The 72,089-nt window shown below is 34.8% G+C and overlaps 1 protein-coding gene across 1 annotated transcript; it reads left to right on the plus strand.

The window, feature by feature from the left end:
* The first annotated feature begins 29,169 nt into the window (after nt 1-29,169).
* Nucleotides 29,170-31,522, plus strand: LOC130955868 (organic cation/carnitine transporter 1-like). Its single transcript, XM_057882854.1, has 2 exons — nt 29,170-29,630; nt 30,112-31,522. The coding sequence occupies exons 1-2, from the start codon at nt 29,222-29,224 to the stop codon at nt 31,326-31,328; spliced, it is 1,626 nt and encodes a 541-aa protein (XP_057738837.1). The 5' UTR covers nt 29,170-29,221; the 3' UTR covers nt 31,329-31,522.
* Nucleotides 31,523-72,089: the final 40,567 nt, after the last annotated feature.

Below are 72,089 nucleotides of genomic sequence, written 5' to 3' on the forward strand. Positions count from 1 at the left end.
CGGAGGATCTTGAGTTATAGCTCGGAACTGAGGAGTCGGAATGGTCTTCGACCGAGTCTGAACACCCACGGTAGTCTTCTGCGGAGAAGATCGGGCAGAAACCTCAGCCTCGATATTCCGAGCAGCCGCAGACTTCTTCGACCGACGAAGAAACTTCATGGAATCCGCCTGAGAAGACATCTCTGCAGAAACAAAAAGAAAGGGATTATCACAAACAGGAATTCCACCAAAACAGGCAAAATACTAAAAGGATGAAGCTCGGAGAGGTCGGGAACTACCTAACTCGGAACGGAGAAGGCTTGGATCTCCCAACATTTTCTTCGTGTCCAAGTGAGGTGCCCGACCCCATAAACTGCTCAACACACCCGCAAAAGCCTGCTCTACCTCATCTAGACTCTCAAAAGTATACTTAACCGACACAACATTCTCCTGCCAACAAAGAGGAAAAGAAGGCTCCCCACTCTCATCTAGAAAGAAAGGTCGGACATCTCCAGCAGCCCGGACCTTGAAATAGTAGTTCTTGAAATCATGAAACGACTCATCATACAAGGTACAAAACTTCTTCCCCTGGTTAGCCCTAAAAGAGACCCAAGACACCTTCCCAGCACCCGACCCCGGCTTCGTCAACGCGAACAGATAGGAAAAAAGAGAAACAGAAGGGGAGACGCCCAAAACTGACACAAAAGTTGAAACAGCTTTAAAAACGCCCAAGAATTTGGATGGAGTTGCGTAGGGGCAAGGTTACAAGACCAAAGGACCTCGGACTCCAAGTCGGTAAAAGGAAGTCGTACACCCAGCTTAGAGAAAAAACAATCGTAAGCATAAAAGAATAGCTTCTCGGAACTTTCTAAAGGCGGGAAGCACACTCTCTCCTCGGACTCCGGGGCTACTAGCTCATAATCCCGCTCAGACTCCCTGTTCTCACAAATACTACACTCCCTACGGAACCTAACTAGATACTCAGAATCTACAACAGAAGGGACCCTTAGAGGAACAGGATCTACCCAACCAAGACCACTCGGAATCTTGGTCGACATTGCTTGAAACACCTTTCGAGACATAAAAAATCTTGCCTACAAAGAAGAATACAACAGCAAGCCAAAAATCACATAATAGGCAGACAGCAAAAAACCCATTCAGCAGAAGCAAGAAAACAAAAGTTCTTTTAGAAGAAAAATGCAGTAACCCGAAAACAAAGTACCAAGAGAAAAGAGCCCCCCCCCCCACATACAAACAACCAAAGCAATGGCGGCGCCTCTTTCCGGGGCAACCCCAGCATATGTGCACAGCAAAAGTAAAGACAAGAAACAAACCTGGGAGAAAGGAAGAAGACAACGAGCTCCGATGCAAGAAGAACGAAAACAGCGGCGCAGAGGAAACCCCGAAAAACAACGCACAGAAAGAATCGGAGAAGAAGAACAGAGAGAAAGAAGGAAGATGCTCGAAAGAGAGGCAGCGAAAAACCCAGAAAAAGGGAAAGGGAACAGAATAAACAAAGAAAATGAGGAAAGGGGCAAATAAATAATGCCTTCACAGAGCCCGAACGGAAATCGAGGAGAAACGGTAAAAAGCAATAAATGCTGAAACGGCCATTTTCAAATTTTGAAAAGAACGACTATGCCCGAGCTCGACCTCTCAAAAGGACGAACTCGGACAGGGGCACTGTTCATACCCTGACCGAGCTCTCCAAACTCGGGAAGTTCGCAGAAGGTCCGACCTCGTCCCAAAGGCCCACGCCTGAGGTCGGACCTCGGACAAATAAAGAAGAAAGGCCCAAAACGAAGGAACATAGCCCAATCTAAAGGCGGCTAAAAGCCCAGAAAGATAAAGGCGGTTCCCTTGAAGATAAGATGACCTCACTTAAAGATAAGATAAGATAACTAACTTATCCTATCCACAGGAGGCCACATCTCACCATTATAAATACACTGGAGCACCCAGGTATAACTCATACTCTAATTCTACTCAATATCTGCTTGGACCCATGCTAACTTAAGCATCGGAGTGTCATTGCAGGTACAACCCCCCGCCGCTCAGCACACCAAGCTCGGGTCACGGAACCCCTACCTCGGGTCTTGCCAGACGACCGAGCTACACGTTTCAGGTAACCCTCGGAACACTTGTCTTGTAGGAGACCGACTTCGTTAGGTCGATCTCTTCTAAGTTATAGCAATTCCTCTTTAATAGGGTTGACCAAACCTCTTTCCAGGGATTTGCTGATAACTTGGGTTGACTTGGTCCGACTTTTTAGTGTCTGCCAGTCTTTTTAAGTTATTATATAGCAATCCAAAAGACCTCGTCAGGTTTTTTTTGGGATCACTTTCGATAACTTCTTGCATTATTTCTGTGTTCATCTTTGCCGATTTGTAGATGGTGGTTTTTGTCCCGGTTTGATTGTCCTTTAGGTGAATCGCATTTTCACCTTTGTCGGTCGATCATTCCTATCAAGATCGTACAGTGAATCTGTTCTTCACTTTCTGTCGATCCGTTGCTTTATAATCAGACGATGAATGCTTCAGATTAATGCGTCTTGGGAATTTGTAGAATATCTGAAATGTATTTTATTCAAAGAAAGTGCAAATATATACATGCGGGAGTTTTCCGTACCCTTAAGTCGGATTAAATCTCAATCTTGACGCCTCATTAAAAAACCTTTTCAGGAAAAAGAGTGCATCTTGTGATGAGATCTTTTACCTGTCCTAGCTATAGTACCTTCTTAGGTTACAGGCGTGCCATGATTTGGGGAGTTCTCGTCCCTCAAGTTCGGACAGTCTGTAGTAGCCTTTCCCAAGTACTTCTGTGACTCGGTAGGGCCCTTTCCAGTTGGCTGCCAGCTTTCCTTCTCCGGGTCAAGTTGTTCCAATATCATTTCGGATTAAGATGAGATCATTCTTAGCAAAACCTCTTGGCACTACCTTTTGATTATACCTGGCAGCCATTCGCTGCTTTAGTGCTTCTTCTCTGATCCGAGCTCTTTCTTGGATTTCCGGAAGTAGGTCGAGCTCTTCTCTTTGAAGTTGAGAGTTGGTTTGTTCCTTGTAGTGGACTACTCGGGAAGACCCTTCCTCGACTTCTATTGGAATCATTGCCTCCACTCCGTATGCTAGTCGAAATGGTGATTCGTTCGTAGTAGAATGGGGGGTTGTTCGATACGCCCATAGGACTTGTGGAAGTTCCTCGGCCCAAGCTCCCTTTGCTTCTTGCAGTCTCCGTTTCAGCCCGGCCAATATGACTTTGTTGGCCGCTTCGGCTTGTCCATTGGCTTGGGGATGTTCGACGGAGGTAAACTGGTATTTTATATTCAAGTCGGTCACTAGTTTTCTGAAGCCAGCATCTGTGAATTGGGTGCCATTATCTGTGGTGATGGAGTATGTGACATCGAACCTTGTAATGATGTTCCTATATAGGAATTTGGTAGCTTCTTTTCGTAGAGTTGGCCAATAGAATCATGCCCGGAGTACCTTTTTGGTGAAAGCTTGCGCTCCGAGATGATTGCCACAAATGCCGCTGTGTACTTCCTCCAAGACTTCCTTTGTATTGGAGGTCGGTACGCATTTTAACAATGGTGCTGAGATCCCTCTTTTGTATAGGGTGTTGTTTATGATAGTGTAGTACTGTGCCTCCCTTTTTAACCTCTTTGTCTCTTTTTTATCAGTAGGGAGCGCTTCTGTTTTGAGGTAGTTAATTATGGGGGTCATCCATCCTTGATCCCAACCTGTTATGGCTAGGACTTTTTCTTCTTCTGATATTGACGGGTTCTGTAGTATTTCCTGGATGAGGCTTCTATTGTTGCCCCCTGGTTTGGTGCTGGCTAGTTTTGAGAGTGCGTCAGCTCGAGCGTTTTGCTCGCGGGGTATGTGGCAGATCCTATATTCCCCGAGTTGTCCGAGCTGTTCCTTGGTTTTATCCAAATACTCTTTCATTGTAGGATCTTTGGCTTAGTAGCTCCCTGTTATTTGTGAGGTAACGACTTGTGAATCGCTGTAGATGTTGAGTTTCTGAGCTCCAACTTCTCTAGCCAGCTTCAAACCAGCTAATAACGCTTCATATTCCGCCTGGTTGTTTGAGGCCGGGAATCCAAGTTTGAGGGAAAGCTCAAGTTGGGTTCCTTGGTTGCTTTCGATTATCACACCTGCACCACTTCCGGTTTTAATTGAGGAGCCGTCCACGTATATATTCCACTCTATGGGGATCTCCGGGGTGTCTGTCAATTCTGCAATGAAGTCGGCTAGGTATTGTGATTTAATGGCTGTTCGCACCTCGTATTGGAGGTCAAATTCGGACAACTCGATTGCCCACTGTAGGATTCTTCCTGCTAGATCTGTTTTCTACAATATCCCCTTTATGGGCTGGTTGGTCCGAACCTTAATGGTATGCGCTTGGAAGTTCGGGCGAAGTCGTCGGGATGTGAGTATGAGAGCGTAGGCAAACTTCTCTATTTTCTGGTAATTCAGCTCTGACCCCTGCAGTGCTTTGCTAATGAAGTAGACGGATTGTTGTCCACCCTCGTCTTCTCTAATTAGTGCTGAGGCTATTGCCCGGCTTCCTACTGTGAGGTACAATATGAGTGGTTCTCCTTCTCGTGGTCGAGATAGGATAGGTGGCTGCCCCAAGAATTGTTTGAAGTCTCGGAAGGCTTGCTCACATTCTGTTGTCCACTCGAAGTTCTTTCCCTTTCTTAAAGTAGCGTAGAAAGGGAGGGATCTTATCGCTGACCTTGCTAGGAATCTGGACAAGGCCGCCAATCTCCCATTGAGTTGTTGTACCTCTTTGACGCAGGTTGGGCTCTTCATGTTGAGTATGACCTGGCATTTATCTGGATTTGCCTCGATTCCTCTTTGTGTGAGCATAAAGCCCAAGAACTTACCTGCTTCCACGGCGAAGGTGCATTTAGCCGGGTTAAGTCGCATGCCATGCTTCCGTATGGTGTCGAATACTTGAACCAAGTCGGACAGTAATGTTTCTTCACTTTGTGTCTTTATCAACATGTCATCCACGTAGACCTCCATAATTTTTCTGATGTGATCTGAGAAGACCTTATTCATTAGCCTCTGATAAGTAGCTCCCGCGTTCTTAAGGCTGAAAGGCATTACGATGTAACAATAGTTTGCTTTGGGTGTTAGAAACAAGGTTTTTTCTTGATGCATAATCTCATGACTTTGGCTAGAGCTTTGATGCACTTTAATTGCTTGATTTCAGGACAAATGAAGCATGGAAGAACCATGTTAGCATTCACGTTAACTTAGTTAACGTGACTACTAACGTGGGATGGCAAAGAGCTTGCAACGTTAATGAGAAAAGCGATCACCAATAATGCCTGCGAAGCCATTCATAGCTTACGTTAAGAGCCACGTTAACTAAGTTAACGTGGTACTTAACGTAGAAGAAAAAGAAGACTCCACGTTAACGAGAAACATGAACTCCAATAACGTTTCTCCTCAACGTTAGTGGTAAAAGTGAACACCACTAACGTTGGGAAACTAGGCAATGCCCCACGTTAAGAGTCACGTTAACTTAGTTAACGTGAAATCTAACGTGAAAGAGGATCAACAATGCCAACGTTAGTGACACTCACTTTTGTCACTAATGTTGGATCATTAGCATTGCCTACGTTTTGGCCCGAGTTTTCTTCGTCTTTGTTGTACCGGCCGGGATCCCGGATAGACTGCCAACTTGTGGCTCATCAGTTCGGGATCTATGCCTGGCATGTCGGTAGCTTTCCATGCGAAGAGATCAACATTATCTCGTAGGAACTGTATGAGTGATTCATTTGCATCTCCTTTCAGGATCGTGCCAATATTAGTTGTCTTATCCGAGGTGTCTCCGATATGAACTTTTTCTACTTCACCCTTGGGCTGTGGACGGAATTCTTCTCGCTTCTAAACTCCACCAAGTTCGATTGTGTGGAACTCTCCTCCTTCGCCTCTGAGGTTTAGACTTTCGTTATAACAGCGACGTGCCATCTTTTGATCTGCTTTTATTGTAGCTATCCCTTCTGCAGTTGGGAATTTCATACATAGATGTGGAGTTGAAACTATTGCGCCGAGTTGGTTTAACGTTATCCGACCTATTAAGGCGTTGTAGGCTGAGCTTACGTCGACCACGATGTAGTCTATCTTGAGTGTTCTGGATTGGTTCCCCTTTCCGAAGGTTGTATGTAGCGATACGTATCCCAGTGGTTGTACTGGGGTATCCCCAAGTCCGAACAGACTGTTCGGGTATGCTCTTAGCTCTTTTTCTTCTAAGTCGAGCTTGTCGAAGGCAGTTTTGAATAAAATATCGGCGGAGCTTCCTTGGTCAATTAATGTACGATGGAGGTTGGCGTTTGCCAGTATGATAGTGATGACCATGGGGTCGTCGTGTCCTGAGATAATTCCGGATGCGTCTTCTTTGGTAAACGTGATTGCTGGGATGTCTAGCGCCTCCTTCTTTCCTTCGACATGGTATACTTCTTTGAGGTGTCGCTTGCGAGATGATTTGGAGATTCCTCCTCTCGCAAATCCACCGTGTATCACGTGGACGTGTCTCTCCGGTGTGCGAGGTGATCGCTCAGACCGTCCGACATCTTCATCCCTTCTTCTTCTTCTGGGCTCTTCGTCCCGGTTGGCCAAAAATCGATCTAATTTTCCTTCTCTTACTAATTTTTCTATGACATTTTTCAAGTCAAAGCATTCATTGGTGGAATGTCCTCGGACTCAATGATACTCACAGTATTCGTTCCGATTTCCTCCTCTTTTGCCTTTGAGTGGCCGAGCTGGGGGTATTTTTTCCATATGGCAGACTTCTTTGTAAACATCTACCAAGGATACTGGTGCACAAAATTGTGATCATCAATGGCGCCTGATGACAAGTCATCTTAGCCTAGTTTCACTAGCCTTTTTCTTTTGTTTTCAATTGAATTATGCACTTTCTTGAGCCATAAGCAAGCCAATTGGGTAAATTTTCATGTTTCCCTTGATTTAATCAACCACAGATGAATTAATGCAATTTCATGAGGTTTTATGCTATAATTGTCACATATTATGAAAGAATGAATATCTCATGATTTTGAGCATAGCTTTGATGTGGTTGGTTGATTAATAATAGGTGAAGAAAGCTTGGAGAAAGGATGAAGCAAGAAGGAATGGCTAGGAGGAAGAGAGGACAAAAAGTTTGAGCAAAAGTTTGCCTCAAACTTTAGCTCAAACTTTTGGAATAAGTGAAAATGAACCAGGGAGCAAAAAGCTTGACCAAAAGTTTGCCTCAAACTTTTGCGTAAACTTTTGGGAAAAAAAGCTTGAGCCAACGTTTGCCTCAAACTTTTTGGCAAACATTGGCATCACAAATCAACACCCTGGAGAGCAAAAGTTTGCGCCAACGTTTGCCTCAAACCTTTTGGCAAACGTTGGCGCCATGAGTGTGCAAGGGGGAGCCAACGTTTGAGCAAAAGTTTGACCCCAAACTTTGGCCCAAACGTTGGTAGCAGCAAGGGTAGGGTAGCTGATATGAAAAGTTTGAGTAAAAGTTTGCCTCAAACTTTTACTCAAGCTTTCATGATTCCAAACCTGGTTCACTTTGGTTCTCTCCCCAACTCCAAGAGCAATCAACCAAGGCCTCTATCAACCCAATTCCATCAAGAGCAAAGGCCCAATTCAAGGCTTGAAGACCATTTGAAGAAAGTGTATAAATAGCATAGGATTTAAGTTTTTCGGGAGAGCTTTCCTTTTAGTTTTCATTGAGAGTTTTCGGAGAGCTTTCCTTTTAGTTTTCATTGAGAGTTTTCGGAGAGCTTTTGGTGTTGAGTGAATTTTAATTTCTAAGTCTGGGGGAAGGAGAATTGAATTCCCTTCCTCTCAGTTTTCTTGCTTTCAATTTCAATTACAATTGTCTTGGATCTTGGGTTGGAGAATTGAAGGAATTCTGTTTCAATCTCATCCTAAGATCTCTCTGTTTCATTTTACTGCATAATTGAATTTCCGTTTCTGTTAATTGCTTCTTCTTCTACTTTCTTTGCAATTTACAATTCCTCATTTCCTTTGCAATTGTTCTTGTTGGATCTAGGAAGGCATTGAGATCTAGACTTGGTTATCTAGTCTCTTAAGTCCTGAGATCTGGATTCCCAATTTCAATTCTCTGTTTACTGCTTTTCAAGCTCATTTATATTTTTATTTTAGATCTGATTCAACCCAAAGCCTCTTCTACTTCTCTGTTTGTTGCAATTTACTTTTTCTTGTTTAATTTCTGCAAATCCAATTCCCAATTCCCTTTACAATTCAAGTTATTTACATTTCTTGCACTTTAAGATTCTGCAATTTACATTTCTTGCGTTCTAAGTTTCTGCCATTTAATTTTTTGCATTTTAAGATTCAGCACTTTAAATTTCAGTTCTCTTTAATTTCATGCAAGTTACCCATTCCCGTTACTTTCTATGCAATTTAAATTCTGCAAATCACAAATCACTCAACCAAATCTTGATTCGCTTGACTAAATCAACCACTGAACTAAAATTGCTCAATCCTTCAATCCCTGTGGGATCGACCTCACTCCCGTGAGTTATTATTACTTGATGCGACCCGGTGCACTTGCCAGTGAGTTTTGTGTCGGATCGTTTTCCGCACATCAAGTTTTTGGCGCCGTTGCCGGGGATTGATTAGATTGACAATTATTAAGTGAAGTGGAGATCTAGATCAAGCACTGTTTCTTTAATTTTCAATTAACCCACTAACTGTTTGAATTTTTGCCTGAGATAATTGAAACTTCTCTTTAACAACAAAGTGAAATTTTTCGGGAAATCTCTGGCATTATGCAATGCTCTTGCTTACACAAGAGAAGCAATTTCTGCCACTAATCTCCCAAGTCCATCAACTGTTTGATACTTTGTGCCAGCTAACCTTCTGAATCACATTCTGAGTTTGAATATATTCAATCATCACTTGAATTATTTGTGATTGTGCAGATCAGGGATGGGAACTCAACAAATTCTAGCAATCATGAGAGCAATATCCCCACCTTGGGTGATAATGTAACCCATAGTTCGAAGCAACTATCCATAGCCATGAATGATGTTGCTCAATGGTTCGAAGCTTTCCCACAAGGAAGCATTATCGGATGGGAAGAACTGATGAGTGAACTTCTAGTCAAGTTGAACCCATCACAGAGAATTGTTAAATCATAGGCAGAAGTGCACCCATTCACACAAGAAAAAGAAATTGAAGATGCTCGTGCAGTCATGAGCCAAAACAAGCAGATGCATCATCAGACTCTACAACAACTAGACATGATGGCCAGAAAAATCACTGAGCTGAGACATGCTGTAGTACATACATACAACCTGACTCAAAACTCATATGGGGGTAATCAAGCTGAACAAAGTTTTGGGGTCATTAACCATGAGCAACAAAGCTATGGGCACTTACAATCTCCAAGCAGTCACTCAAGCATGTTCCAACAGAGGGCTCAGAAGGATGTGTACAATCCGCCATGGAAAACTCAATCCAACTGGAGGGGGCTTGAGAACCAAAACCAAAAACCAAGGGACTTCAACTGCAACAATCCCAACTTCAGAAACCAACATAAAACACACCCCCATAACAACAATAATCAAACACAACCCCAACACACACCCTTCCAAGCCCGTCCTACCTCACCACTCACCCAAAATGACTTTCATCGACCACCACAATTGACACAGCCACAACCACTTCCAACCTTTCAAAGAATCCATGTTCTAGAAATGCTGATGGAAAGGTTCATGAAAATTCAAGAAATGATGGCAATAGAGCAGGAAGAAATAAAGAAACATCAAGAGATGATAAGCAAGAACCAAGAGGCCTCACTCAGAAGACTTGAAAGGCAGATGGAACAACTAGTTCAAAACCTTGCTGAATTGGGTGAGAAGAAGGGAACTCTGAACCCAAAGAGCCATGAGAAGGATGCTGGGTTGAAAGAGAAGGAAGTCGTGGAGGAAAGTAAGAAGTCGATGGAAAGAGAAACAGAGGGAAGGAAGCCCATAGCAAGAGGAGGAAACCTAAGGCAACAGAAGCCTCAACTTCCATGAGCACAGAATGAAGAATGTCAAGCTAGTGACAATAAAAGAGCGCTTGTTGGGAGGCAACCCAACCAGAGGTAACCATCTTTTCATATCTATTTCAATAAAAAGGTAAATTAGTTTTATCTATATTGCAAGAAGCTAAGTTTGGTGTTACACACCAAAACAATCTAAAGGAGAATGAAGGATTCTAAGTTTGGTGTTCCACCAAAATCCCATCATAAAATACATTCTCACTTTCTGCATAATGCTAGCTTCAGGAATCTAGACAAACTAGTTAACTATTTTGCTGTTTCCTAGTTTTCAGTTTTATTGCTTTTGAAAAAAAGAAAAAGAGTTTCACACATGGTTAATTTGATGCATGAGAATCATTGGCAAGGCACTAAGTTTGGTGTTCCCACACCAAAGTAAGTTCAAAAGCCCACAAATAAATCATGCAGACTAACCATTGTTTCTAAGTGCTTGGGGAACAAGCAACTTTCAATATCATTGCAGAATATCATACAAACATTTGGAGAGAATAAGCATCATCAACCAAAGAGATGAAAGATGAATGGGAAGGCCAGCAATGATGATGACGAGAAAAAGGAAAGCAAGTGAACTCCAAAAGGTTGTATTGTTAAGTGATTGTTTTACATCAAACACTGCTATGATTGAAAGTAATACCACACCCTTATCTATCCTTCTGTCTAGTATAGTTTTTCTGCAATTCAATAAGCAAGATGCTTGATCATTCACAACATTTTTCTCTTCAAAACTTGTTTGCACTCAATATTCAAAAAAAATGCATCACATGAAAGTTCTTTTAAAAGAAGGATTGAGGAATTAAACAATTTTGAGGCAAGCAAAAGATTAGGAGAAGTGGCGGTTCTAGTTGTGTGATTATGTATTGAGGTTGCATGCTTATGAAAACTTGCATGGGAGCTCATAGGCAGGACATGGAGTTCAAAGAAATATTGTGGAGATTCTCAAACATTTATTGATCCAAGAAGCAGCAAAAAAAAAGAAAAAAGAAAAAAAACATAATTTTGAATAAAATAAAAAGGGAAAGAAAGAGAAAGCTGAAGGCTCTGAGTACCAATGGCAATTTATTTGCTAAGTGCTTGTGGTGTTTATGTATCGAGCCAAATGCTTGAAAACAAAACACTTAGAAGTCAAGGCTAGGCTCAAGTGCAAAAGCACTCCCTTATGGCCCAAGGCTCTGAGCATCAATTACTAGGCAGAAAAGGAAAGAAGAAACAAAACTCAAAGAGTTGTTAGCCTAGTAAATGCTTGTGGTTGAGTTGTGTCAAGGAGAGAGGCTTGAGCAAGTAAATCCTTAGGGGTGCTTTAACACCTAATACCTTAAAACCAACTGGTTTAGGAGTATTGATTGAAAGCTTATCTAAAGAGCCGCTTTGAGACATTACACTTAGAGTCAAGGCCAAAGCAAAGAAACTATAAGCTGCTTCAAGGTGATTACATATAAAGAGATCTCCATGATACCATTTGGATGGAAATCCTAAGACCTAAGACTCCCAAGATGTAGGGACTAGTGAGCACTGAAGCCCTTGCATGAGCATATGATTTAGAGTTCACCCCACTGTCACTTAATCACTTCACTCACAGGACCTGACAAGTTATTCTTCAATCCGTCTTAATTGAAAGAACCGTTGAGCATAAGTCCTTTCTTGCTTAGGGTCAAGCAAGCTTTAAGTTTGGTGTTGTGATGACAAGTCATCTTAGCCTAGTTTCACTAGCCTTTTTCTTTTGTTTTCAATTGAATTATGCACTTTCTTGAGCCATAAGCAAGCCAATTGGGTAGATTTTCATGTTTCCCTTGATTTAATCAACCACAGATGAATTAATGCAATTTCATGAGGTTTTATGCTATAATTGTCACATATTATGAAAGAATGAATATCTCATGATTTTGAGCATAGCTTTGATGTGGTTGGTTGATTAATGATAGGTGAAGAAAGCTTGGAGAAAGGATGAAGCAAGAAGGAATGGCTAGGAGGAAGAGAGGACAAAAAGTTTGAGCAAAAGTTTGCCTCAAACTTTAGCTCAAACTTTTGGAATAAGTGAAAATGAACCAGGGAGCAAAAAGCTTGACCAAAAGTTTGCCTCAAACTTTTGCGTAAACTTTTGGGAAAAAAAGCTTGAGCCAACGTTTGCCTCAAACCTTTTGGCAAACGTTGGCATCACAAATCAACACCCTGGAGAGCAAAAGTTTGCGCCAACGTTTGCCTCAAACTTTTTGGCAAACGTTGGCGCCATGAGTGTGCAAGGGGGAGCCAACGTTTGAGCAAAAGTTTGACCCTACTACCGTCACCGGAAAAGGTTGCCATTAAGGGTTTTAATTGTGGTTTCTGTCCTTTTTGAATTTTGGGAATACTATAGTCGCTGCGTGTTGGTTTCAGATGTCGTGATTGGAATTTGTCGCCCCTGCCACTTGAGGTGGCTGCCAGGCTGTCGCCGAGCCGGCCTGGAGACCGCCGTTGTTTCGGTTCATCCGTCCTTTCTTAGTTTCGGTAAGTAATTATGTTTCGAAAAGCCTCGCGTTAGTATTCGGTTGTGTTGGTTAATGAATATGAGTTTTGATAACGTGGAGTCGAGTCCTGATTATTATATGTTGCGATTAGTGTTGCTATGGTTATTGCAAAAGTGGCTGGGAGCTGAGATTTTGATTGCCATCATTTTGGGTTAAGGCAGAAAGGACTCTGTGAGACGTTTGGGTTATGGAATTTGCGTTTTGAGGTAGGGGCGCTCTCCAAAAACTATATTTTATATATTGGAATTATTACAAATGGATACTGTTGTGAGAAAATGTGTATTTGGTGATTGTATCAGCCTTATGTATAATTTATTTGTATTGAATGATTACGAATGTTTGTTTGGCTGAATTGTTGTGCGGCTTTGTGAAATGGAATGTTTTGATGTTGATCCTTTAAAGCTTTGAAATTTGAGTTTGATCCGTTGAGAATTGATTTGAGTTGAGTTGATTTTCTTGAGGATGTGAAAAATACAATACACTCTTGAATTTAGCCTGGTTTACTTTAAATGGTCTGGTTTGATAAATGATTGTTGCTGAACCGTTTCTTTAAAGCTTTAGAAATGAGCTTATTCGGTTGATAATGATTTGATTTTGAAACGATTTTCTTGAAATATAGAATTGAGCTGATTGTTGGATTTTGGCTTGCCTTGAACTGATTTTGGATTTTGGGCTGTTGAAAAGGATTGTGGAAGGGTTTTGTTGGGACCCGAACCGGGTGGCAAAGTCCAAGTTTTAGGGGAGATGCAGCCAAAATTTCTATAAAATTCGATTCTTTATTGAAATGTTGTTTGGAAAAATGATGAGTTAAAGACTTCTACTCTTTTATTTGAATTATCAAGAAAAGGATGATTCATGCTTTTGAAATGAATTATTAAAGAGGAAATTGTGATTTAGTCTTGCTTCTTAAGAAAGGCATTGTATCTCTTTCAGGAGAATGTTATTTAGATGAAACTTATGTTTTAAAGCTTTTTAAATGTGACAAGGGCAATGCCTTTGAATTTGACTTGAGGGTTCCAATTAGAGGAGTTTCATTGACTTTGAAAGAACCTGAATGTCTATTGACAAGTTTCATTTTGAAATGTTTTGAGAAAGGTTTTAAGTACTCTTTGAATTCTGAATTCTTGCAAGAATAAAACAAGTTTGAACAGTTGAAACGTTCTAGGATTTATCATGGGGGTTGAAGTTGGTTTTGCCTAAGTAAAGGAAATGGATTTGAAAGAAGTGAATGATTACGTGACTCAGTTTGGCTTAGATCCTATTTTATTACTCAAATCAGGAAGCCCAAGGTTTTTAATGAATTTAAATGAACTTGGCGAAATGAGTTATGTTATTCTCCCCTAAAGACTTGGGACTCTGTCGAGAAACTTTGTTATAAAATTCCCAATTGTGGGATGGATGATTTGAATGTTCCCAGAATGAATCTTTAATTTTCCATGGTTTTGGAAGTTTTGGAAAGAGGATGCCGAGAGCGGCTTTGTTTTAAAAAGGGAACTCACTTTGAGTAAATTTGGCTTATGAGCCTGAGATGATTTGAGAAACGAGATTTCTAAAGCCAAGGCTGAAAAGAGTTGAAACTTGATTTCAAAGCGAAATGATTTGAGAAAAAGTGATTTATGGCTTAAATGCCGATTTTATGAATTTGATGATGTTGGATGGTGGAAGTGTTGTTTTGTTATGGGCCTGAATGGCTGTGTAGGATTATGAATATTGGCTGGTTCTGGATTAAACCGTGAGCCGGAATGGCTGTGTATGATATGAATATTGGCTGGTTCTGGATTAAAACGTGAGCCAGAATGGCTGTGTATGATATGAATATTGGCTGGTTCTGGACTGATCCGTGAGCCGGATGGTTGTGATGGATGTTGATCCATGGATGAGAATGAATGCATGTATATGCTGAATTATTGATAATTGTGATTTGCACTTCCACTATCAGAGGCACGAGATCCCTGCTGGGAGAAAGCAGTGGCTGGCCACCACGTGCTCCAGGTGGAGGCTCGAGACTCTGCTGACCCTATGTCGTAAGTGTGGCCGGGCACTGTGAAAGTCTCGGATGAGCTCGCCCCCGTAAATATTCACCAGTGAAGGTGATGGATATGGATCATGATTATGATCAAGTTTATGATGAGTATAACTCGAGTTGGGGATGCACGACAGAGGGACAGTCCAATGGTTAGCTACTAGGACTTGTCGGGTTGGCTCTATAACCGACAGATGATATCATCAGCCACTAAGAACAGGCATGCATCATATGCATCTATGTGACATTGTTTGGGTGTGCATATTGTTCTTGGCTTTCCTTTGTGATTAACTGCTAATTGTTCTACTTGCTGTAATTGTTTGTTTGTGCTTGAACTTCCTATCTGTGTTTGAAACTGGGACTTTGTTGGATGGTGATGATTGGCTGATGGTTGAATTATTTGGGCCTAGGGCCGTGGTTGAAATGAGATGGACTGATGGTTGGTTTGGGTTTTGTGTTTATGGTTTGGAAAATTATGAAAGGCTATTTTGGTTTAGCATAGATAAACCTTTTTGAAAGGCTTTTGAGTTTTTCAGAATTGAACGGTTCCTCTTTCAGAAAAGATTTTCGACTTTACTTTTATTGTAAACCGTTGTTTTTGAAAAGAGACATAAGACGGTTATTAATCACTGGTACAGTTTATCTTCACGTATCCTATTACAGTAATTCCCAAAAATCCCCTACTGAGAACCCTTTCGAGGATGATGTTCTCACCCCCCCTACTTTTTCCCCCTTTGAGGATATGGGCGCAGATGTCACGAAGAGTTTATTTAGTTGTTATGGAAATGCTCTATGTTACTTTAGATTATTATTTATTGTACCCTCGCCTTTATCTTGATATATTCTGTAAGAGGGATAGGAATTGTATTGGTTAATGCTTGTAATATTATATATATATATATATATATATATGGATGTACTCTTTATGAGTTTTTTGTAGGTTGTATGGTATCTATGGATGTACATTATCGAACGAAAGTAATTTTGGAAGCGGTATTGCAGTTTAAAGTTTTAAACAGACTCATGTTTTAGTATTAAATAGTATAATTGTTGTCGTATTGTCCGAGCTATTAGAGTCGCGCAGTCGGAAGCGTGAGCTTTGGTAGTTAGGGTGTTACACTTTTCTCCTTCCTTCACCCTCTCTGTTCTCCTCTGTTGCCCCTTCACTTTTCTTCCCCCTCCTTCTTTCATTCTTTGGTTTACTAAAGCTGTGAGTGTTGTGTTATGTTTTTGGGAAAAGGGGCATGTCGGTGGAGGGTTTAGGGTTAGGATGAGTGGCAGTGAGTGAGTGTAGGTAGGATTAGGGTAAAATTAGGGTTAGAGTTGGATTTAGGAATTTTTGAGTTAATTGGGGTTTGATAATTTTAATTAAATTAGGGTATACAGTATTTAATTTAAAATCTAATTTAATCCTTTAAAATTATTTTAAAATATTATTTAACTATCAATTTGCTAATTGACTTTTAATTAAGTATTTTAATTTAGAATTAAAAAGAATATACACTTACACTTGAAAAGTGTAGCTAAAAGTGAAAAAAATGATGCCTTAGGCTATGGCTACGCTTTTTGGGCTACGGCTATGCTTTTTAGGGTGATTCCTATTCGGCCGTTGCCTATTCTCAAAGGCTACGCTTTTCTGCACCAAGGGCTACGCTTTTAGCATTTGGGAATAGGGTGCGCTTTTCAAGTGATGCTGTCCAGGATCAAAGGCTACGCTTTTCAGCTTTCATTTTTCCAGAATAGGCTACGCTTTTCAACGCTACTGCATCACCTGTAAAGCGTAGCCAAATTGTATACCGTAGCTACTTTTTATAAGCGTAGCCTTAGGTCCCTCTTAATTTTTTTTATATACTATAGCTACTGTATATAAGCGTAGCTTTAGGTCTCTTTTTTTTGTATAATATAGCTACTGTATATAAGCGTAGCCTTAGGTCTCATTTTTTTTTGTATACTATAGCTACTATATATAAGCGTAGCCTTAGGTCTCTTTTTTTTCCTGTATATATATTTATTAATATATATATATATATATATATTAATTATTAATACAACATAATAGTTAATATGATTACATGTATAATAATTTTGCATTTTTATTTAAATGAGTTGAATATTACAAAATAAAAATAAATACATAATTATACTAAATAATTTCTTTAGATAATAAAAATTATCTCTAACCAAAATATATTTATAATATTGATCCAAAAGTACTAGAATGAAGTTAACTAGAAAAATTCATACATCACACACTAAGCATAGCCATATCAAAACCATAATATCACTTAGCCAATAAAAGTATCTTCTAGTAAAAGTCATTAGTCAACTACACATGTAAAGATTCTAAATAGCACTCTATCTTAGCCAATAAACCACAATAATAGTCAGCCTAATCTTCATTGCTCTTCATTGTTACCCTGCATAATTATATAGAAAAGTAGTTAAAAAATATTCATAATGACATTCGTAATTATAAAAATTAAATGCAACACGTAGACATAGTAAACCAAGAAAGCATATACTAAAAAAAATAAGATGGTCACGGCAGAAGAGGTGAATTCAAGAAAATTGGGATCCAATTGAAATTCTGAGTTGTTGCTATGTAAAAAATATAGCACCATTTAATGTGATAAAATCATAGCTCTAGTTTCTAGGGATGCCTGTCAGCTGGGGCAGAAAAATTTAAAAGACAAGCATTATATGCAGAAGCTCATGATCCAAGACAGGTGCACAAGACAGGTGTACAAAATTTACAATGTATGTTCATTATTCAAATAAGGTTATAATGGACAGCATCAAATTCCACCTGATCACTCAAATAACTAACATCCTTTCATTAAATAGGCCACATATAGAATAGGACAGTTAACATTCTACCAATAATCAATAGCAGAACATAACAAGTAATTATATAAAACCTTGAACAGATCACTATCACCAAGGTAACGTTCAACTCATACCACTATACAAATTAAACAGGTACTACCAATTTAATAGGATAAGAGCTTTCAAATCAATACACACAAGAGGGGAAACTTCAAAATAATACAACTTTAGTGTTAATAAAGCCAACAAACATTTCCATCCATAGCAATTAATGTAAATGCAAGTAAAAAACAGTGGAACAAGGAATAGATAAGTATATACCATATCTAAGTTCGGAAAGTGAGTTGATCCATGGCCACTGTTCACATCAATCGGAGATTGTTGGGCATTGTGTAATAAAGCTTCTAGTTCTTCTGGCCTTATTCCAGGTTCCGATCGCTGCAGTATTAACTTGATCATATTTCGCAACCCATGAATCTCTTCTTCTTGTTTTTGCTGTTTGGCCTCTTGTTTTTGCTGTTGGGCCTCCATGTGTCCAAGTTTATCCTTCAAGCTGGACACTTCCTCTTTGTGCTGATTCTTGATTTCATTAATTTCAGCATGTTTTTTAAATTAGTTTTTGTCACAGATCTTCCACACAACCTGATCTGACCTAGTTGTTTCACCAGCAGCTTGGCGGTGTTGGAAGTCTTTCTGCATAGAAGAAACATTTAAAATTGGACTATATACCATATCCTAAATTTGAAATGTAATTATGAATGATTCAATGAACTCTTACAACAGCAGTCTGTGTTTCCACATCCACTTCTTTCCTCTTCCGACTTGTTCGGGTAGCAATGAACATCTTAAACCTCTTTGGTTCCTCGTTTGTTTCCTTTGTTGCTCGCTGCAAAATAAGATCTTACTTTAGTTTCTTCCTTCAATTTATGCAAATATAAATTATAATAAATATAAATCTACTGTTTACCATAGCCACTCGTACTCTTCCGAAACTGATTGGCCCCATGCGATGTGGAAACTTTTGTTTTTTCCTTGTGTTGCTTGTTTCTTTGACTTATTGACTGGAAGTGAATAAAAAGTGAGCATACAGTTACTAACACGTGCAGCATAATGAGTTAGGCAAATCTACTAGCACAATATATAAGCCCCCAATTTTAAAGTGTTCAAAAATCCTATTCAAAAAATCTTAGAAAGATGTAATATGGAATCCTTTGCAAATACAAGGAGTTCGGACCAATATACCATTCAACAAAATCCTATTCAGAAATAGGTAAAATACATTATCATTTTGGTTTTAAAAAATCTAATTTAAAAAGAAAATAACCCTTTTGATCTTCTAAAGATGGAGGGGGAAAAACTGCACCTTTACTGACACATTCTGTTGGTTCTAGCAGGTTTGAAATCAAAGCAAAAAAAGTAGCTAGTCAAGTAAAAAGGCATATAGACATCACATAATGCTGAAACACTTAATAAATTTTCTTTTAATAACAATAACTCACATCCAATCAGTGCTTATTGAGACATCAAAAAACATATAGAGTGTTAAGTTTATCAAAAAACATATATAGTCTTTTACCTGGATTAGAGGATGACTCTAATAATAGATCAATTTTATGAAACCACTTTCTGGTACTTGTGGGGGTCGATTCTTCACCATATCTTCAATAGTATCATAGGGAACGAAGTGCTTTTGCTTAATCTTTCCTTTGAACCGCTTCCAAGCATCTCGAATCGCTTGCATTACCAACTTTTCTCCACTGTCTGGGAGGAGAAACTTGGTCTGCATGATTATAAGTAATTGTTATATGCTCTTGGGCTAAATAAAAAAACTGAAATCAATAATTATCAAGTGTCTTACGTTAACATAGTCCCACATGAACTTCTTAGCTTTAGGAGGAACAGCATGCCAACTAGTGTACAAAAGACTAATGAATCTTTTATTTTTACCAATAGTGCCAACAAAACTAGTTAAATTAGAAACACTTTGGTCGGTTGGTCCTACGGGCTGTCCAATATCAAAAGTGACTTCTTCCCACTGTTCCATAGTCCTTGCATAAATTTCCTTGCAATTTGTTTTTCCACGGGTTTTCTTCTTCTTTGGCTCTCCTAGTTTCATTCATTGGTCAACATCAGATTATGCTTAATTAACTCGAGCTCAACAAGCATATAAAGCAGACAAGTACACAAATATAAAAATTATAAAAATTAGAATTCCCAGATTTTGTGGCTACAAAGAAAAGTTGGTTATTTTAGTTTGCATAGTGATAGCATAAACCTGGAAGGAGAGGAAGTTCAGAACATAAAATAAATTCACTTCATTTCATTCATGTAATGGCAGTGAAACAATTAATAACATGAAATCAGTAAACTACTCTAGAAAAATGAATAATAGTCCCCATTAGTACTTGATTTTTGTTTATTGGAACATTACCATTTACCACTACAAAGTAAACTGTGTTGATTAAGAAAGCAATAATCATTCATAGATCCAAGAATCAAACAGTTGACTGGTCAATAAATACATTATGTAGCCTAACTTATTTGAGCATAAGCATACTCAATGGAAAGGTTACTTAGATATAAAACTACTTCTGCCATTTAATCAAAGGATAAACACAATAAGTTGCAGCAACCAAAGTTTAGAGAAATTCAAGAGCATGAGATCTAGAAATATAGCTAAGTACAAGATTTAAAATAATATCATAGTGCAGAAACATATTCTAACAAAAATATACCTCTTTAATCCCAAAACTATGAATACGAATTGTGTGTGTGTGAGAGAGAAATCAATCCTCAAATGCACCTTCAGAAAGGGAACTACACCTGCCCAATTGTCTTATCTAATTTTAGCACCCAGTTCCCTCAAATTGTTATCCAGAATCAGTGGATCCTTACTCCTTAGAAACCCCATGGCATAAGCAGTGAAACTTCTAATGTGGAACACATTTATTACATGTAAAGTTAAAGACTCCTATTTTGAAAAAATAAACCTTTTTATGCCTTCTAAGCCAATAAATTTAAAAATGTCTTCATTTTTACTAAGTGTAATTGAAAGACAAAACAAATATACGCAAAATCAGGAACAAACACAATGTTCTGGTCTTCTTTTAAATCAAATTTCTATTATGATTAGAAGAAAGAGATAAAACACACATACCTGCAAGGCTGTAGCTGTCTCCAATGCAACAGTGGGGTTGATTGCCTTACTTCGTTTAACAAACTCTAAGACACGATCAATACTCTCTGTCAAAACCTGCGAGTAACAAAAATTCCAAAGATAAAACAATGAAAACAATAATCTTCTGCATTGGAAAGTTTGATTTCTGTTGATCTAGCGTTTCACAGTTCAAGGTTTATTTTATTTGTTAAAAATGGAAGTCCATACCCTGTCTCTTTACAAGAATTTGTTTCTTTAGAAGATTTTATGAAAATACTTGTTTCAGAATCCTTTAAAATCTTTTTGTTTTTTATATAAAAAGAGTAATCATCTCAAACAATTTCCCTACTTGGTTTTCATAATTTATTAGTAGGCAAGACAATTTTAACAGAAGAATGGTTTGTGCATAAAAGCAAAAAATATAATAACACAGCTTCTGTTATGGACACTCTGCACATCCAGTTCAATCTTTGTTTTAGCAACTTCAATTTAAACAATAAATGTTAACAGCTCTAATTATTTTGCACCAAAAATCATACAGAAGCAAACCTCCGTAAGTGGACCTTCAGGAGCAGACAAACCATAAAATTTTTGCAACAAGTCACAGTAAATCCTGCGATGCAACACTAACAGAATGAAACCCCCAAATTCACTAGTTCTACTGCACGGTAACATTAGCATGCATGTTCATCAATTCACGAGTTCACAGGATTTCGTACCAAACCCCTAAATTACAATCCTAAAATCGGAATCCTACCCTCTCAGATTTTAGAAACCAAATGAAGGTGAATACATACCTTCTTAACGATGGTGAGCGACTGATGAGAGGCTTTCAGTTGAGGCAGAGTCTTTCTAATGTGAGCGCGCAGCGAAGAGAAGCAACAATGAAGATGAGTGACGGCGTGGTGAGTGGTGAGTGATGAAGATGAGTGAGTGGTTGCAACGGTGAGGGTTGTGCGCGACAGGGTTGGCGAAGGTGAAAAGCGCAGAGATAACGATGGTGAGGGCGAACAGGAGTGACTTTCTTGTAGTGAGTGGTGATGAGTACGGGTTTCTTCGTGATGCTGCAGTGAGAGGGTTTCTTCGCGATGGTGCAGTGAGAGGGTTTCTGCGCGATGGTGGGTGGTCAGTGGCGATGGTGAGTGTGGTGAGAGGGTTTCTTCACGGGTCAGTGTAAGGATGAAGGGGCTTTGGAGGGGAGTGATGACCTAGGAGGGAATTGACAAACTTTTCGCTAAGTGTAGGTTTCCTTTCGTGTAAAAGAGGAAAAAAATTACCAAGTGATAAGTATTTTGCTCTGGATACATTAGGCATCACTTTTTAAGTGCACCTAAAACTTAAAAAATAGGCTACCCTTTAAAAGCGTCTCTTTTGATACAAAAAGTGAACCTATAGATATCGACCTACGGCTACGCTTTATAAGTGATTTCTATAATACTTAAGGCTACGCTTTTTAAATGATGCCGCATTTGTGTATCCTTTTCTCTTATAAAAAAAGGCAACAGGGAAAAAAGCGTAGCCTATTCTATGAATAGGCTACGAATAGGCTACGCTTTTCAAATGTAGCTTAAAAAAGTGTGGCTGAATGGATATTTTTCTTGTAGTGATAATTAATTTTTTTTATTTATAAAAATTAAAGTATTAAATTCTAAAATCTCAATTATTAAACTAAATCATATAAAATTCTTATTCTTTTATAACTGTCAAGCTTTACATTTTAAATATAAAAATTTTAATTTAAATAGTAAAAATCTCATTATTTCCAAATTTCTAAATCTTTAAATTGTAAATAGAAAAATACTCAATAATTATAAAATCGAACAAAAACCTTAATTTATTTTAAATTTAATTTATCAAAACTTGTTTTAATTATCTTTAATAAAATGATGATTTCTGAGATTAAATTCTTTAATAAATAAATTAATTAAAATTAACTTATAATAAAATTTTTCAAAAATTCTGGATTTTACAAGTAATAAAACATAACAATTTTTTGTTGTCAAAATTAAAAGAAAATATCATTTATTGGAAAAATAACACGCCACACACAACTTTAAATTTGTATTGCTTGCCCTAAACCAAAAAAGGAAAAGGAAATCAAAGCAAATAATTTAATATTAATCCAACTAATTATGGCTTAGGTTGTATACGTTTGTTTATAAAGACAGGATATTGAGATATGGATATAGAGATACAAAATTATGTTAAGTAAATGAAACATATATAAAAATACTGAATTAGTATATTTTGTGTTCATCTTGACAGAAAAAATATTAAGACACTAATAAAAAACATAATTTATTTTTTCTTTTTTCTTTTAGTATTTTTATTAATTTTTTATAATTATACTTTTTATTATTATATTTTTTTTCTAAAGTTTTTTAATAAAAAATGAAAATAAATTAACCTTTATAATTTATTCTAATTTATTAAACAAAATATAAAAATATTAATTTTTATATTTTTATCTTTTATGTCTTATTCTCATATCTTATCTTATCATATTCTCAAAACCAAATCGTTAGATCCTAAAATACTAAAAGGAATATTAGCCATTTTGTGCAAATAACCACTAAGCAAAAGAAATACTCTAAACCACGTGTATGTGCTATTAAAGTCAAAACATAGAAGCCAATGCTATCATACCAATTCATTGTCGTACAAGGTATGACATATATTGATGTATAGCTTCAACCAACTTACCAACACCTTCCATCATTTAAGTTTGTTTAGTTTGTACGAGTTACACTTCAACCACAAATCAAAAAGTTGTTTCATAAGCTTAATTACCCAAAATTATGATGCTTAAGTGAGTATGTGCTTTAAATTTGTAGGACTATAGTCTATATGTTGATATCATCAATATTTAAGTTTATTGCTACCGTCCACATTGATAACCCAATTTCTATAAGAAGTTGTGCCTATTCTTTAACGAACTTTCTATAGTATGGTCATTAAAAAGAGCTACCTATAAATCAAATAAATTCATCACGTGGAAATAATTCTCTTCACATAATTTATCTTTTTCTTTTAAGTTAATTAAGCTTCTTTTGCATTTATCATATCACAAAGTACATAAGATATATACTTCTGATATAAAAGCATAGAGTATTCATCAATATTTTTCTGCATTAAGAGTATTCTATAATAAATACTTGCAACATAGAGTACAAAATTTTAATATGCAATTTTATTATTGTGATTTTTTTCATAAAATGATTCATAATATTTACACATAACATCCTGTATAGAGTTTCGAATAAGTGGAATGTTTTAAATCTAGTTAAATTAATTTAGTCTGAGAATATATATTAACTTATATTTCGAGTTTTAAATATTTCCATCAAATGAAAGCATTTAAAATTTTAATTAGTAAAGCAAATCAATTTTTGATGGACACATGTATGTGGTTAGGTTTTTTGAGATAAGTTTCAAATTAAATAGTTATTTGGATTCTCTGAAATTCTTTTAGCTATAGGAATTTCATTGAGAAATCTTCACATTATTGCAGTGATACTTTTGGACAAAAATTGTTTGCCACTAAATGGATGCTCGCTTAATATATAGATTAGATGATGAAATTATTAAAGTTCTATTCATTTGTTTATACATACATCCTTCTAAGTGAGGTTACAACTTACAAGCAATGTATGGGAAAAGGAAATGGATAAGGTACGTTTGCTGATTCCACATAGATGTAACATCAACACCGGAAAAACAATAAACATCAATATTAAAAAAAAAATTATTTCCGGATGAAAAGGTTAGGCGGGAACCCAAATTCTTGAAATCTAGAAAGACAAATAATACAGTTTTTTTTTCTGAATTTGTCAAAAAATTTGAAATTGAATTTTTAACTACGGATGAAATTCAGATAAAAATCAGCCCACTTCCACTGAAATTACTCTAAATGTTTCTTTTTAGAAATTTAGATACTAATGAGAAGATTGATAAAATGATAAATTAAAAAATTAATTATTATTAATTAAATTTATAATTCTATTATATATGAATCTTCTTGTTTTAATTTAAAAATAATTAATTTTTTATTTTATTAATTTTTTTACTTTAGAGAAATTTGATTTTTTTATTACTTCTTTTATGATCACAACAAACATCAATATTAAATATAATATATGGCAAAATATAAGTCTCGAGGATTATCATATAGAATTTACTTGTGTGAAATTTAAATGGATTATCTATCCTTTAAAAAAATTGAAATAATCATGCGTCTTTATATAAATAGATTAATTCTAAATGATTATAATTATTATTATTTTTTTGAACCAGAAAAACTCAACACACTAGAGTAAAGTAACAAAATCAAACCTTATAGAAATAAAAAAATCAAAATTAGAATTAGAACACATATAATATTAATTTATTGTCTTTTTTGATATTATCATCAATAATCCAAATTGATCAATACTACTTTACTCCTTGTAACTCAAAAGAGTCTTCTTTTTAATGACCTCAACACCTTTCTCAAAACATGGTAATAATTTATAGATGTATATATGAGATATTTTTTATTTCTTGAACTAACTTTTAGAATTAAATTAGATAAATAATTCAACCTGAATTTTAATAATATGACATAAAAGAGGATATATTTTAAATTTTACATTTTTTACATCTAAATAATTTATAATATAAGGTACTTCTCACTCCTTGAACAAACTTTTGTAATTAAATTATATCTATTATTTTCAATTCTAATAATGATTAATTATCAGTCAAACAGAAAAATATACTCAAATATAAAATGTTTGACAAAGAAAAACATTAATATATTGGAGAAGATCGGATTTGACTCAAGGCTGTGACCCTGTTAGCTTTTTCTTTAATTTGCTTGTTTTATTTTTTCCTTGTTCTTTTCTTTCTTTCTTCTTATTTAGCCCCTCACACACACAAAAAGAAAAAAAAAAAAAAACTAGTACGTAGTAGTATACAAAAATAAAAGAAAATATTATAACTATCCTTAATAGAAATTGTGAACAACATATTGAGTAGGAAAACAATGAAAAGTAATTTATATATAAAAATGTTTCAGCTAAAATGAAGAGGAAAAGAAAATGGAATATTCTTAGGACATGCTATCTAGGATTTAAATATTTAACTAAACTATGATAAAAATATTATATATATATTTAACTAAACTTGCTAAGGTTATTCCATGGCCAAGAAATCAGCTACTTTTTTTTGTATAATTCATGATAATGGCATGTCGAGTCACCAGCTCTCTATGCTCACGCAAGTTACAGTTGAGAGCATTCTTTATATATTTGCTGCAATTGATTTTCATGTTTGTTCGGTAGGTTTTTGTTCCTGTAAGAATTTTCTTAGAATACACAATTGCAATGATATTGTAATATTAGTTAAATTAGTATTTATATTTCATTTTAAATTAAACAATTATATTTTTTATATATATTAAAAACAGTCTTTTTTCTTTAAATTTTGCCCTTGGTTTCTAGCATAGATAATTTACAAATACTTTTGAAGTTTTGATAACTCAATAAATTTAGTCTACATTTTAATATAAGAGAACATACTATTATTAAATTTATCTAAACTCTTAGATATGAATCGAAAATTAAATAAATAACTATTACAAACAAAATATCATTTAGGAAACAATCTTAATTACCTTTTATTTTTCTTTTCCAGCCCATGATTTTGTAGCTCCCTAACTACTATTTCTATTTCTATTGTTGCAACTTAGTTTCGTATTGTATTTGTGATGCGTGGCTTGGAGCCAAATATCAACAATAAAAACAAAATAGAGTTGTGCTTTATTTGGCTAGAATAATATCGCATGCTCGAAAATCACAAATGCTTTATAATAGGCAAATAGACAAAAACTTCTGGTGGTGTTAGTTTGTGGGGATAATAATGCAGATATTTTTAATTAATAATAAATTCTCAATTCTGGTAGTGTATGTGTTTGTGTCTGTGTATGTGCATGGAAAGAGTTTTCGTTCGGAATAGAGCAAAATAATAATAATAATAACAATAATAATAATAATAATAATAATAATAAACTCTTAGTGTATTTCAATTCACAATTTTGTATAAGATTTTTCGTCTCATTTCGCACTTTTAAAAGAAAATTAATAAGTGGATGCTTGTTTTAACATATTTTGACATATTTTTGAGAATGGTTTTGAAAATAAAAGAGAAAAAATAATTATTTCTGTCCATAAATTTTATGAACACTAATAAAAATATTCATTAAACAAGAAAACTAACAAGCGTTATATCTATAAAAGATAGATTTTGTACGATAAAAATATTTAAATCTTAATTTTTTATTAATTTTTTAATTAAATTTTTAAATTATCCTTTTTATCTTCAACCTCAACACCACTATCTCTTCTTCTAATTCTTCGAACACAAAAACTCCAAACTCACCATCACCAATTCTTCGTCATTCAATTTTCGCTTCTTCTCCGGTAACTCCAAATTCAACAGAGTATCCACATATGAAACATCACCACCACCAATGATAATGAAGAAAAAATCGAAGAAAAATATAGAAGAACAACAAGCCAATGACAACGAAGACTTTGTTGGCGATGGCAAAGAATCTGCAGGACGCTGGACGCGGGACACTTTTATTGGAGGAGAAGAATCTGCTGGTAGTGGTGAGGTGATCGCAAAATGCGGCGTCGAACAACGACACGATTGGGAATCTGTTGGCAAGAAATCTACAATATGCGACGACGCTGCTAATGGAGGAGAAGAATCTATTGGTGGTGGCGGCGAGGTGACCGTAAGACGCGACGCCGAACAACGACACGATGAGAGACTGACAACGAACAGCAACAACGGTTAGGAATTTGTAGGGACACGATGGAGAATGGCAGTGAGAGTGAGTAAAGGAGGCAGTGAGGTTTAAGAGCATAAGTGTTTGAGGTTTCAAAAGTGTAGAGTGGATTACAAAAGTTATGTTATAGAGGATTGAGAAGGTTTGGAATTTGGGAAACAAAAAAGACGATGATGTCGAAGTTGAGGTTGAAGATAAAGAAAATAATTTAGGAATTTAATTAAAAAGTGAATAAAAAAATTAAATTTAGATACTTTTATCGTATAGAATTTATCTTTTATAAGTATAACATTATTTTTTTATTTAATAGATATTTTTATCAGCGTTCATAAAATTCATAAATATAAATAATTATTTTTTTAAATAAAAATAATTATTTAAATATCACTCAAATTAAAAAAAAAAAATACCATTTCCCACAGTGAGTGGGTGTTTGTCTTCAACTCTTCATGATTTCCATTTCAATTTCTTCAATCATCTATCAACTACCACTATCATTATTATTATAAAATTTGGGCCCCATAGCCATGGATTACCATTACTAATAGTTATCACGGTTTAATTAAGCCACCAATAATTAATTATTGTACTAGGTACTTATTTTATGATAAGTGAGTCATCTACAATTCAAATATAATACGATGTAGGATTTTTAAATTGGCACTATCCACTACCATTTGTATAGGTGATGAGTGATGACATTCACATTGTGCATGCATCTCTATTTGTTTGAGTGGAAAAAAATGTAGGACATATTTCCCAACAAGTAACATTAATCTCACATTATTCAATTAGAACTCCAGTTTTATTGTGAAGTCTCTATCTCTTTTTCCATTTATACTGAGGGTGAATTATATATGGATATGATTTTCAAAAAATTATATATGGATGTTTAAATGTCCTCTAACTAAAATTGGCACCCTTGATTTGATACATGAAAGAAAGATCAGTGTTACATTTTATAAACTAAAAGAGTATCAAATTATATTAACTTAAAGTTAAATTTTAGAAGAAAAATTATACTAGAATGTTATTTTCGTCTTCATTACTCTTTTCATTTCAAATTAATTTTCTCCTTTATTAAATACACTAATAAGAAAATAACTATTAAAGCTTTTTGCAAAGACTCCTTATCAAATTTTTTAACTTCTACCAATATTATCTCTCCGATTAATAAATATATATATTAAAATAAACAGAAATCGATTAATATAAATTAATTACTAGAAGAGAAACCTTAAGGGTCATTGGTCAATACGTTTTATCAATATTACTTAATATTTTAGATTAATATCTTATTTTTATATTATTAGAATTTAGGATTTATTTAATATAAAAATTTTTTATTAAATAAAAATAATAAATTTGATTAGTTATGTAGTATTTTTTTTTTTTGAAAACATAAAGCCACAACTAAATTGCTACAGATACAAAACAACTAATATATTGAAAAAGAGGGGTACTTTTTTCTTTTGAAATTTGTGATAACTTATTAGGACACTATCTAACGATAAAAAACTAGAAAATCATTATATTAAAAAAAACTTTAATATTAAATGACAACGAATTAATGAAAATGTTTAGAAGATCCTACTTTTATGTCTTTAATGCTTTTAATTAGGAGACTTTTAACAAACAAAACCCATGTCTAAGTTATATATATTTTATTTTTGTTGCAATATTTTAATGTTCTAGAAATATAGAATGAGAGCACAATAACACTATAAATAAGAGTGTATGTGCATTCTAGGAAGGGAGCAAAACAATAGGCACTAATAATAATTAATTATTTCCATAGTGTTTTGATTATTGTAGGAAGCATCATGGAAGAGGATCAATCAAAAGAGAGTCATGGAAGAAGAGGCACAACCCTGGTGGAAAGTGAAGAAGGCACAAAACTTGAGCTAACTGTGGATGAAGTTGTGGAAGGTTATGTAGGCTCACTTGGATTATCCCAAATCTTGCATGTGCTTGTGGTTTCATTTGCATGGATATTTGATGCACAGAGCACATTGGTGACAATCTTCAGTGATGCACAGCCACCTTGGAGGTGCAAGAATGGGGTGTACTGCACTGACGGCCGCGGCGGTTCTGTTTGTGGTTTGGTGCCTGGGAGCTGGGAATGGGTTGGTGGAGATAGAAGCTCCACCGTAGCTGAATGGGGACTTATATGTGATAGGAAGTTTCTTGCTGCTGTTCCTGCTTCTGTCAACTTCCTTGGTTCTCTTTTAGGTATATACCTGTTTAATTACTATCTTTATATTCATTTATGCTAATATATACTCTATACTTTTAATCTAGGATATCATATAGTTCTCATGCTTCATATATATTTTATGTCAATATGTGTACAAAAAAATTAGTTATCAACTCAGTCATTTGTATAAATGTTGAAAAAAAGTATATAAAACAATACATATATTTATAGATAAATACAAGGTAATTAATTTAGTATATACACATAGACAAATACATTGCATTTTGTACTAAAAGATACAGGGTTTTATATCCCCTTTTCTGGACTCAACTGAGCATGTAATACAAAGACTCAATAGCCTATAATATTAATATAATATAGTATAGTACATAGTGGATTAGTTTAACGGGCGGGCATCCATACATATGATGCTGTGAATATGAATTGTGTTAGTAATTAACTAATTAGTTACTTTGTAACAACATTAACTAACATGTTCTTCAAATTTTGGTTCAGGGTCTGCTATATTTGGGCACCTAGCAGATACTTGGCTTGGAAGAAAAAGAGCAGTGATGATTTCATGCATCTTAACCTCCATAACATTTTTGGCCACATCCTACTCCCCAAACATCTACGCCTATGCCTTCTTCCGATTCGCAACAGGATTTGCGAGATCAGGAATCGGCATAAGCTGCCTTGTCCTCGCCACAGAGTCGGTGGGACGCAAGTGGCGAGGCCAAGCCGGCCAATACAGCTTTTTTTTCTTCACAATTGGATTCCTCTCACTCCCTCTTCTGGCATACCCAACCAGAACAAATTGGAGGAACTTGTACAAATTCTTGTCCATTTTGCCCCTGGCATACGCAATCATAATACTCCCTTGGGTCTCTGAATCCCCAAGGTGGCTTCTAATAAGAGGCAGAAGCAAAGATGCATTGAAAGTGTTGAAATATTTCGCCAGAATAAACGGCAAAGACGAATTCCCTCGAAATCTAACCTTAACAAATCCTTCTGAAATGAAAGATGAAGAATCCGGAACAGTTTCGAACAAGAGAGAGAATCTCTGGACCACAAAATGGGCTGCGAAACGAATGGTTCTTGTTATGATTGCTGGGTTTGGGGTTGGATTTGTTTACTACGGAGTTCAACTCAACGTGGAGAATTTGAATTTCAATCTTTATGTCTCGGTGGCTATAAATGCGGTTATGGAAATCCCTGCTGTTTTTGCTGGTTCTTTTCTGTTGGGATTTTTTAACAGAAGGTTGTTATTCTCTGTTTCATCCTACGTGGCAGGCGTTTCTTGCATTCTGTGCCTAATATTCTCAAAGGGGTATTCAAATTCCAAGGCGCGTGGCAAATTTGGCGGGAACTGGGGGCAGTTGATTGTTGAGGCAGTTGGGTTTATGGGCTCTTCCTTGGCCTATGATATCTTGTATATTTATTGTGTGGAGTTGTTTCCTACAAATGTGAGGAACTTTGCTGTCTCAATGTTGAGGCAAACTTTGATGCTCGGGGCGTCGGTGGCGCCGCTGCTCGTGGTGGTGGGCCGATTGAGCCCATCACTTTCTTTTATAGTGTTTGGGGTCTTGTCCATTGTTAGTGGCGTTTTGAGCATTTGGATTCCTGAGACTAGGAATGCTCCTTTGTATGAGACACTTAAGCAGCAGGAGGAGATGGAGGCTCTTAATCATGTTTCTAATGGCCATTCTAGGTGCCTAGAATTTGGAAAATGATTCAAGTTAATGGTAACATTGGTCAATTAAGTCGTTAGACTTTTGACTACTTATCAGAGCTTGAAAAAGTTTTAATTTCGAAAAATAAAAATCAAATGAAAAAAAAAAGAAAGTTTCTACTCAGGCAGCTCTGTATTTGTAGAAAGGTGAAAGCTTGTCAATTATTTCATCTACTTAATGTATTTCAGTATTTATTTTAATCTCATATGACAAGAAAATTCTATATAAATTTATCTGTATGTAAATTTTATTTATGGTTTTAATGAAGAATGTGATTTAGTTAAAAGCTCCGTAATAAAATTTCCGTAAAATAGCATTTTTTAGTTAATCTAAGTATAATTTTTTTTACAATAACATAAAATATTTTAAGAAGAATAATATTATAATAATATTTTAGAGAGAAAAACAATACTATATTTATAATAATAATAATTCATATTTTTATTCTTTGTTAATCTATTATACTTTCGGAGTGGGGAGAAAGTGATAACTCTCAATTTGACTACTCATATTAATTTATGATCTTCATTTAAGAACTAATCAACGTCTCTAAAGCCTATATATAACCACGCATCAATATATGGTGGCCATAAGATGCATACAACTTGCATATAGTTGTATCTTAAGCTTAGCTTATTGTTTGACTTTTTCAAACATGATTCTATAACTCCTAGAACCATGTAGTAAAACCTTCAACTTGTCAAATTTGACAGCATAACCATCTTCATCAATTTTCTTTCAAAGAAGATGATGACATCAAACTAATCAAATTTTATAAAATAAAAAAATTTGTACCTTTAATATATTTTGGAATGTTTCTGTATTTTATAAATAAAGATTTTTTTGTGAGAACCTAAATCTTTGGATAATATTATTGATAATTTACTTAATATTTCAATTCCAACGAGATGACATATTTAAATGATGGAGCTTTTTTTAGTGGAAAAAATATTTTCTGGACCATGAAGGACCAGATAATAACGGCAATTAATAAAAAATATGAGGACCGGTTCATAAATAATAAAAATTTCACAAATAAACTTTTATTAATATGTGGGTCAAATTTAAATATAAAGTGGGTTGGAGTGATGGAGCAGCCTAGGTTAGACGACGGCACTGCACAATGGAGCAGCAGGAGATCTAAAGCAGGAGGTACATATCATAAGGAAGAGAAATGAAAATCTAAAATAAGATGGGGATGAGATTGAGTTTGATATTGACATTGAGGCTGTTGACACTTGAGACCCTTTAAAATGATCGATTGGTGACCAACTGGAAGAAGATAATGAGCAAAATTAAGCAACAGACATTCCTTGGCAACTTGAACAACAACAATGCCGCATCCAATAAATTCAACAGGGTAAAACTCTTTTAATTTTTGTGCATTTATCTGTTGAATCCTTGAATGGGTTAAGCTTATTTTATATAGCATCGTAATGATTTTTTTTGTTATTTATACTAATTTGTTACTGTGATCAAATAGATAGGAATTGCCTACTAGTGAGAAGGTTGAGGTGGCTCCGACTGAGGTGAAGAAACCAGAGAAAATGGATGTTGTAGATGTGGATGTTGACATTGGAGGCGAGGAAGACGGCACTGCGAGGAAGAAGATTGCGTTGGGGTTTTTTTGGGTTGTAGATTGGGCGGGTTATATCGATCAGGGCTTATTTGGCCATGACAAAAAAAAAAAAAACTTGCTAACTTGCGCCGCACGTGCCTATTAGCAACTTGGATACATGAAAAATTACATATTTTTCATTAAAATAATAATATTTTTTTCTTAATATTTACTTTTGGTAGGAATTAGATGTTAAACAGCATGATTGGTGCAATGTTGATATAATTTGGAGAGTTTTCAGTCACAGTCAAAAACTCCAATGCTTCACAATTTTCATTGGTTTTTTATTTGACTAATTCTTTTAGGATTTTTTTATTTTAAATAAATTAAAAAAGGTTGGTAAAAGAGATTAAAATGGGTATGTTTGATCAATTAGAACTCACAAAGAGTACATAAAAAAATTTAGATTAAATTATAGATTGAATTGAATTGATTTAAATTTGAAAAATAAAAAACTCATACAATTAAAGTTCGATGATGAGAATAAAATTATGTCCACTCATAAAAATCGAAAGATGAAAAGCGTAAAGTTGATGGATGATGGATAAATAAAATAGAGAGAGAATGGAAAATAACAATTTTAATTATGTGTTAGGGAGATAGATAAAACGGAGGAAGAGTGAGAAATAACCGTTTGTTAATTATTAGGTAATTAGGAGAGGTTGATGGGAGTAAATAAAATAGAAAAAGAGTGGGAGATAACTGTTTTCCAATTGTGTTTAGGGAGATAAATAAAACAGAAGAAGAAAGAGAAATAACCGTTGTTAGGAGAAGTTGATAGAGATAAATAAAGTTGGAGATAACCGTTTCAATCAAGGTTGCGAGAACCGGACCGATCAATGAACCGGTGAGGTGACTGATTTACTGGTTTACAGGTTCAACCGGAGTTCAACCGGTTTAATTAAATATTAAATAAAATTATTAAAAATTTAGTATATAAACACATGAAACACAATATGAGTTCCTTAATGCATTAAAGAGAAAATTATCCAATAGCTATTAAATGTACAATGATAATGCCTATACCAAATGAATTATGTAAATGGAACACAAACTTAAAAAACAATCTATAACCTCTAGAGCTCTTAGTGGCTTCAGTTCTCTGTGAACTTTTCCATCTGCATTACTCATTGACTCTCCTGCCCTGTTGCATTCTTCATTGCTCTTGACCTGCTCCTCTGCTGTGTTGCACGGTTCATCAAGAGCCATTCCATTTCCATCTTCACATTCACCATTCTGGCATTCTCTCTACAATCTTTAGGTGGAGATGCATGAGGGACATCCTCCTGACAGGTTCAGAAGCATCCCTTTCAGATACTTTCACCATCAACACAATATAATAAAAATCAAGCACATAAAATGCACCAAAATTAGATAAAATTCAAACTTGATAAATTCAGATGATACGGCAATGAAGTTATTAAAAAACCAGAGTTCCAAAATTGAACTTTTATCAAAATTTATATTCGGTAAAATTCAGAATTACAAAATGATTAATCCATATAATTAACAAAATAAAAAAAATTTGAAAAGTAGAAGAACTTAAAACAAATACTCTGCATCTGAAGTTATGAATTCAAATCTGCCCTAAATTCCTCACTGAGTAAAAAATTAATTGAAAAAAACAAAAACCAGAAAAATTTTTAACATAAACAATGTAGTGAAGCAATCCATCATAACACCATCAACTGAGAATCAAACAAATCAGCAACAAACAAGTGAAACAACTCAGATATCAGAATAAATAAAATTAACAATCACAACAGAGGAAACAAATAAAAAACTAAAGTGAAAAAGGGAAGAAATTAGTGAAAATAAACAAGACCACGAAGATGTTGAGGGACGATGAAAATTGAAGAACTCACGGGCTATGGCGAAGAGCCCACGTCGACACAGGTACGTTCGCACTTCAGACAGAGAGGTGCTCGACACAGACAGAGGAGAGATGTCTCGAAGACAGAGGCGTTTTTGACGACGAGAAAGAGGCGGCCGACGACAGGGACGACAAAGAAGACTGGCAGCGTCTGAGACTAAGAGCGAGATAGATTGGGGGATTTCGCCATTTTGGTGAGACTGAGAGTGAAAGAGAAGAGAGAAGAGAGAAGCAGAGAAGCTCGGTAAGCCATGCACATCAACCACAGCTCCACCGCCTCCTTCCTCCGCCGCTACCGTGCTCCGACAAGCCTCATTCTTCTGCTGTTCTCCAAAGAACCTTTGAATTAGGAATTTTGATTTTGGTGTTGGTGACACTGAGAGTGAGAGAAGGGAGAGGGGATTGGGGGGCATTTGGGCTACGCGTATTTTTTTTTTAATTAAAGTATTAAACCAAAACGACGCCGTTTGGTATTTAAGGGGAGAACCGGATTTCAACAAAAAATCGATTGGTTCGTTCGGTTCACCGGTTAACTACCGGTTCGGCCAGTTTTTTGTAAGTCGGTTTTAGACGTTGACCGGACCGGTTAACTGACCGGTTCCCGATTAATCCGGTCGAACTGGCTGGTCCGATCCGGTTTTCAGAACAATAGTTTCCATTCCCTTCTCCTTTTTTCCTATTTTATTTAGCACCAACTTCATGCTTCCCACAAACCTTTTTAAGTACTAATGGTTAATAATGGTATTTTAATAATTCGTATTTTAATCGTGTTAATAGTGTTCTATTTTTAAAACGTCCATCTTCTCTATTATATAAAACTATTCATTTTTTTATTATTTGAAATGTTCTATTTTTAGAATTTGGTCTAATTTAAATTATTAATATTTTTTATTATTTTCAAAAAATATATTTTTATATTTACAAATATATATATCTCGTTTATACTGAAAACGAAATATATAAAATTGAAAAAATATACCTATCTCATTTACAAGTGTAAAATTATCTCGTTTACAGTGTAAATGAGATATAAGAAGCTGAAGTATTTTCATAATAATTTTTAAAATTATTTATTTTAGTAATTATTGAATATATTTAATTTATTTAAATAAAAAATATATTTTTTATTATTTTTATAAAAATAAAAAATACCCTCTTCATTTCATCAATAATTTGTGTTATATTTTATTTCGTTTATAATTATAAGATATTTTGATAAAAAAAATATAATGTGTGTTTATTCTGTTTGACATCAAATTCATGTACATATTTTTACTAACCACATTACGTTGAATGAAAAAAAATATATATGTTTTGTTAACTAAATATACAAAATATTAATAATATATCTTTTATTGTAAAACAAAAATAAAGGCTAAATATCAACTTATATGCAACAAGCCCAAATACAAATAAATTATTTTTTGATTAAAAGTTTTTTATGGCCCACCATTCACTCAACCCATTAAACCAAACATTAGTATTTACAAAAAAAAAAAAAAAAAACTAGTCATAATATCATCGGTCCAACCGGATCACAATATATTGGTTTGCAATTAAAGTAGGTATTGAGTCATATGTGGAATTATAGAAAACTTATACATAAAATTAATCTGAGCCACACATTAGGAAATTTTTATTTGGTCCACCAAGGTTCAGAAAATACTTTTTTTTACCAAAGACATTCCCTTAAATGATCTGAGCCACACATTAGGAAATTTCTACTTGGTCCACCAAGGTTCAGAAAATATATTTTTCACCAAAGACATTCCCTTAAATGATATGGTAGTTGAATATGGGAGTGGATCCTCTCCAATGAGAAAAAAACTGGATGGTATCCAGTGTTCAATCTAACCATTCATTGTGTTCTCTTTCTTATTTATTTCTGGTCCCACTCATAGAATCAAAGGTGATAGATCACACTGGATTCTATCCATTGTTAAAAAAACTGGAGAGGATCTTTTTCCGTTGAATATCTAGTGTGTTCAAACTAAAGAATAACAAAAAAAGTATCGTTTAATCAATATATATATGTGCGTGGGTGTCTGTGTGCGTGCGCGCATGCGCCAGGATGATTATCATTATTTATTTATTTATTTAAAAATATAGGAGAAAGTAGTAAAATGAGGTTTATGGAGTGAGATATGGTGATTTATAGTGATATGGACATCATTATTTTTTGTAGGTATACATTTTTTTAAATAAATAGCAAAAATGTTGAATTTTTTATTTAAATTAAATAAATATATAAATTATAAAAATACATAAAATATGAGGTATTTATAAAAATATGTACACTTACACATCTCATGAATAAGTTAAAAATTGAACATATCTCGGTGTCTAAGATTCTGTACCGTACTATGACCGAGCGACACCGAAACATATCTTGAATGCACCCGAGATATGTGTTATTATGGAGATCGAGGACTGAGCATCCAAAATATGTGGCAACTTAAAATGAGGTCTCAGTACCTAGAATATGTACAATTTGTCTAATTTGGATCTCAACATCCGAGATATGTGTCTAACAGGGACTAAGACCCCTCCCGAGTACTGAGACTCCTTTCTAAGTTGGCCACATATCTCGGATACTCAGTTCCTGATTTTCATAATAACACATATTCTGGGTGCACCCAAGATACGTCTCGGTGTCATTCGGTCACAGCACAGGGTTTCAGACTCCGAGATATTTCAATTTTTAACTTATCCCTCAGCATCCGAGATGCATAAGGTTACACATTTTTGTAAATACTTCACATTTTATGTATTTCCGTAATTTATGTATTTATTTAATTTAAATAAAAAAACTCAAAAATGCTCTAAAAATATAATAATAAATTGCTCTTTTTTATGTATTGATAAAACTATGAAAGAATAAGAAAAGAAATATGAAAAATGTACTTTGTATTTTTTGATTGATTGTTGATTGATTGAATTGTAAATTATGAAGGTAAAACTATATATATAGAGTATTAACCTATGAAAGATAAAAGCAAATAAAGATAAGACAAGAAAAAATAATGGGTTGAATTTGTGGGTCGCGAGACTTCTTTATTGTTGTCATGGGTTAAGGTGGAAGAATGGTTTAATACGCCCCCACAAGCTGGAGGATGAAAGATGTCAAGAACACCAAGTTTATTGAGATTAAGATGGAAGGGTTGAGAAGACAAAGGCTTGGTAAAGATGTTAGCTAGCTGTCCAGAAGAGAGAATTAGGAGAAGTTTCATCACTCTATCTTGAACTTTTTGTCGAACCAAGTGCAATCAACCTTTAAATGTTTGGTCCGTTGATAAAAAAACTGAGTTAGTAGCAATATAAAGAGCACTCTAATTATCACAATAAAAAACTGGTGGGCAGATAGGAGAGATGCGTGAAATTGTAACACATCTATTATCCATTGAAGTTCACAAGCTGTGTTGGCAAGTGCACGATATTTTGTTTCAGTGGATGAGGGGGCAATAGTAGTTTGTTTCTTGGTCTTCTAAGAGACTAAAGAGCTGGCTAAGAAGAAACAATAGCCTGTTAAAGATTATCGAGTGTCAGGACATCTGGCCCAATCAGCGTTACTGAAGCCAAAAAGTTGAATTTCTGATTCTCTTGGAAAAGAAAGTCTTTTGTTGGGGCTAGTTTTCAGATATCGTAACACATGCTTGACAGCTTGAAGATGAGATTTAGTAGGAGATGTCATAAATTGACTTAATTGTTGAGTGACATACATGATGTCTGGTCGAGTTGTGGTGAGATAGATAGGACGCCCAACCAAACGGCAATATACAAAAGGGTCAGATAGCATGGGACTTTTGTCTTGATATAGTCTTGTGGTACTATCCATTGGAATAGAGGCAGGTTTAGCACCTAATAAACCAGAATCCTCCAAAAGATCAAGACAATATTTTCTCTGAGATAAGCAAATTTTCTTCGCTGATTGAGCAACTTCAATATCCAAAAAAATTTTAATGGACCCAAGTCTTTAATTCAGAAGTGTTGGTGCAATATAGACTTAATGGGTTCAAAAATAGAATTACCAATGAGAATAATGTCATCAACATATATTAGAAAGATAGAAATTTGAGTACCAGTAAATTTAACAAATAGACTATAATTAGATAAGGTCTGCTGATATCCATGAGATAGCAAAAGATGAGAAAGTTTGTCATACTACATACGACTAGATTGTCGTAAATCGTACAGTGAATTCAGTAGCTTGCAATATTGATTCGGTCGAGGAGATGTAAACCCGGGTGGTAGAGTCATATAAACATCCTCAGAAAGATTCCCATGTAAGAAAGTATTATTGACATCCAACTGATGTATGAGCCAATACCTCATAGAGGCAAATGACAAAACTAATTTGATGGTGGCAGACTTGACGACAGGCGAGAAAGTTTTCAAGAAATCAACACCTTCAGTTTGAGTGAACCCTTTAGCCACAAGGTGTGCTTTATATCGATCAACTGAACCATCAGACTTGCATTTGATGCGATAGACCCATTTACAGCCAACCAGCTTAACGCCTGCAGGACAATCAACAAGATGCCAAGTTTTGTTCAACTCAAGAGCATCCAGCTCATCTTTCATAGCATTACGCCAATTAGAGTATTGATTGGTGTCTTTAAAAGACTTTTGCTCAACATCAAAATGTTGAGATAAAAGAAACTTATGATGAGAAGATGAAAGAGAAGAAAAAGACATAACTGAAGATAAAGGATAACGACATTTTGAGGGAGAGAGATTTGTGGATGTGACAGAAAAATTACACCAGCAATCAGAGAGATATGCTAGAGGTCGGTGAGGTCGGTCGGAATGACGAGGACGGGGTTGCTCAGGTGGCGAGGAAGGTAACTTGGGATGAAGAGGTGATAGTGGGTTAGTGTCTATTACGGAAAGAGGGGAGGTTGTACGACTTAAAATAGATTCGGGGGTCATGGATTCAAGTTGGTTAGGACACGACAGTGAGAAAAGAGGGGTTGTTGGAGAAAAGAAAGAATTGGATGGAAGTGGTTCGATGGGTATGGGTGAGGGTCCAACTAGAAGACTAACTGAATCTTGTTTTTGAGAAGGCGTGTTTGACAATGTTGGGTTGAGTGTATGGAATTGGACATTTTTTGTGGCTAAGGACAAGATCATTTTATAAAACAATCACATTTATAGAAATCTCAATTCTTTTATTTTCTAAAACATAAACAATATATCCTTTAAAACCATGTTGAAAACCAATAAGTATAATCTTTTTGGCTCTTGGATCAAATTTTTATCTGTTTGTCATTAGGGTAGAAACAAAACATAAGCATCCAAAAATTTTATGGTCATGATAATTTGGTAGATGATTAAATAAAATCTCAAATAGTGTTTTAAAATTAATTGCGGATGCTGGAACTCTATTAAGTAAATAAACAACATATTTAACAACATAAGACCAAAAAGATTATGGTAAATTAGATTGAAAAATATGAACACGAGCTATATTCAAAAATATGATGATGCTTGTGTTCTACCCTTACATTTTGTTGAGGAGTTTTAACACAACTACGTTGATGAATAATATCCTTTGAAGCATAAAAATCATGTAAAATGAATTCCGGTCCATTATCGGAACGAATAGTTTTGACTTTAGAGTTGAATTGTGTTTCAACTAAAGTAATAAAATTTTTTACATAATTTTGCACTTTTCCTTTTGATTTTAATAAAATAAGTCATGTAAAGTGACTAAAATCATCAACAATATTAAAAAAATATTTATGATTATGAATAGAATTTTGTCTAAACAGACCCCAAATATCAAAATGTAATAAATCAAAACTTGCATTGGCTTTGTTAAAACTTTGAGAAAATGAAAGTTTCTTTTGCTTAGAAAGATGACAAAGGTCACAAGTCTCATCATGATGCATAGAAATAAAAGAAAAATATTTATGTAAATGATTAAGTCTTTGTCCAAAAAGGTGTCCTAAACGAAAATGCTATATATTTGAAGGTGTAATGGGTGGGGATTGAATGGAATTTATGGAATGTGTAGTGGATGAATTTTTACCGAAATTGGGTTTAAGGACATATAATCCCTCTCTCATTCTGCCCAAATCAATTGTTTCCAAATTGTTGCTCTGTAGAGTGCAAGAAGAAGATAAAAAAGTGAGTACACATTCGACTGCTGAAGTAATTTTTGAGATAGAGATAATATTAAAGTTGAAATAAGGTAAATAAAGAACATCATGGAGAACTAAGGATGGTGAAAATTGAACAATGTCTTTATAAGAAACAGTAATTTTAGAACCATTTGGTAAATGAACAATAATAGGAGAAATTCGTGTGTAAGAAATGAACCAAGATAAATTTGATGCAATGTGATCTATGGCACCAGAATCAATGATACAAGTGTTTAAGAATGAATCTCGATTTAACAATTTTTTAACAATAAAAAAGTACTGAAAGAACAAAGATAATGAAGTTGCTGTTGTGCCCTTTCTCCTTGACCTAGGACAGAGTAGGGAGGCAGCTCGCCAATTTGAAGAAGATCACTTTAAGCTAAAGTTGAAGGTTGATTATTCATAGTGAGAGGGGAGGTCGAAGGGGTTTTAGGATCTGAATTGGTTGGTTTATCCATGGATGTCAGCAGAGTTCAAGAGGAGCTCTGATACCATGATAAAACTATAAAAGAATAAGAAAAGAAAAGATGAAATATTTCTTAATTGATTGTTGATTAATTGAATTGTAAATTATGAAGGTAAAACTAAATACATACAGAGTATTGGCCTATGAAAGATAAAAATAAATAAAGATAAGATAATAATAAATAAAGATAAGATGAAGATAAGATAAGATAAAATAATAAATACTAAAATTGTAACTGAATTTATGTATTTTGTTGGGTTGAATTTGTGGATCGCGAGACTTCTTTATTGTTGTCATGAGTTAAGGTGGAAGAGCGGTTTAATATGTATTAAAAATATTCTTTTTTATCAGTAAAATTGTTAAAAAATAATTTGAAATATTTTTCACAGTGTTTAAAAGATTTTGTCTATAAAATTTAAAAAGAATATATATTTTTTACACTCTGAAAATTTTTTTTTTAATTTTCATATACAGATTTATTATGTGAGATTTCATATAATTATATTATCCGATGATTAATTTTTTAATAGGTTTGATACTAGTATAAATATATTCTTGGTCGTTAGTAAAGTTTTTATTTTTTGAAAGGAGCTTATCAAAGTTAACTTTTAAAAGTTAATTTTTTAAAATTATAAAATCTATGTTTGTTAAATTAAATTAAAAAAATTTTAGTGAGTACAAATAATAATAATTGTGCTTGTTAAACTATCTTTTAAAATTAAAAATACTATTATAGATATAAATATAAAAATAAATTTAAATATTATTAATATATGATATTATATTACATTTTTAAATTTTGATAAATATAAGTTAATGTAACTTTTCAAAAAAACAATTTTTTTTTTAAAAAAAATGACCAAACTAAATCTAAAAAAAATAATAAGACAATAACCAAATATCTTATTTAACTTAATATCCATTAAAAAAAATAAAATAAGTGAAAGAAAAATTTTTTGAAAAATAAAAATTCTGCTATAAGTGCTGTTTCCAAAGCATATAGATGCTTTATAAAGTACAAAAATCATTCCAATTGTGGAAAGAATGAAAAAGACGTGCCAAACGAAAGAAATAGTTTCTGGATAAAGGGGTGCTAAGTAAATATGATGGCAATAGAAATTGATAACTTATATATTACAGGAACATAATATAGGAAAATTATCACATGTTCCGCTTACTTTTATGAAACATGAAATTCTTATGTATGATCAAGTAGTGGGTATAATTTTGTCTTTTAGTATATCTCTCAATGACAAAAATATCCCTTTAGTTAAAGAATTAAAGACAAAAAAGAACAGCAGCTAAATATTGATTTTTGTAGCTTTTGTTTAATTAATTATTGCACCAGTTTTATTGGTTTTGTTTTTTAATTTTTTTTGTTGGTATAATTTGATATATAATTAATGAATTTTAAACAGTGCACAACTTATTTTTTTCTTATATATAATATAATTTTTTTTATTAATCTGATTATATGAAAATAATGAGCGACTAAAATTTAGAATTTGTATTATATTATAATTTTTTTTTATATTACGAAGCATTGAACTTAATTATGAAAATACCACAAGCAAAATGAATTTACATTTTTGTAATAAATGATAAAATTAATACTATTTTAAAAAATTTATAGAACTTCCAAAATTTATTATCTATAATTTTATATCACATTTTAAGCTAAACCTATTAACAAAGGTATTAATACAAAGTTTGTCAAACCATTTAATTTTGTAGGTATCTAAATTTGTAAAAACTTTTCTTAAATATATCCATAACAATTTTGAGTTATAAAATGTTATTAATAACATAATCTAATAGATAATTATGAGTAACAAAAATTATAACTTGGCTAATCACGGTCTTGTTTAATGTATTGTCTTTACTTAATTTAATTTAAAATTTCAGAATGTATTTTTTTTATTAGAAGATATTGGTACAATTTTATAATAGGATAAAGTACTAAATTGGTCCCCTAGGTTTGGGCGTAATTCTGTTTTGGTTCTTAAAGTTTAAAGTGTTCTATTTGAATCCAAAAAAGTTTTATTTAGCATCAATTTAGTCCAGTGAGTCAAAATTAAATAATTAACAAAATGTCCTACATAACAACAGTTCAAGAACAAAATCGATAATCTGGAGAACAAGTACAAGCTCCAGAAGCACAAAATCAACCATTGATGAATCAATACATTTATTTATCATTTTCTTTAGTTTTATAGAAAATATTTTATTTATATTATAAAAAATAATAAATAAATGTATTGATACATTAATAGTTGATTTTATGCCTCTAGAGCTTGTACTTATTCTTCAGATTATCGATTTTGTTCTTGTACTGTTGTTATGTATGACATTTTGTTAATTATTTAATTTTGACCTTACTGTGGGATTAAATTGATGCTAAATAAAACTTTTTTGGATTCAAATAAAATACTTTAAACTTTAAGGGCTAAAACAGAATTACGCCCAAATCTAGAGGATCAATTTAATACTTTATCCTTTATAATAATATTTAAAATATATAAATAATTATATCTCTAATATACTTTTTGATGTAATACCTTTTTTTAATTTGCGTCAATTTTATCATAGTTTTTTTTTTATTTGTCTCAAACTAAAGTTATTTCTTTTGGTAATATGTGCAAAAAAAAGATTTACTTTAATTTTTGTAAACTATTTAAAATTTATTTTCACATTCAGTAATTGCAAAAACATAATGTAATGTTTAAATTGTAAATGTCTTACTTTGGTTTAAAATGATAAATAATATATTTTTATTTAAATTTAAAAAAGGGACAGATATATAAGAAAAGGGTTTGGATATCAGGATTAAAGAAAAGATAAAATAAAAAATTTAAAAATTGAATAAAAGTAGCGTGACTAATTAATACAATAATTGTTTGGATAAATTAATTATATAATATAAAATAACTTTTATTGGTTCTTTCAAATTTTAAAAGTGTATATAACTTTTAAAAGTACTAGTAAAGTAGTAGGTGGCCTTTTTTATAACAAATTTAAATAAAAAGTAAAGTAACAATTAAGTTTATGAAAATTTTAATTTTGGATAAATTAATCTCTAAAAAAATATTAATTTGGTCTTTTTTTATAACAAAAGGTAAATACATGATGTTCTTCTATCAATTCATCAACTAAAATTTAATGGAGATGTTTATATATACTATTAATTATTCTGAACATATTTATCTATAAAAGATAGTCATATAGATAATAACTTTTGGAATAAAAATTTACTTATCTTGATAGGATTTGTAATAAATAAAGAGCTGTTGATAAAAAATATATAAAAATTCAAAAATAATAAATATTTTACTGTACAAAACTACATTATTTTCCTACTGATATGATAGTAATTAACGAGACATGCATCACTGTAAATAATGAAATACATAGATAATTCAGTTTCATGTCGTACTATTTATTAACAGAAGAACATATATATCCACTGTTTGCTATTTTAGAAGATCTAATTAATATTTTTTTTAAAGACAAATTAATCTAAAGTCAATATTTTTGAGAATCTAATTATCACTTTACTCTTAAATAAAATACTTATACGTCAGAAAAGTAAAAATTCTTATTTAATAAATTTTATGAAATTCATTCTCAATCATATATATTGTAATATTTAAAGAGTGTTTTTTTATATGATATTTTTTATTAGTAAATTTAATATATCTAATTTATTATCTATTTAGTATTGAATATATTAGGGCACACACTAATATATATTGCAATTTTTGTTAAAAAATTATTTAATTATTATTTTGATAATTAAATTATAGAATTTAATTTGATAAAATAAATACTCCAATTGAAACATTATTGTATTATTTACTAACACTAATAATATAATAATTACATGATAATTAAAAATATTAAATATAAATTAAGAATATATTTTATTATTAGTTTTTGATTTGATTTTTAATTAAATTTGGATAAGAAATTAAATAAATTCATTTCAAAATGAGATTGGATATGAACTAATTCAATTTGAAATATGATAAAATAAAATTTAAAAATTTTTGTTGACATCATATTCTATATATTTATAGCAATAATAAAAGAAAGATAGGTAATTCAGTTCTTTTTATATATTTCTATATGAACATGTAAATATAAATTTTAAAGAAAAATTTTGTGTTAAGGTCATTTAGAAAATTTTCTCGATTAAAATTTCACTGGTCAAACTATTAACAGAAAATTTTGGTCTTAGTGTAGATATGTATAATGACTTCGTATAATTAAATTAAAAGACAAAAAAAAATTCTTAATAAATCAAGTCCCTTAGATATTTATATTTGATATAAGTTATAGTTTTTAATTAAGTATGGAGTTGTCCAAATAGTAAGTGACTTGAATTTATTTTTTGAAATTTACTGTCTGCAATTATAAATCTCCATTAAGACACATCCATCGCAATTAAGTGCGCAACCTAAATATAGTTTGAATTAAAAAAGTTTTGAATATCAGATGAACAACCAAAAAAATAAATAAATATACAAAATACATCATTATGAGTTACTTATTAAATTTGAGATTTTTTAATATAATCTTAAGTGAAATAGAGATTAAAAAAATCAATAATTTAAATATAAATGTCTATTCAAATAAAAGTAAATTCAATATTTATACAAAAGTGTATATTCATTATGTAAATTAAACAATCCGACAACTTAAATATAAACAATTACATCAAATAAAAGTAAATTCAATATTTATATATAAACAATATAAAATTATCTAGCAAATCAAGAAGATTGAAATTATAGAATAGTTTTATATAATTACTAAACAAACATGTGATATTTATCATATTCTCATATTTATTTTCAATGAAAATCATACTATGATAAATGATTAGTCTTTACAAAGAGGTATGCTTTTTAAGGATATTCAATCGGAATACAAAAAATGAAAATAAATTTAATAATAAACATATTTTTTATCTTTAAAAGTATCTCTAATATTAATTTTATTTCTAATATTTTAAAATTATTTTAATTATATTTTAGATGCTAACTTTATATAAATTTTAGTTCTGCCGTGTCCAAACAATAAATTATATTAGTATTGATACATTATTAAATTCTCTAGTAGTATTGTCATTCTCTAAAATTATAAGTAAAATATATTTACAGAGTCAAAAATAAAATTGAATAAAATTTTTGAAATAATATGAAAGTAAATATAAATATTAAAAACAAATAGCATATTTATTCAATTTTGTAATACAATTAATGAACACTTTATTTATTTAAAATATAATTTCATATGCCCTAAATTCTATATTTACAAATTCAATTGTTATAGATATTTTTTACTTCTTATAAAATGTTAAAAAAAATATCTAAACTAAGTTCGTTAAATTTTTTTACCACAATCTAACAAATTAAAAGAATGTAATGATTTTTTTAAAAAATAATTCTCTAATATTTATCTATGTTCATGTTTTTTTTTCTTAAATGCATGACACATAAAGTTATTAATAAGTTTTACTTTAAAAATTAAAAAGAGAAAAAAGAATTATACCTTTCTGTGATTATTATTATTCTAAGCTGTATTAACCCAATTTATAATTTCATCTATTTTATTTACTATTTTATTTTGGGTCAAAGACTCATTAAAATTTTAGCTAAGCTGTGACTTCTATTTAATAAAGTAGCGCATGGCTCATCAGTCATTACTCATTGGTCACGTAACTAGCACAAAAATGTCTTTCTCACTCTTATAAGATGGGATATTGGATCAACACATCTCTTTTTCTCTATGCACTTAGAAAAATAGAGTTTACTCTATAAAATTTATTAAAATCTCCACCATCTACATATTTTAATATATATCTCTATGGCTAAAAATAATGGGAATAGCATGTTTCACTCAAGTACAACAGTACATGTGAACATCTTCCCATAATATATGTATTCATTAGAAGGTTGATTCATGTATAATATAAAGATGAAAGTACTAATAAATACCAGAAGAACATGTGATTTATAGTATTATAAATTATTGTAATCTTCTCACTAGTTGGGTAAAGATGTAACACAATTAAAAAGAAATTAACATCTATAATTTTATATATGTACATTTTTATAATTATATAGTTATTATATTTAATATTAGTTAATTATTCTATCAGAAATTAAATAATAAAAAAAAGATTAATAACTAAAAAAATACAAAAAATCAAATAATTTTAAATTATTTTTAACTAATTTTGTTATTATCTTTTAATATTTTAGCATACTATAATATTACAATTATCATATAAATCAACATACGTTTCTTTATAAACAATTTTTAATATCATAATTATTCTATAAATTAACATGCTTTTCTTTTCATTATATAATATATTCTAACCAACAATATGATATAAAACAAAAAGATAAAAAAATAGACAAAAAAAAACAAATAAATGTGACTCATTTTTTTATATATGAATTTTGCTGGTGAGATATGTAAGTTCCAAAATTTTTAAAAATTTTATTATAAATTAATTTTAAGTTTAATTATTTATTTATAACTTTAATTTCAAAAATTTTTTTATTAAAGATAATTAAAATAAGTTTTGATTAATTGAGTTTGAAATAAATTAAGATTCTTATTCAATTTTATAATTATTGATGTATCTTCTATATTTAAATTATAAAGTTTAAAAATTATAAAATAATAAGAATTTTATATGACTTAGTTTAAATAATTGAAATTTTAGAATTTAATACTTTAATTTTTATAAGCAAAGAAAATTAATATATTATTTTTAATTTTAAATTAAAATACTTGTTTAAAAGTCAATTAACATATTGATAATTAAATAGTATTTTTATAAATATTATTAATGAATTAAGAGTTATTTTTAATTACTCTATTATCTTTAATTTTATTAAAATTACTTAAACTATCAAAAAATTCCCAAAATGAATCCACTAACCCTCACAGCCACTCAACCACCGCCACACCCACTCCCCAGATACACAAAACAACCCACTCACTCACCTCTCACTATCAGCTGCACACACCCTCATCTCCCTTACCCTCTCCAACGGCACCCACACACCACCACTCACACACAGATTTGAAGAAAGGAAGAAAAGAGAAATGGAGATCGGAGAGTGAGAACAACAAGGAGAAGAGAGAGGATAGGGGGAAAAGTGCGCCGGCACAGCCACTATCGTTCATCGTTGTGTCGCCGCCGCAGATTCCATCATTGTCATCATTTTCCGCACCATCGTCGTACACCAGATCCAGAAGAGGAGAGAGAGATCGGGCATATGAGAGGGAAGGTCACGTCGAGCTGGAGGGGTTGTGCCCAGTTTCCGTCGTCGCCATCAATGGAGGTTTGCCGGGAAAAGGAGCGCAACACGAGGGAGGAAAGACGTGACCGTGCCGCTGCTGTTCCATCAAGGCTCGAGAGAAGGACGCGTGTGAAAGGAAGGTCAAAGCTGTCGCATGTGGAGGAGAGGAACGACATCACGGTTGGAGCTGAAACCTTCTTCCGCCGTTGGGTCACCCACTGCCAGCGCCGTTTTGAAGCTGTCAAGCCACCATGAGGATTCGATGCGAGGAGAGGGAAACAGAAATGCGGACAGAAGAGAGGAAAGGGAGTCACTGCTGTTGCTGAATTGATAGAGCCACTCCCGAGCTGCCGATGCTGGAGTTCCTAGTCGCCGCCACTACCGTTGGTAAATAGTATTCTTGTTTTCGATTTCTATTCTTTTAATTTCTAGGTATTGTTATCACTGCGATGTTACTGCAGCTGCCGCTGAGGTTTTCCGCCATCACCGGAGCTATTGTCCAGTCAGTTTGGAAGTTGCTACTGTGTCGTCCTATTTTGTTTACTATGGTGAGATTATTTGGTTTTGTTCTTGTTTACCGCAATACTCTATTATCAATTATGTTCTAATATCGCTTAATATCCATTCCACATTAATTCTAAATTATGTAAGATGTTATGATCCTTGCAGTTGTTTGGAAATTTCTACTGTTGCTGATTAACATGAAAAAAGGATTCAACACGTTTAATTATGCGGATTGTGAGTAATTGAGGTAGGGTTTTCTTAAAATTTATTTTATCTTATAGAGTTGTTATAAATAGATATTAATCTGAGAAACATATGTATGCGATTATGATTGTCTTATGAATGTGGTTTTTTACTGGACTGAATAACTGATTGCTTGATTCCTTGAGTGATGTGTGATTGTTGAGAAGAAATTAATTTGAAAAGTTATTTAGTTGATTATTATGACAAATGGTTTTTCTTGGTTTTCAGATTAATTTGATAATGTAAATGAATCGGCTTTGAAAATGATTTGAGATATGAAAATGAATTAATTTTGAAAGTGGTTTAACTTTGAATTAGTTTGATTTTATAAATGATTTAATATTTGAGCTGGTTTAATTTTGAAAAAGATTTATTATTGGAAATGATTGGTTTTGAAAATAATTTGATATTAGAACTTGTTGAATTTTGAGAAATGATTGAGATTTGGAAGTGGTTGAGAAAAGGTTTAAGGAATGTTTGGATGGGACCCGAAAAGGGTGGCAGAGTCCGAGTTTTAGAGGAGATGCTGTTGAAATTTTATAAAATTGGAAGTTTCGTTTGAGGTAATTATTTGAAAAGATTTAGTTTTAAACATTATATGTTTTAAGATTGATTTATTTAGAAAAGAAAGAATTATGTTTTGAATTGGGATTGTTGTTAAACGGAATGAAGGAAGGATGATGAGGATTGACTTTGAAATATGATTTTTGAATGAATTTGGAAATGAGATATGGATTGACGAATGATGATGACATTGAGAATGGCTTAGATATTGATGAATATTAAATGAAGTACTCATATGGCTTATGAATTTGAATTATCTGAGACACAAGTTTCCCTGGGTAGATGCAATGGCTTGCCACCACTTGCTCCAGGTTGAGACTCGATAGTCTGTTGACCCTACGACGTAATGATGACTGGACACTTATAAATTCCCAGGAATGGTAACCCCATTGAGCGATTTGATATATATATATATATATATATATATATATATATATATATATATATATATATATATGAGAAAAAGCTATGCATAGACTCATGGTGTTGCGCGTCGGGGGACAATCCAAGGATTTAGCAAACCAGACTTGTCGGGTTAGCTGTATAACCGACAGATGAGCTCATTAGCCATAGGACAGGCATGCATCATATGCATTTGTATGCTTTGCTTGGGTTTGAATTTGTTTTGGTTTGCCTAATTGTTAAATTGTTATTAATTGCTACCTAAACTATTTGCTGTAACTGCTACCTTAACTTGTGCTTTCTGGTGGACGAAATTGTGATCACTAATATTGGCTCTTTGGTATGTACACAAAAACTATTGTGTCTCTTGTTCATTCACAACTCCGTTCAACTAACCAGCAAGTGTACTGGGTCGTCCAAGTAATAAACCTTACGTGAGTAAGGGTCGAATCCACAGAGATTGTTGGTATGAAGCAAGCTATGGTCACCTTGTAAATCTCAGTTAGACAGATTAAAGGGTAATTGTGATTATTGGAATAAAATAAATAATAAATAATAAAAAGGATAGAAATACTTATGTAGATTCATTGGTGAGAATTTCAGATAAGTGTATGGAGGTGCTGTATGACTCACGGACGTCTGCCTTCCCACTGCTTCTACTCAATCCTTCTTACTCCTTTCCATGGCAAGCTGTGTATAGGGGTTCACCATCAGTGGTGGCTACTTTCAATCCTCTCGGGAAAATGATCCTATGCGGTTGTCAGTCGCACGGCTAATCGTCTGGAGGCATCACCCATGGTTGATGGCTACATCCCATCCTCGCAGTGAAAACTAATGCTCACGCACTCTGTCACAGTACGGCTAATCACTGGTTGGTTCCCGCTCCTACTGGAATAGAATCCATTGATTCTTTTGCGTCTGTCACTAACGCCCAGCACTTGCAAGTTTGAAGCACGTCACAGTCATTCATTACCGGAATCCTACTCGGAATACCACAGACAAGGTTAGACTTTCCGGATTCCCAGGATCCTACTCGGAACACCACAGACAAGGTTGGACTTTCCGAATCCTCATAAATGCCGCCATCTATCTAGCTTATACCACGAAGATTCTGTTGGGGAATCTAAGAGATACACATTCAAGCTCGGTTGCATGTAGAACGGAAGTGGTTGTCAATCACGCGCGTTCATAAGTGAGAATGATAATGAGGGTTATCTAACTCATCACATTCATCATGTTCTTGGGTACGAATGAATATCTTGGAATAAAACTAAGATAGCATTTGAATAAAAGAAGATAGAATTGCATTAATGCTTGAGGTACAGCAGAGCTCCACACCCTTAATCTATGGTGTGCAGAAACTCTACCGTTGAAACTACATAAGTGAAAGGGGTTCAGGCATGGCCGAATGGCCAGCCCCCTAAAACGTGATCAATAGCCTCTTAGGATAAAGAATAATACAAAACTGAGACCAAAGATGTCTAATACAATAGATAAATGTTCTATTTATAATAAACTAGCTCCTAGGGTTTACATGAGTAAGTAATTGATGCATAAATCCACTTCCGGGGCCCACTTGATGTATGCTTGGGCTGAGCTTGATCAATCCACGAGCTGAGGCTTCTCTTGGAGTTGAACTCCGAGTTATGACGTGTTTTGGGCGTTCAACTCCGGATCATGATGTTTTTCTGGCGTTTAACTCCAGACAGCAGCATGTACTTGGCGTTCAACGCCAAGTTACGTCGTCATTCTTCGAATAAAGTATGGACTATTATATATTGCTGGAAAGCCCTGGATGTCTACTTTCCAACGCCGTTGAGAGCGCGCCATTTAGAGTTCTGTAGCTCCAGAAAATCCATTTCGAGTGTAGGGAGGTCAGAATCCAACAGCATCAGCAGTCCTTTTGTCAGCCTTTTTCAGAGTTTTGCTCAAATCCCTCAATTTCAGTCAGAATTTACCTGAAATCACAGAAAAACACACAAACTCATAGTAAAGTCCAGAAATGTGAATTTAACATAAAAACTAATGAAAACATCCCTAAAAGTAGCTTGAACTTACTAAAAACTACCTAAAAACAATGCCAAAAAGCGTATAAATTATCCGCTCATCACAACACCAAACTTAAATTGTTGCTTGTCCCCAAGCAACTGAAAATCAAATAGGATAAAAGAAGAGAATATACTATAAATTCAGAAATATCAATGAATATTAATTATAATTAAATGAGCGGGACTTGTAGCTTTTTGCTTCTGAACAGTTTTGGCATCTCACTTTTTCCTTTGAAGTTTAGAATGATTGGCTTCTCTAGGAACTTAGAATTTCGGATAGTGTTACTGACTTTCTTAGTTGAGCATGTTGATTCTTGAACACAGCTACTTATGAGTCTTGGCCGTGGCCCTAAGCACTTTGTTTTCCAGTATTACCACCGGATACATAAATGCCACAGACACATAACTGGGTGAACCTTTTCAGATTGTGACTCAGCTTTGCTAGAGTCCCCAGTTAGTGGTGTCCAGAGCTCTTAAGCACACTCTTTTGCCTTGGATCACGACTTTAACCACTCAGTCTCAAGCTTTTCACTTGGACCTTCATGACACAAGTACATGGTTAGGGACAGCTTGGTTTAGCCGCTTAGGCCTGGATTTTATTTCCTTGGGCCCTCCTATCCATTGATGCTCAAAGCCTTGGATCCTTTTCACCCTTGCCTTTTGGTTTTAAGGGCTATTGGCTTTTTCTATTGCTCCTTCTTTTTCTATATACTCTTTTTAGATAACTTTTTTTTTTCACTGCTTTTTCTTGCTTCAAGAATCAATTTTATGATTTTTCAGATCATCGATAACATTTCTCTTTGTTCATCATTCTTTCAAGAGCCAACAATTTTAACATTCATAAACAACAAGATCCAAAGACATATGCACTGTTCAAGCATTCATTCAGAAAACAAAAATATTGTCACCACATCAATATAATTAAACTAAATTCAAGAGCTATTTTCGAAATTTATGTACTTCTTGTTCTTTTGAATTAAAACATTTTTCTTTTAAGAGAGGTGAAGGAGTAATGGATTTTATTCATAGCTTTAAGGCATGGTTACACACTAATGATCATGAAATAAAGACACAAAACATAGATAAACACAATAATTAAAAACCGAAAACAGAAAGAAATAAAGAACAAGGAATGAATCCACCTCTAGTGGCGTCTTCTTCTTGAAGGACCAGTGATGTTCTTCAGCTCTTCTATGTCCCTTCCTTGCCTTTGTTGCTCCTCCCTCATTGCTCTTTGATCTTCTCTTATTTCTTGGAGAATGATGGAGTGCTCATGATGTTCCACCCTTCATTGTTCAACATTATGGCTCAAATCTTCCAAAGAGGTGTTGAGTTGCTCCCAATAATTGTTGGGAGGAAAGTGCATTCCTTGAGGCATTTGTTGATGATGAACTTCCTCATGTTCTTCTTGAGGGCCGTGAGGAACTTCTCTTGATTGCTCCATCCTTTTCTTGGTGATGGGCTTGTCTTCTTCAATGGAGACATCTCCTTCTATGATAACTCCAGCTGAGTAACATAGGTGGCATATAAGGTGGGGGAAGGCTAGCCGTGCCATATGTGAGGACTTGTCGGCTATTTTGTAGAGTTCATTGGAGATGACTTCATGAACTTCCACTTCCTCTCCAATCATGATGCTATGAATCATGATGGCCCGATCCACAGTAACTTCAGATCGGTTGCTTGTAGGGATGATGGATCTTTGAATGAACTCCAACCATCCTCTAGCTACAGGCTTGAGGTCCAGTCTTCTTAGTTGGACTGGTTTGCCTTTGGAATCTATTCTCCATTGGGCGCCTTCCACACATATGGCCATTAGGACTTGGTCCAACCTTTGATTAAAGTTGACCCTTCTTGTGTAGGGGCGTTCATCACCTTGCATCATGGGTAAGTGAAACGCCAACCTCACATTTTCCGGACTAAAATCCAAGTATTTCCCCCTAACCATTGTGAGATAATTCTTTGGGCTTGGGTTCATACCTTGGTCATGGTTCCTAGTGATCCATGCATTGGCATAGAACTCTTGAACCATTAATATTCCGACTTGTTGCATGGGGTTGGTTATGACTTCCCACCCTCTTCTTTGGATCTCATGTCGAATCTCCGGATACTCATTCTTTTTGAGCTTGAAAGGGACCTCAGGGATCACCTTCTTCTTTGCCACAACATCATAGAAGTGGTCTTGATGGCTCTTGGAGATGAATCTTTTCATCTCCCATGACTCGGAGGTGGAAGCTTTTGCTTTCCCTTTCCCTTTTCTTGAGGAAACTCCGGCCTTAGGTGCCATTGGTAATGGAAAAACAAAAAAAAGCTTATGCTTTTACCACACCAAACTTAAAATTTGCTCGTCCTCGAGCAAGAAAGAAAAGAATAGTAGAAGAAGAAGAAGAGAATATGTTAGAGAGGGAGAGTGGGAGTTCGGCTATATGGGAGAAGAAGGGATTTGTGTTGTGTGAAAATGAAGAAGAAGTGAAGGGTATTTATAGGGAGAGGGGAGGGTGGTTTTTCGGCCATTTGGGTGGGAATGGGTGGGAAATTGGTTTTGAATGTTATGAGGGTAGGTGGGGTTTATGGGGAAGAGGAGGTTGATGTGAATGGTGAATGGGGTAATTGGGAAGAGGATTTGAGGTGATTGGTGAAGGTTTTTGGGAAGTGTGATATGGGGAAGAGTGAAATGAGATTTGGATTAGGAGAGTGTGATTAGGATTAAAAGGTAAAGTGGAATATGGTAGGTGGGGATCTGTGGGGTCCACAGATCCTGGGGTGGAGATCCTGTGGGGTCCACAGATCCTGAGGTGAAAACAAATACCATTCCTTCACCATATAGGCATGTAACATGCCTTTATGCATCATTCTGGCGTTCAAACGCCCATTGATGCATGTTCTGAGCGTTCAACGCCCATGTAATGCATGTTTCTGGCGTTGAACGCCAGTTTCATGCTTGTTTCTGGCGTTCAGCGCCAGCTTGTCCTCTTCGTGCACCATCCTGGCGTTTAACGCCAGGTTGTTGCTTGTTTTGGGCGTTCAACGCCAGAATGGTGCTCTGTTCTGGCGTTGAACGCCAGACAGATGCATCTTACTGGCGTTGAACGCCAGTCTGCGCTACCTCCAGGGTGAAAATTTTTTTTCTTCTGTTTTTGACTCTGTTTTTAATTTTTTTGATTTTTTCGTGACTCCTCATGATCATGTACCTAATTAAACACAAAAATAACAAAGGAACAAAATAAAATAAAATTAGGTAAATAAAATTGGGTTGCCTCCCAACAAGCGCTTCTTTAATGTCAATAGCTTGACAGTGGCTCTCATGGAGCCACAAGGTGATCAGGTCAATTTAAGTGTGGTCCCCACGCCAAACTTAGAGTTTGGATATGGGGTTTGAACACCAAACTTAGAGTTTGGTTGTGGCCTCACAACACCAAACTTAGAGTTTGACTGTGTGGGCTCTTCTTGACTCTGAACTGAGAGAAGCTCTTCATGCTTACTCTCTTTTGTCACAGAGGGATGGCCATGTGCCTGAAACACAAGGTAGTCCCCATTCAATTGAAGGACTAACTCACCTCTGTTGACATCTATCACAGCTCCTGCTGTGGCTAGGAAAGGTCTTCCAAGGATGATGCAATCATCCTCTTCCTTTCTAGTGTCTAAGATTATGAAATCAGCAGGGATGTAAAGGCCTTCAACCTTCACTAACACGTCCTCTACTATTCCATAAGCTTGTCTCATGGACTTGTCTGCCAGTTGTAATGAGAACAAGGCAGGTTGTACCTCAATGATTCCCAACTTCTCCATTACAGAGAGTGGCATAAGATTTATCCTTGACCCAAGATCACATAGAGCTTTTTCAAAGCTCATGGTGCCAATGGTGCAAGGTATTAAGAACTTGCCAGGATCTTGTTTCTTTTGAGGTAGAATTTTCTGAGTCCAAGTATCCAGTTCATTAATGAGCAAGGGAGGTTCACTTTCCCAAGTCTCATTACCAAACAACTTGGCATTCAGCTTCATGATAGCTCCTAAGTATTGAGCAACTTGCTCTCCAGTCACATCTTCATCCTCTTCAGAGGATGAATAGTCCTCAGAGCTCATGAATGGCAGAAGGAGATTTAATGGGATCTCTATGATCTCTGTATGAGCCTCAGATTCCTCAGGATCCTTAATAGGAAACTCCTTCTTGCTTGAGGAACGTCCCAGGAGGTCTTTCTCACTAGGATTTTCGTCCTCCTCCTCCTTTGTGCATTCGGCCATATTGACTATGTCAATGGCCTTGCACTCTCCTTTTGGATTTTCTTCTGTATTGCTTGGGAGAATACTGGGAGGAGTTTCAATAACTTTCTTACTCAGCTGGCCCACTTGTGCCTCCAGATTTCTAATGGAGGATCTTGTTTTATTCATGAAACTGAAAGTGGCCTTTGACAGATCAGAGACTATATTGGCTAAATTAGAATTGTTTTGTTCAGAGTTCTCTGTCTGTTGCTGAGAAGATGATGGATATGGCTTACTATTGTTCAGCCTATTGCGTCCACCATTGTTAAAGCCTTGTTGAGGCTTTTGCTGATCCTTCCAGGAGAAATTTGGATGATTTCTCCATGATGAGTTATAGGTGTTTCCATAAGGTTCACCTAAGTAATTAACCTCTGCCATGGCAGGGTTTTCAGGATCATAAGCTTCTTCAGAAGTTGCCTCTCTAGTACTGTTGGATGCATGTTGCAATCCATTCAGATTTTGAGAGATTATGTTGACCTGTTGAGTCAACATTTTGTTCTGAGCCAGTATGGCATTCAGAGCATCAATTTCAAGAACTCCTTTCTTCTGAGGTACCCCATTGTTCACGGAATTCCTCTCAGAAGTGTACATGAACTGGTTATTTGCAACCATGTCAATGAGTTCTTGAGCCTCTTCAGGCGTTTTCTTCAGGTGGATAGATCCACCTGCAGAATGGTCCAATGACATTTTCGAAAATTCAGAGAGACCATAATAGAATATATCTAATATGGTCCATTCTGAAAACATGTCAGATGGACATCTTTTGGTCAGCTGCTTGTATCTTTCCCAAGCTTCATAGAGGGATTCACCATCTTTTTGTTTGAAGGTTTGAACATCCACTCTCAGCTTGCTCAGCTTTTGAGGAGGAAAGAATTTATCTAAGAATGCAGTGACAAGCTTATCCCATGAGTCCAGGCTATCCTTGGGTTGTGAATCCAACCATACTCTAGCTCTGTCTCTTACAGCAAAAGGGAAAAGCATGAGTCTGTAGACTTCAGGATCAACTCCATTCGTCTTTACAGTCTCACAGATCTGCAAGAACTCAGTTAAAAACTGGTAAGGATCTTCAGATGGAAGTCCATAAAACTTGCAGTTTTGTTGCATTAAAGCAACTAGTTGAGGCTTAAGCTCAAAGTTATTGGCTCCAATGGCAGGAATGGAGATGCTTCTTCCATCAAACTTGGACGTTGGCTTTGTGAAGTCACCAAGCATTCTCCTTGCATTATTATTATTATTTCCGTCCGCCATCTCTCTCTCTCTTGTTCGAAAATTTCTAGAAGGTTTCTTCTGGATTGTTGTAATTTAGCTTCTCTTAGTTTTCTCTTCAGAGTCCTTTCAGGTTCTGGATCAATTTCAACAAGAGTGCCTTTATCCCTGTTCCTGCTCATATGAAAGAGAAGAAAACAATAAAAGAGAGAGGAATCCTCTATGTCACAGTATAGAGATTCCTTTATGTTAGTAGAAAAAGAAGGGGGTAGAAGAATGAAGAAGAATTCGGATTTTTAGATGAAGGGAAGTGAAGAGAAGTGTTAGTAATTAAATTAATTAAAAGAAGAAAAGAGAAGAGAGATTTCGAAAATAATTTTGAAAAAGAGGTTAGTGATTTTCGAAAATTAGAGATAAAATGTAATTAAAATTAAAACATGAAACAATTAATTAATTAAAAAGAATTTTTGAAAAAGGGAAGAGATATTTTCGAAAATAGAAGAGGGAGAAGTAGTTAAGTGGTTTTGAAAAAGATAAGAAACAAACAAAAAGTTAGTTAGTTGATTGAAAAAGATTTGAAATCAAAATTGAAAAAGATAAGAAGATAGTAAGTTAGATAAGATATTTTGAAATCAAATTTTGAAAAAGATAAAATTTTTGAAAAAGATAAAATAAAAGATAAAAAGATTTAATTTAAAAATTTTGAATTTATTTACTTCACTAACAAGAAACTACAAGACAAGATTCTAGAACTTAAAGATTGAACCTTTCTTAACAAGAAAGTAACAAACTTCAAATTTTTGAACCAATCACATTAATTGTTAGCTAATTTTCGAAAATAGGATATAAAGATAAAAAAAAGATTTTGAAAATATTTTGAAAAAGATTTTTGGAATTTTCGAAAATTATAAAGAAAATTGAAAAAGATATGATTTTTGAAAAAGATTTTAAAAAGATAAGATTTTTAAAATTGAAATTTTGACTTGACTTTGTAAGAAACAACTAATTTTAAAAATTTTTGACCAAGTCAACCCAAAATTTCGAAATTTTGGAGGGAAATAAGGAAAAGATATTTTTTTGATTTTTGAATTTTTAATTATGAAAGAGAAAAACAACAAAAATACTTTATGCATGAAATTTTTGGATCAAAACAATGAATGCATGCAAGAATGCTATGAATGTCAAGATGAACACCAAGAACACTTTGAAGATCATGATGAACATCAAGAACATAATTTTGAAAAAAATTTTAATGCAAAGAAAACATGCAAGACACCAAACTTAGAAATCTTTAATGCATGGAAAATATGAATGCCAAGATGCACATGAAAAACAACAAACAACACAAAACAAGAAATCATCAAGATCAAACAAGAAGACTTGTCAAGAACAACTTGAAGATCATGAAGAACACTATGAATGCATGGATTTTCGAAAAAATGCAAGAAAATTTTAAAAACATGCAATTGACACCAAACTTAAAATTTGACTCAAGACATAAACAAGAAACACAAAATATTTTTTATTTTTATGATTTTCTAATTTTTTTGGATTTTTATTAATTTTTTTCGAAAATAAAGTTTAGAAAACCGAAAAATAAAAGAAAAATTTTGAAAAAGATTTTTGAAAAGAAAATTACCTAATCTGAGCAACAAGATGAACCGTCAGTTGTCCATACTCGAACAATCCCCGGCAACGGCGCCAAAAACTTGGTGGACGAAATTGTGATCACTAATATTGGCTCTTTGGTATGTACACAAAAACTATTGTGTCTCTTGTTCATTCACAACTCCGTTCAACTAACCAGCAAGTGTACTGGGTCGTCCAAGTAATAAACCTTACGTGAGTAAGGGTCGAATCCACAGAGATTGTTGGTATGAAGCAAGCTATGGTCACCTTGTAAATCTCAGTTAGACAGATTAAAGGGTAATTGTGATTATTGGAATAAAATAAATAATAAATAATAAAAAGGATAGAAATACTTATGTAGATTCATTGGTGAGAATTTCAGATAAGTGTATGGAGGTGCTGTATGACTCACGGACGTCTGCCTTCCCACTGCTTCTACTCAATCCTTCTTACTCCTTTCCATGGCAAGCTGTGTATAGGGGTTCACCATCAGCGGTGGCTACTTTCAATCCTCTCGGGAAAATGATCCTATGCGGTTGTCAGTCGCACGGCTAATCGTCTGGAGGCATCACCCATGGTTGATGGCTACATCCCATCCTCGCAGTGAAAACTAATGCTCACGCACTCTGTCACAGTACGGCTAATCACTGGTTGGTTCCCGCTCCTACTGGAATAGAATCCATTGATTCTTTTGCGTCTGTCACTAACGCCCAGCACTTGCAAGTTTGAAGCACGTCACAGTCATTCATTACCGGAATCCTACTCGGAATACCACAGACAAGGTTAGACTTTCCGGATTCCCAGGATCCTACTCGGAACACCACAGACAAGGTTGGACTTTCCGGATCCTCATAAATGCCGCCATCTATCTAGCTTATACCACGAAGATTCTGTTGGGGAATCTAAGAGATACACATTCAAGCTCGGTTGCATGTAGAACGGAAGTGGTTGTCAATCACGCGCGTTCATAAGTGAGAATGATAATGAGGGTTATCTAACTCATCACATTCATCATGTTCTTGGGTACGAATGAATATCTTGGAATAAAACTAAGATAGCATTTGAATAAAAGAAGATAGAATTGCATTAATGCTTGAGGTACAGCAGAGCTCCACACCCTTAATCTATGGTGTGCAGAAACTCTACCGTTGAAACTACATAAGTGAAAGGGGTTCAGGCATGGCCGAATGGCCAGCCCCCTAAAACGTGATCAATAGCCTCTTAGGATAAAGAATAATACAAAACTGAGACCAAAGATGTCTAATACAATAGATAAATGTTCTATTTATAATAAACTAGCTCCTAGGGTTTACATGAGTAAGTAATTGATGCATAAATCCACTTCCGGGGCCCACTTGATGTATGCTTGGGCTGAGCTTGATCAATCCACGAGCGGAGGCTTCTCTTGGAGTTGAACTCCGAGTTATGACGTGTTTTGGGCGTTCAACTCCGGATCATGATGTTTTTCTGGCGTTTAACTCTAGACAGCAGCATGTACTTGGCGTTCAACGCCAAGTTACGTCGTCATTCTTCGAATAAAGTATGGACTATTATATATTGCTGGAAAGCCCTGGATGTCTACTTTCCAACGCTGTTGAGAGCGCGCCATTTAGAGTTCTGTAGCTCCAGAAAATCCATTTCGAGTGCAGGGAGGTCAGAATCCAACAGCATCAGCAGTCCTTTTGTCAGCCTTTTTCAGAGTTTTGCTCAAATCCCTCAATTTCAGTCAGAACTTACCTGAAATCACAGAAAAACACACAAACTCATAGTAAAGTCCAGAAATGTGAATTTAACATAAAAACTAATGAAAACATCCCTAAAAGTAGCTTGAACTTACTAAAAACTACCTAAAAACAATGCCAAAAAGCGTATAAATTATCCGCTCATCACTTTCCTTGTCTGTTTTACCTGTGTTTGTCCTGGTGTGCTACTTTTAAAAATGAGCTTTGGTGCTAAATTAATGATTGTGTTAATTGATTGCGTGGTTGGTTCCTGATTAAGATTTTCTTATAAGAAAAGAAAGGTTTTAGATTTCTGGATATTTAAGTATTGATTTTCGAAAAAGGTTTTTGGATAACTAGTTATTGGTTTTTAAAAGATTCAAAGGACGAACAATAATCACTGAGCTTAAAAAATAGATTTCTCTTTAAATATCTTATTATGACAATTCTGAAACTCTGTGGTGAGACCGTGTGGTTAGGTTCTCACCCCCTACAGCTTTATCTTTTCAGGAGACGGATGAAAAAGCTAACGAAGGGTTGTATTGCGTTTCGCTTAGTCGATAATGCTGTTTAGTTTTTTATTTATTTACCCCTCGCCATCAATATCATATTATGTAAGAGGAATAGGAGTTGTATGATTTGTACGTATATAATATGTATAATTTACTTGAGTAAGAAGTTTTGTGCATGTATATGCTTGTTTTGATTTATTTAAAAAGTATTCTTTTTCCGGTTTATAAAAAGAACTATGACACGATTTCGAGTCAAAGGCTCCTATTTTATTATTAAGTATATGAAGTTGTGTAAGACCCAGAACTTTTGAAAAGTATTTTTATGATCAAGTCTCAAATCATATAGTTATTTATAACCTTAATTTCAGAAATTATTTTATATAAGATAATTAAGGCGAGTCTTGATTTATTGAATTTGAGATAAGTTATGATTATTATCCAATTTTATAATTATTGGACTATTTTCTATATTTAAATTATAAAGTTGATAGTTATGAAATAATAAGAATTTTATATGATTTGGACTAAGTAATTAATATTTTAAATATTAAAACTGCTATTTTAGAAAATGAAGAAACTAAGTATATTATTTCTAATTATTTGATTTGAACATTTTATTGAAAATAATTTGTGAGAGTGATGAACAAATAGTATTTCCTATATATAATTAGTGTTGGATTTAATTGAGTTTCAATTACTATATTTTTCCCAATTTTATTTGAAATTACTAAAATGCCCCTAACCCTATTTTTTTCAAAAATAAAACCCAAGGCCTTCATCCCAGCAGCCGAAAACCCTACCCTGTCTTCCCTTTAACCTTCAGCAAGTTCACCGAACTTGAAGTCCATAGCAGTACCCACGATTCCTTTTCTTGTTCCATGGAGGAAGGAAACAGAATCAGGAAAGGGGAGATCTGAGAGTGAGGAAGCCGCCGCTCAGCTGGTCACCGCCGTTCCTCCTCACTGTCGCCAGCTGCGTGTCCTCACCAAGCTGTCGAACCTGCCACGCATTGCCGCTGCCATTCTCGTGCCGCCGCGGTCCGGTCGAGCTTCCGCCAACACCGCACGAAACAGAGACAGAGACAGATGGAGAAGAGGGCCGCGAAGGGGGGGGGGAGAGCCGTCGATTGCAATCGCCGTTGGGTCCTTGTTCCTCGCCGTCGAAGGAGCTGTTCCCAGCCACGGTGGTCGCCAATATTCGTGCCGCTTTTATCGGGAAAACCCGAGGAGAGAGAGACGACACGACGAGAGAGAGAGGGGAAAAGCCACCCGTGATGCCGCCAAAACTTCCATTGCCGTCAGGAGCTGCCGCCGCCCAACCAGCTACTGCAGTGGTTGTCGCCCATCGTGTATGGCCGCCGGAGATGTTGTTGTGGCCGTCGAAACCACCTGGAGCTACTGCCGTTCACCGCTGCTAATGTACGTCGCAGTTGCTTGCCAGTCGGAGCAGCCGCATCGCTGTTTCCGCCATTCTGCTCACCGGGTGTGGCACGGTTGTTGCTGGAACTGCTGCCGAAGTTCCGGGCTGAGCTTCTGCCACTTAAGACCCTGTTGCCGTCGCCGGAAAAGTTTGCCGGTATGGGTTTTAATTGTGGTTTCTGCCCTTTTTGAATTCCGAGAATACTATAGTCACTGCGTGTTGGTTTCAGTTGTTGTGATCGGAATTTGTTGCCGCTGCTGCTTGAGGTGGCTGCCGGGCTGCCACCAAACCGGCTCGGAGACCGCCGCTGTTTTGGTTCAGCCGTTCTTTCTAAGTTTTGGTAAGTAATTATGTTTTGATATGCGCTGCATTAGCGTCCCGTACGTGTATTTAAGCCTTTACAGTATTAATGTTCTTAGGATTTAGTAGCTGAGGTTGCTTCTTGTAATTTAGAGCTGTTTAGACTGCTGCAAAATGTGTGGGGCTGTGCTTTGAAGCTGCCTTTGATTTCGGGTTGAGGCGGAAAGGACTCGGTGAGGCATTTGGGTTATGGAATTGTGTTTTGAGGTAGAGGCGCTTTCCAAAAACTATGTTTTATGTATTGGAATTATTACATATGGATACTAATGTGAGACATTGTGTATTTGGTGATGGTATCAGCCTTATGTATTATTTGATTGTCTTGAATGATTATGAATGTTTGTTTGGCTGAATTGTGTGCGACTTTGTGAAATGGATTGTTTTGAAGTTGATTCTTTAAAGATTTGAAATCTGAGTTTAATCCGTTGAGGATTGATTTGAATTGAGTTAATTATTTTGATGATGCGAAAAGTCGAATGCACTTTTATTTTCAGCCTGGTTTACTTTAATTGACTTGGTTTTGACAAAGGATTTTTTACTGAGCCATTTCTTTAAAGCTTTGAAAATGAGTTAAATCGATTGATATTGATTTGATTTTGAAACGGTTTCCTCGAGATATGCAAATGAGGCGACTGATGGACTTAGTTTGATTTTGAATTTGATTTTGGATTCTGGATTGTTGAAAAGGAATGAGGAACGGTTTAGTTGGGATCCGAACCGGGTGGCAAAAGTCCAAATTTTAGGGGAAGTGCTGCCGAAATTTCTATAAAACTCCTAGACTTGTTTGAAAAGATATTATTAAAAAGGTTTGGATTTGAGAAATTGTATCATTTGAATCATTAAGAGAATATTTATGTTTTCAAGCTTAATTTATTTAATGAACTTTATGCCTTGAGTTCGACTTATTTAGAAATGAACTATTTTATCATTTGAATCACTGAAGAAAAGAATGATGCTCTAATATCGATTTCAATATGAGAAGGAGTTTTTAGTGATTTTAAAGGAAACTATACTTTTGACTGAATAATTAAGTTTGAGGCATTTTGGAAAAAGTTAGAAAAATGGGTTTCAAGAATAAATCTGAAAGTGGTTTGATTCAAATGAACTGGTTCCGTTTCAAGTGAATTGATTTTGGATCGGGTTGGAACTTGTGATTTTGTATGGTTCGGTTTCATAATAAATTCAGTTTTATACTTGAACCGAGATTCTAGGATTTTATGAGTTTCAATGAATTTTAAGGAATTGATATAGATTGACCTTTCCTAAAGACTTGGGACTCCATCGAGGAACTTTTGTTATAAAACCCCGTTGTTGGATGGGTGATTTTGAATGTTTTAAAATAAATCCTTAACTTGCCATGATTTTGGAAGTTTTGGAAAGAGAATGCCGAGAGTGGCTTTGTCTTAAAAAGGGAACTCACTTTGAGTAAATTTGGCTTATGAGCCTGAGATGATTTGAGAAATGTGATCTTTAAAGCCAAAGCTGAAAAGATTTGAAATTTGATTTCAAAGTGAAGTGAGTTGAGAAAAGGTGATTTATAGCTTAAATACCAATTTTATGAATTTGATGATGTTGAATGGTGGAAGTGTTATTTTGTTATGAGCCGAAATGACTGTATATGATATTGATTTATGGCTGATTGCCAAAAGAGTTATGAGCCGTATTGCTGACTATGAATTATGAATTTAAGCCGGATGGCTGAGATGGATATTGATCCATGGCTGAGAATGAACGCATATATGATTAATGAACGAATGTGGTAAATGAATAATGATGGAAAATGTTGAATGTGAGTATGCTTGTGTTTTCTCTCTGGCTGTAAGGGTGACAGGGCATCGATACCCTCTAATGGCGACAGGGTGCAGATACCCTCTAATGGCGACAGGGCGCAGATACCCTCTAATGGTGACAGGGCACATATTCCCTCTAATGATATTAATGCGCAACAGGGAGACTGTGCCCGGGTTAGCTACTGGACACGTCAGGTTGGCTTGATAACCGACAGAAGATATCATCAGCCACTAGGAACAGGCATGCATCATATGCATCTATGTGACATTGTTTGAGTGTGCATATTGTACTTGGTTTGCCTATGTGATTACTTGTGATTAACTGCTACTTGCCTTACTTGCTGTAACTGTTTGTTTGTGCTTGAACCTTCCTACTTGTGTTTGCAACTGAAACTATGTGAGATTGTGGTGGATTGGTTGTTGTTGGATTGTTTGGGCCTAGGGCTGTGGTTGAAATGAGATGGACCGATGGTTGGTTTCAGTTTTGTGTTTCTGGTTTGGAAAGGTATGAAAGGCTGATTTGGTTCAGCATAGATAAACCTTTTGAAAGGCTTTTGAATCTTATTTTAAATGAACAGTTTCCTCTTTCAGAAAAGATTCCAGATTTCTCTTTTATTGTAAACCGTTGTTTTTGAAAAGAGACACAAGACGGTTATTAATCACTGGTACGGTTTACCTTCACATATCCTATTACAGTAATTTCCAAAAACCCTCTATTGAGAACCCTTTCGAGGATGATGTTCTCATACCCTTACATTTTTTTCCTTTCAAGATATGGGCACAGAAGTCACGAAGAGTTTATTTAGTTGTTGTGGAAATGCTCTATGTTGCTTTGGATTAATATTTATTGTACCCTCGCCTTTATCTTGATATATTCTGTAAGAGGGGTAGGAATTGTATTGGATAATGCTTGTAATATATATATATATATATATATATATATATATATATATATATATCTGTGTGTGTGTGTGTGTGGATGTACTCTTTATGAGTTTTTGTAAGTTGTATGGTATCTATGGATGTACATTGTTGAACGAAAGTATTTTGGGTGTGGTATTGCGGTTTAAAATTTTAATCAGGCTCATATTTTAGTATTAAATAGTATAAGTGTCGTCGTAATGTCCGATCTATCAGAGTCGCGCAGCCGGAAGCGTGAGCTTTGGTAGTTAGGGTGTTACAAGTCGTCGTAATACTTCTTGCTATCAGAGTAGTGCAGCTGGAAGCGTGACATTGTGATAGTGAGGGTGTTATATTATGGTATCAGAGAGGTCCTTCCTGTAGAGCCTGAGGAATGGATTGATTATGCTTCAATTGTATACTTTGAGCGTTTGTCATGTAGTAAGTCTTGTTCGGATAACGAGAATTAGAGCTTTATGCACATGACGGTTTATTGATTAATGCCATTAGTCTTGCATTGCATAATTACTGGTATTACGTTTGACTGGCTTAATACTAGTGAATTATGTATATGGAAGTACCAATGCGTTATGATAGACAATATGCGAGTCATAGATAACGCGAGTCACGGGTTTTGGGAGCGTTAGAAATTAATTCTTAAAGTTAGTTGACAAATGATCCTTATCTGTGTTAGGTGTTATTGGTGCGCGGAATTGTGATCATCAATGGCGCCATCAACATGGTACGCACAATTGTAATCTCAACTCTTTATCACAACTTCGCACAACTAACCAGCAAGTGCACAGGGTCGTCCAAGTAATAAACCTTACGCGAGTAAGGGTCGATCCCACGGAGATTGTTGGTATGAAGCAAGCTATGGTCATCTTGTAAATCTCAGTCAGGCAGATTCAAATGGTTATGGATGATTTATGAATAAAGCATAAAATAAAGATAGAGATACTTATGTAATTCATTGGTGAGAATTTCAGATAAGCGTATGGAGATGCTTTGTCCCTTCCGTCTCTCTGCTTTCCTACTGTCTTCATCCAATCCTTCTTACTCCTTTCCATGGCAAGCTGTATGTTGGGCATCACCGTTGTCAGTGGCTACAGTCCCGTCCTCTCAGTGAAAATGTTCAACGTGCTCTGTCACAGCACGGCTAATCATCTGTCGGTTCTCAATCAGGTTGGAATAGAATCCAGTGATTCTTTTGCGTCTGTCACTAACGCCCAGCCTTCAGGAGTTTGAAGCTCGTCACAGTCATTCAATCCTTGAATCCTACTCAGAATACCACAGACAAGGTTTAGACCTTCCGGATTCTCTTGAATTCCGCCATCAATTCTAGCTTATACCACGAAGATTCTGATTAAGGGATCCAAGAGATATCCACTCAATCTAAGGTAGAACGGAGGTGGTTGTCAGGCACACATTCATAGGTGAGAATGATAATGAGTGTCACAGATCATCACATTCATCAAGTTGAGGAACAAGTGATATCTTAGAACAAGAATGAGCCGAATTGAATAGAAGAACAATAGTAATTGCATTGATAGTCGAGGTACAGCAGAGCTCCACACCTTAATCTATGGTGTGTAGAAACTCCACCGTTGAAAATACATAAGAACAATGTCTAGGCATGGCCGTGAGGCCAGCCCCCAAAACGTGATCAAAAGATTCAAAGATCTAAAGATGAAAATACAATAGCAAAAGGTCCTATTTGTAGAGAACTAGTAGCCTAGGATTTACAGAAATGAGTAAATGACATAAAAATCCACTTCCGGGCCCACTTGGTGTGTGCTTGGGCTAAGCATTGAAGCTTTCATGTGTAGAGACTTTTCTTGGAGTTAAACGCCTGCTTTTGTGCTAGTTTGGGCGTTTAACTCCCATTCTTTTTGAATTGACCCTTAAACACTTGAGTGAATAGAGCGGATACACATCCGGTGAGGGTTCAAAAGTTCAATTACATGTGTCCACCCATATTATCTATATTCTTGCAAGCTTGAATTTCTCTTGATAAGTTTCAATGCAATTGTGGTTTGGACTTAATTCCTATTGTCCTAGCTATTGTGCTTATACATGTCTCTTGGGAATTGATTTGTTTGCACTAAGCATTTCCATTTGCTTTAGATAATTACATCTAGATAGGACTCATATAGTTTAGTTGCATTCAATAAATGTCATACCCCTTAGTTGCTTCTTATTTTAGCATGAGGACATTGGTGGATGAAATTGTGATCAACAATAATGGCTCTTTGGCATGTGCATAAAAATTAACTCAGCACTTTCTTTCCACAACTCCGTTCAACTTAACCAGCAAGTGTACTGGGTCATCCAAGTAATACCTTACGTGAGTAAGGGTCGATCCCACAGAGATTGTTGGTATGAAGCAAGCTATGGTCACCTTGTAAATCTCAGTTAGGCAGATTAAATTGGTTTATGATGAGTTCGAAAATTAATAATAAACAGAAAATAAAATAGGATAGAAATACTTATGTAAATTAATGGTGGGAATTTCAGATAGGCGTGTGGAGATGCTAGAATCCTCTCGAATCTCTACTTTCTTATTACATTCATCCAATCCTTCTTACTCCTTTCCATGGCAAGCTGTATGTAGGGCATCACCGTCTTCAATGGCTACTTTTCATCCTCTCAGGAAAATGGTCCTATGCGCTGTCACTGCATGGCTAATCGTCTGGAGGCATCACCCTTGTTGATGGCTACATCCCATCCTCTCAGTGAAAATGGTCCAAATGCTCTGTCACAGCACGGCTAATCATCTGTCGGTTCTCAATCAGGTTGAAATAGAATCCCTTGATTCTTTTGCGTCTGTCACTAACGCCCAGCCTTCAGGAGTTTGAAGCTCGTCACAGTCATTCAATACCGGAATCCTACTCGGAATACCACAGACAAGGTTAGACTTTCCGGATTCCCGGGATCCTACTCGGAATACCACAGACAAGGTTAGACTTTCCGGATCCCCATGAATGCCGCCATCTATCTAGCTTATACCACAAAGATTCTGTTGGAGAATCTAAGAGATATGCGCACGGCCTAAAGTAGAACGGAAGTGGTTGTCAGTCACGCGCGTTCATAGGTGAGAATGATGATGAGTGTCACGGATCATCACATTCATCAAGTTGAAGTGCAACGTATATCTTGGAATAAGAATAAAAGATAATTGAATGTAAAGTAATGGTAATTGTATTGAAACTTGAGGTACAGCAGAGCTCCACACCCTTAATCTATGGTGTGCAGAAACTCCACCGTTGAAAATACATAAGTGAAAGGTTCAGGCATGGCCGAATGGCCAGCCCTCATGGTCTAAGGACTATGCGCCCCCAGATGTTCCTTAGATCTAAAGTGATCAAAAGATATCTAATACAATAGTTAAAAGTCCTATATATACTAGACTAGCTACTAGGGTTTACATGAGTAAGTAATTGATGCATAAATCCACTTCCGGGGCCCACTTGGTGTATGCTTGGGCTGAGTTTGATCTATCCACGAGCTGAGGCTTTTCTTGGAGTTGAACGCCGAGTTATAGCGTGTTTCTGGCGTTCAACTCCGGGTTATGACGTGTTTCTGGCGTTTAACTCCAGACAGCAGCATGTACTTGGCGTTGAGCGCCACTTTACGTCGTCAATTTCCGAATAAAGTATGAACTATTATATATTGCTGGAAAGCTCTGGATGTCTAATTTCCAACGCCGTTGAGATCGCGCCATTTGAAGTTCTGTAGCTCCAGAAAATCCATTTCGAGTGCAGGGAGGTCAGATTCCAACAGCATCAGCAGTCCTTTTGTCAGCCTTTTTCAGAGTTTTGCTCAAGTCCCTCAATTTCAGCCAGAAATTACCTGAAATTACAGAAAAATACACAAACTCATAGTAAAGTCCAGAAATGTGAATTTAACATAAAAACTAATGAAAACATCCCTAAAAGTAGCTTAAACTTACTAAAAACTACCTAAAAATAATGCCAAAAAGCGTATAAATTATCCGCTCATCACAACACCAAACTTAAATTGTTTCTTGTCCCCAAGCAACTGAAAATCAATTAGGATAAAAAGAAGAGAATATATTGTGAATTTCAAAATATCAATAAATATTAATTCTACTTAGATGAGCGGGACTTGTAGCTTTTTGCTTCTGAATAGTTTTGGCATCTCACTTTTTCCTTTGAAGTTTAGAATGATTGGCTTCTCTTAGGAACTTAGAATTTTGGATAGTGTTATTGACTTTCCTAGTTACGCATGTTGATTCTTGAACACAGCTACTTGTGAGTCTTGGCCGTGGCTCTAAGCACTTTGTTTTCTAGTATTACCACCAGATACATAAATGCCACAGACACATAACTGGGTGAACCTTTTCAGATTGTGACTTAGCTTTGCTAAAGTCCCCAGTTAGAGGTGTCCAGAGCTCTTAAGCACACTCTTTTTGCTTTGGATCACGACTTTAACCACTCAGTCTCAAGCTTTTCACTTGGACCTTCATGACACAAGCACATGGTTAGGGACAGCTTGATTTAGCCGCTTAGGCCTGGATTTTATTTCCTTGGTCCCTCCTATCCATTGATGCTCAAAGCCTTGGATCCTTTTTTTACCCTTGCCTTTTGGTTTTAAGGGCTATTGGCTTTTTCTACTTGCTTTTTCTTTTTCTTTCTATTTTTTTCGCAACTTTTTTTTTCACAAGCTTTTGCTTTTCACTGCTTTTTCTTGCTTCAAGAATCAATTTCATGATTTTTCAGATCATCAATAACATTTCTCTTTGTTCATCATTCTTTCAAGAGCCAACAATTTTAACATTCATAAACAACAAGATAAAAAATATGCACTGTTCAATCATTCATTCAGAAAACAAAAATATTGTCACCACATCAATATAATTAAACTAAATTCAAGGATAAATTCGAAATTCATGTACTTCTTGTTCTTTTGAATTAAAACATATTTCATTTAAGAGAGGTGAAGGATTAATGGATTTTATTCATTGCTTTAAGACATAGTTACTACATACTAATGATCATGAAGTAGAGACACAAAATATAACATAGATAAACATAACATAGAAACCGAAAAAAACAGAAAGAAATAAGAACAAGGAATGAATCCACCTTAGTGGCGTCTTCTTCTTGAAGGACCAATCAATGTCCTTAAGCTCTTCTATGTCCCTTCCTTGCCTTTGTTGCTCCTCCCTCATTGCTCTTTGATATTCTCTTATTTCATGGAGAATGATGGAGTGCTCATGATGTTTGATGAGCGGATAATTTGTACACTTTTTGGCATTGTTTTTAGTATGTTTTCAGTATCTTTTAGTTAGTTTTTAGTATATTTTTATTAGTTTTTAGTTAAAATTCACTTTTCTGGACTTTACTATGAGTTTGTGTGTTTTTCTGTGATTTCAGGTATTTTCTGACTGAAATTGAAGGTTCTGAGCAAAAATCTGATTCAGAGACTGAAAAGGACTGCAGATGCTGTTGGATTCTGACCTCCCTGCACTCGAAGTAGATTTTCTGGAGTTACAGAAGCCCAATTGGCGCGCTCTCAATGGCATTGGAAAGTAGACATCCTGGGCTTTCCAGCAATATATGATAGTCTATACTTTGCTCAAGATTTGATGGCCCAAATCGGCGTAGCAATTCGGCCTCAGAAATTCCAGCGTTAAACGCCAGAACTGGCATAAAACTTGGAGTTAAACGCCCAAACTGGCATAAAAGCTGTCGTTTAACTCCAGAAAAGGTCTCTACATGAAAATGCTTCATTGCTCAGTCCAAGCACACACCAAGTGGG

Source organism: Arachis stenosperma, chromosome 10 (genome assembly GCF_014773155.1).
Source record: "Arachis stenosperma cultivar V10309 chromosome 10, arast.V10309.gnm1.PFL2, whole genome shotgun sequence".
Taxonomy (NCBI): domain Eukaryota; kingdom Viridiplantae; phylum Streptophyta; class Magnoliopsida; order Fabales; family Fabaceae; genus Arachis; species Arachis stenosperma.

What these genes read in the sequence shown, in the direction of transcription:
- LOC130955868 (XM_057882854.1), top strand. Translation starts at nt 29,222, where the DNA reads ATGGAAGAGGATCAATCAAAAGAGAGTCATGGAAGAAGAGGCACAACC. An exon ending in CTTCCTTGGTTCTCTTTTAG is followed by an intron (nt 29,631 to 30,111) that starts GTATATACCTGT and finishes ATTTTGGTTCAG; the next exon opens with GGTCTGCTATATTTGGGCAC.